Source organism: Rhinopithecus roxellana, chromosome 16, assembly GCF_007565055.1.
Source record: "Rhinopithecus roxellana isolate Shanxi Qingling chromosome 16, ASM756505v1, whole genome shotgun sequence".
Taxonomy (NCBI): Eukaryota; Metazoa; Chordata; class Mammalia; order Primates; family Cercopithecidae; genus Rhinopithecus; species Rhinopithecus roxellana.
In genome coordinates this window covers 89,742,817-89,814,905 of record NC_044564.1, presented here as the reverse complement: position 1 = coordinate 89,814,905, position 72,089 = coordinate 89,742,817, and the positions used below count along the sequence as shown (strand labels likewise).

At 38.9% G+C, this 72,089-nt stretch overlaps 2 pseudogenes across 1 annotated transcript; both read right to left on the bottom strand.

The window, feature by feature from the left end:
• Window positions 1-17,423: 17,423 nt before the first annotated feature.
• On the bottom strand, window positions 17,424-19,985 carry LOC104667582 (annotated as a pseudogene). Its single transcript, XR_004053910.1, has 2 exons — window positions 19,959-19,985; window positions 17,424-17,968 (listed from the first exon to the last, which is right to left on the bottom strand). The product of XR_004053910.1 is annotated as a 60S ribosomal protein L32 pseudogene (transcript).
• Window positions 19,986-30,374: 10,389 nt separating this feature from the next.
• On the bottom strand, window positions 30,375-45,857 carry LOC104678226 (annotated as a pseudogene).
• Between the last annotated feature and the right edge of the window lie 26,232 nt (window positions 45,858-72,089).

Sequence of the window (72,089 nt, the reverse complement as noted above, 5' to 3'; positions counted from 1 at the left end):
CCTGCTGATTGGTGCATTTTACAGAGTGCCGATTGGTACTTTGTACCATCCTCTTGTAAGACTGGAGAGTTCCTGATTGGTGTGTTTTACAATCCTCTTGTAAGACAGGAAAGTTACCCAAGTCCCTGCTTGACCCAGGAAGTCCTGCTAGCCTCACCTCTCAGTACTGATACAACAACAAAAAGTCAAGAAGACCTTATAATATAATTTACAATGGAGACCACTTGACAATATCACAGTGGTGAAGATCTGGGTTTCCACCTGCCCCTGAATTGGTCAATCTCTCATAAGAGAATGACCATAATGGGGGACTGAGAGGATAAATCTTCAAATGAATAGTGGTCAGAACATATGACAATAGAATTCTGATTCACAATCTCTGAAGCCACCAGTCCAGAAAGCCAAACCATATCATTGGCAGTGATTGGTCCCAAACGGTCAGGATAAAATTAATGACTGTTAGCTTCCCTATTTTGCCTTGTTTCCAACTTAGAACCAACCAAATAAAGCAAAATATGTTCCCCACACCAACCACATAAGATACTCTGCTTCTAGTTAACCCACTTCCAACTTCCGCTTGCTTCCAACTACCTCCAATCAGAGGATATTTGAAAACTTCCCCCACCCATTCCCTCCCATTTTTTGCTCACTCTAAAGCTTTCCCACTCCCAAACTTTGAATTAATCACCAGTTCTCATGTGGGTGGTCTACATTTACTTCTACAGTAAGGTGCATGCAAACCTTTTCTAGTCACATTTAAAATGGTGAAAAGCAGCATCATACCAGAAATGTTTGAGTTTTTACTTTTTGATTAGGTAAGCAGAGAGGGATGATTTCTGAGTCTTACAAAGAGCACATATCACTTCCACATGAGTTGTGGAAAGTGATGGCTGCTATTGCTCTATATTATCCATAAAACACAGCAAATATCTTACTTTAGTGAGCTGGTGTGTGGGGATATAGAGATGACCAAGCTGAAGGGATTGACAATAGGATAACAACTAGAAACTGAATGTCTGAAGTGACATCTCTATGCTTGCAGGCTTTTCTGCGTAAAATGCACATTTTTACACAACCCTTGAGAAATCTTAGCGTTTTATATCACAAGGGTGAGTAAAATGCACACGTTTTTAAAAATCAAGTATTTTAAGGTCTCCAAAATGACAGATCTTTTCCTTCTGTGAGTCATACCATGATTTATCTTGAAAGTATTTTAAGAATATTCCAGAACACAAAGAGACTAAGGTTATTCAAACGAGTTTGAAGTCCCTTTAGTTTCTCTTTATTGTCAATGAATTGCAATGGCAACTGCAGTTCCTTACCCTGCTTCCAGCTCTCTGCTGAAGTTGAGGTTTGTGGGGGTTCACTCAGGCTGGTTGGAAAAATATTAATGATAGTTATAGTAATAGCCACAAACTCTCTTGGAAAGCCTGAGAGTTTGCATAGCTTCAGATTGTCTGGCTGAAGGCAGACAGAGTCTCTTTGTAGGAGCTAGAGAGCTTAAGGCACAAATACAAAATAATGTAGAGTAGTTTATCTAACTAACTTGTTTTCCTAAGACTAACCTTTGATGTACCCTGGGTGCTTAATTGCTTTCTACTCAGGAAGTCCACAATGTCAATTACCCTCTAATAGTGTTTTCCTGCGACCTTTGTCAATTAATCTTTACCAAATAAATGCAAGTCTCACTGACTGATAGAGGCGGCAGTTGCAACTGTTTACAGCACTCTCCAGGGAGTCTGTAAGTGGCTCAGACACTCAGCTGGACTGGTAAAGAAGAATATCTGTGTGTTAGTGTGCTTCATTCATCCATCGCTGGGTCAGGGTCTGCAGGTCGGCCCCTAGTAAAGGTTCCTCAAAGGATTCCACATTCTTGGTCACCAAAGCTGTTGTGGTTTTCTTGACCATGGAAGTAGATAAGTAGCAGGCCTTGGCCCTAATAGTTGGTCGAGTCCCGGCAGGCACACAGGGACCACTGTTCTGGCAAATGTTGGTTGGGGAGAACGTATGGATTCTAACCACTTTTAAAAATAGACTTAGGGGGTACAAGTGCAGTTTTGCTACATGGATATATTGTGTGCTGGTGAAGCCTGGGCTTTTAGTATACCCATCACCCAAATAGTGTACTGTGTACCCTTCAGGTAATTTCTCTTCCCTCACTTCCCTCTCACCCTTCCAGTGTCTACTGGAGTCTCCAAAGTCTCCAGTGAGTCTATTCTGGACCTAGTCAATGTGGAATACTCAATGTCTATTCCACTTTTCATGTCCGTGTGTGCATATTATTTATCTCCCACTTATATGTGAGAACATGCAGTCTTTGAATTTCTGTTTCTGAGTTATATCACTTAAGATAATGGCCTCCAGTTCCATCCATATTGCCGCAAAAAATATAATTTCATTCTTTTTTATGGTTGAGAAGTATTCCATACTTCCCAAACAGAAAGATTGTACTTATGATAACATCTAGCCACAACTTCTTTTACGTTATTTGGAATTCAAAGGGGGCAAATTTCTTATTATTATAGTAGTAGTATATAAAGCAACCAAGAATAAACTTCAGACCAAAGAAGACTATTCATATCCATGATGGTGGCACAGAGAGAGACTGGCATAAAATAAACTGGGAAAGGTAGAGGAATGGAAGGGTCCAGGGCTTCATAGGTCAGGATAAGCAACTTGGATTTTATTCTGAATGCAATGGGAAGTCACTGAAGTGCTTTAGGCGATGAAGTGACTTTTTTTTTTTTCAAGTTTTTAGTGATTGTCCATCTTCAAACCTAATCCCTCCTATTTACCTTAATCCCTCCTATTTACCAGAATGGTTACAGAGCCTGAGTCAAGGGAGGGGTTGGTACCATTAGAATATAAATAACATTTTCTGAATAGATATAGGGCTTTTCTTGCAACACTAAGTTATCGTTATACTTCTGGATAAAACAAATGTGATGATTTGTACATGTACACGGAATCTAGGATGAATTGCACTTTGAGTTCTAAACTCAAATTGGGGTGGCAGAAGTGGAATGGAGCCAAGAAATAGTTAAATTCTAGTCTCTGGGGTTCCATTAAGGAGAAGAGATCATTCTTATCCTCTTTGGTTATAAAGATCCTAAATTGTCTTTTCCACACTTGAAAGGGTAATTTTAAATTTTAAATACATAGAATAAGCAGGCCTTCAGGAATTTATTACTTCACACAGTCCCTATGTAGCCCTCTTATTTTGTGCCTTATCCCCTGTGGACACCTCTTCCCAAAGCACCAGATTGTTCTGCTATTGTAAGTGTGTGCAGGACCCAAGGCTAAAGCACTCCTCTGTACCTTACTGACACGGCAGACTGCTGACCTCACCCCTTGTCGTCAAAGCATTTTCAAGTTGCAGCATATTTGTTAAATGAATAAGTATTATCTTTCTTCCTTCTAATTACAAAATTAATAAATGTTACTTTGTAAAAATAATAATTTAAAAATCACTCCTATTTTCAGTCATTCCCAAATAACAGCTAAAATTTTAGTGTCATCTTTTTTTTAAATCTTTCTTCTGCACTCATTTACAGTGTGAGGTACAGGGAAATTTAAGGAGCAAGGAAGAAGTTCAATTTTAAAAATCATTTTGAAATTACTAGAAGAATTAAATCCTTACAGGTTAAGTTCATTTACATTGGGAAAACTCTCTTTTTCTCTGGCATGAACCACTTGGACAGTCCCTCTCATGATAACAGGTATAAGGCAAGTGCCCAACCCATGGTTCAGGGGATGACTGTAACTAAGTACGTTTGTCTTATCAATGGTCTGATAAGTGAGGTTGCTCCTACTTCTAGACGCATCTGTTTTTCATTTGCAAATTTATAGAGATACAAAAAAGCCTATTGGTGCAGAACAGAAGTGGCATCCAGACCATTTCTCTCTGAGCTTCAGTGCCATTTAGAACATGTTTGATAAACTAGGGTGTCCCAGACTCACAAGTGTTGGGAGAAAAGAGCAACAGTGGCCCATTAAAGGAAACTCAATATAAGTGAAGTGAGGTACTGGCTGGGACTGAACACTTGGGTCACTGCTGATAGTGAGAATGTGTGGCAGATGCTGACTTCTGTATCAGGATTGTCGGTGGTGTTTGAAGCCTGTTGAAGTGGATTGTGGTGAATGCTTACTCAGTCACACCACTAGGCCCAGTTAGTTAAAGGCCGTAAGAAGGCAGAGAGGCAGGTTCATCCTGAGTCAGGGTTCTTGAGAGTGATGCCATGCGATGGGCAGAAAGGTTAGGGAAGCAGCTATCAAACGATGATGTACTTCAGAGGCGCATATTAAATTTGCAGATTTCAAGCTCCATTCATTCCAGATTGAATGACCTAGGAATATGCATTTTAGCAAGTACCCCTGATAATTCAGAGGCAATAGTTCATGGACCACACTTGGAGAAACACAGTTTAAACTAATGATAGAAGAGAGGAAATGGTAAATAATGGACCATATTCTTCCTAAGCTTGATAAGATGAGACATGAATACAGCAGGAGCTAATAGATGGGGAGAAAGTCAGGTGGAATGGATGGAATGAATGAGGTTACTGAATATCAGGATGAGGGAATTTCATCCTGACGAGAATATGAATAAGAAGCATTTTCAAGCAAGATAAAAATCAAATATGACTTTTCCTACTGAAAAAGTCTGAAGTTAAAATAATTAAAACAGTGCTGTTTGTTCAGAAATCAACAAATCAACAATGAAATGGGAGGTCTCAGAAACTGAATAGTGTGCATGTATGAATGTAATGAAAGGTAAAGGTGACATTATAAATGTGTAGGGCCACAGAATATGAACAAAACGACATAATAACATACAGAAAGGACATTTTGTCTTTTGTGTCACACTGTCTCATCCCCCCCAGGAAGTAGGAGCACACGCCCAGTGGCATTTAATTAGTAGACATTTTTGAAAACCAAGAGAATATACAACTGCCCAACAGAGTACCCCTCCCTCTTCTCTATAGAGAGGTGGGAGAGACTGATCCCAGGTACCTCCAGGGGATTGAAGAGCTAATATTTAGTGAGCAATGAGTGTACGATTTTGAAATAGATTTTCAACATCACATCTTGTCACTTTTCAGTGTTTTCTACAGATAGAATAGAACCAAGAGAAATGAAGAAATGTGGTGGTGAGGGAACATGCTTAGATACAGAATGCCAAATATCTCACTGATGGCTTAGGCTACCCGCACATTGGATACAAATGCTAAAATCACATCCCTCTGGTGGTGAAGGAGGGCAATGATCTTAGCTTCATGGTCAGGAAGAGATTTCTATGGGAATTCTATGGAGGGGTTACTCAACGTTTTACTGATGTTCAACTTCAGCATATTGCCTAACCCATTTAAGGACGTGTCTTTGTGTAGTATTTGATAGATGAATATATATTTTAATACATTTTTCTACCCAAATTTTCCTTATTAAATTAAAAAACTGTGGTTCAGAGTGATAAAGGGTATTGAAGTTGGTACCATTAGAATATAAATAACATTTTTCTGGCCAGGCTCAGTGGCTTATGCCAGCACTTTGGGAGGCCAAGGCGGGCGGATCACCTGAGGTTAAGAGTTCAAGACCAGCCTGGCCAACATGGTGAAACCCTGTCTCTACTAAAAATACATACACACACACACACACACACACACACACACACACACACACACATATATATATATATATATATATATATATATATATAAGCTGGGTGTGGTGAGGGCACCTGTAATCCCAGTCACTCAGGAGGCTGAGGCAGGAGAATCACTTGAACCCAGGAGATGGAGGTTGCAGTGAGCCAAGATCACGCTACTGTACTCCAGCCTGGGTGACGGAGTGAGACTCTGAAAAAAAAAAAAAATATATATATATATATATATCTCTACTAAAAATACAATAAATTGGCTAATTTATTGTATTTTTAGTAGAGACTAAGATTTCACCATAGCCAGGAAGGTCTCAATCTCCTGACCTCGTGACCCGCCCACCTCAGCCTCCCAAAGTGCTGGGATTACAGGCACGAGCCACCGCACCTGGCCAGTCTTTGCTGTATTAAGTCTTTTAACTGACTGGAGAAGGCCCATCCATACTATGGAGGGTAATGTGCATTACCCTAAGTCCACTGATTTATATATTAGTCTTATCTAGATGAAAAAATCTTGACAGAAACATTCAGAATAATGTTTGACCAAGTATCTGGGCACTGTGGCCCAGCCAAGTTTAAACATAAAATTAACCACCACACCTACAGATATCTAACTGATCTAGTAAATTTTATTGAAAAGATCATCCTTTGCCTGTTGAATGGAAGTGGCATCTTCATGAATATGTATTTAAACTATCTATTCTGCCTTAATTATAGTAATTATAGTAAAATAATTCTCATATGGAATACGTAAATATAAATATCATTTATATTAAGCTAAGTCAAAGTTTAATTTTTAGCAACATTTATTCAGGATGGATCATAGGCCACAATGTGGAAGCTTAGACAGCAAAAACAATACAAATTCTATAACAAAACAGTACAAAATATCTTCCACGACCTTGAGATAGGCAAAGATTTCTTAAACAGGACCAAAAAGACACCAAATATTTTGAAAGTTTATTAAATTGAACTTCTATAAATTAATGACTTCTATTCATCAAATAATACAATGAAGATAGTTAATCTTGATGTCATCCCATTTGTGTATTTTTGCTTTTGCTCCCTGTGCTTTCAGGGTTATATCCAAAAAATTGCTGATCAAACCAGTCTCTTGGAGCATTTTCTCTGTTTTCATGTAATAGTTTTACAGTTTCAAGTCTTATATTTAAGTCTTTCATCAATCTAGAGTTAATTTTTGTGTATGGTATGAGACAAGGATCTAATTTCATTCTTCTACATGTGGATACTCAGTTTTTCCCACAGCATTTATTGAGAAGGCTGTGCTTTCCCCACTGTGTGTTCTAGGAACCTCTGTCAAAAATCAAATGGCTAGGTTTATTTCTGGGCTTTCTATTCTGTTCCATTGGTCAATGTGTCTGTTTTTATGCCAGTACCTATGTGGTTTTGATTAATATGACTTTATAATATGTTTTGAAATCAGGGAGTATAATGCCTCCAGCTTCATTCTTTTTGCCAAATATTGTTTTGGCTATTCAGGATCGTTTGTGTCCTCAAGTCAATAAGTTCTTAATTAAGAAATAAGAAAGAAGAACAAAATAAATTCAAAACAAGCAAAATGAGGGAAATAAAAATAAGAGCACAGCTAATATCCAAAAATCAATCACTTTCTTATACACCAGCAATAAACAAGTGGAATTTAAGTTTAAAAACAGAATATCATTTACATTAGCACCCCTAGAAATTAAAAACGTAGATATACATCTACTAAATTTGTATAAGATCTATATGAGGAAAGCTATAAAGCTGATGAAAGAAATCAAAGAACTAAATAAATAGAGAGCTATTCCACGTACATGGGTAGAGAGACTCAGTGTTGTCAAGATGTCTTCTTAACTTGATTTGTGGATCCAATGTAATACCACTCATAACAGCAAATTGTTTTGTGCAATCTAAAATGTACATAGAGAGACAAAATATCCAGGTAGCAGAGAGTAGCATAATGTTTGCCAGGGGTTGGGGGTAGGGAGATGTTGATTGAAGAGTCCAATTTCAGTTATGCAAGATAAATAAGTCCTGGAGATCTAATGTACAGCATAGTGACTATTGTTAATAATACTGTATTGTATACTTGGAACTTGCTAAGAGAATAGATATTAAGAGTTCTCATACAATAAAAAAGGAAGGTAAATACGTGAGGTGATGGATATGTTAATTAGCTTGATTATGGTAGTCATTTCACTATGTACACGTACTGTAAAAATACCATATTGATGCAAGCTTTTGGGCTGGGGATCAGAGTTCTGGTGCAATTCTAGACTCTTCTCAAGACGAATCTGAGGACACTCTTGTGGGGATGGTACAACCAGGGTAGTTCCTGCGGCAAGCACGTGCTTTCCCCTGTAGCCAGATGTGGGTTGGGTGATGAGAGGTTAGTCAGTTCCAGAAAGTCTGTCTGTCTCCACAAAGGGGAGTGACAAAGAGCAGGAGCCCGAACTCAAGTGAAGAGCAGCCACGAGGGCGACCTCATAAGGAGGACTTCTCAAACACGGGGCCGTCTAAGTCTCACAATGACCGTAAAAGAAAGCCATTGTTATCTCCATTTTCTGACTGAAGTAGTCCGAGAAATAATGAGACTTTCCTGAAGAAAACCAGGAAACAGCAAAGTCAGCATTTATTCTTTTCACTCCACAGACATTTTTATCTAGGCATTGTTCAAAGGACTACATGTGTGTCAGTCTTCGTTAGTCATGGATTTTTATTTTAAAAACTGTGATCAAAAAATACATTATTAAGTGGGCGATATTTAAACAAACCCTGGCATGAAGTGAAGAAGCGAGCTCTGTAGATATTTGTGGAAAGAACGTTTCAGGTGGACGGAATCATTAAAAGGACTAAGGCTGGAGAGTGCCTGGCCAGTTCAGGGAACATCAAAGATACCAGGGGTGAGGGTGAAAGGGGAATGGGTAGAAAGGGAGATGAAAGAAATAAAGTTTTTTTGTCTTGACCTAACAGTCATGGGATGAGCAACTCAGCTTTGCATGATTATCAGAGAAAAATCCAAAGGCCAGAGGTGAGCTATCTTGTGACTTCTGTTTTTGAATAGGTGAAGTATGAGCTTTGTTTATGAGAAAGGGTAGTTAGTCTAAGTTAAAAGGTGAGGAGGCAGCCTCTGTGGGTGTAGGTACTGATGGGTAAGTGTCTTTGTTCATTTTGTGCTACGACAGATGACCACAGATTGGGTAATTAATTTTTTCACAGGTATAAAAACTGTGAAGCCTGAAATCAAGATGCCAGAATTTGATGTCTGGTGAGGCCCTTCTTGCTGCCTGTGCACATGACAGAAGGCAGAAGGGCAAGAGAGCCAAATGTTGCATTTAAGCCTCTTTTTTAAGGGTCTTGCTGCAGTTCGAATGTGTCCTCCCAACAAGCATGTGTTAGAAACTTAATTGCCATTACAATAGTATTAAGAGGTGGGAATGTTAAGAGGTGATTACACCATGAGGGCTCTGCCTTCATAAATGGATTAATGTTGCTATTGTGGGAGTGGGCTCCTTCCAAAAGGACCAGTTTGGCTTGCTTTTTTCTCTCTCACCCTTTTTTGTATGCCCTTCACCATGAAAAAACACACATGAAGGTTCTAGCCAGGAGTCAGCCCCTTGATCTTGGACTTTCCAGCTCCAGAATAGTGAACCAATACATTTCTTTTTATTATAAATTACCCAGTCTGTGGTATTCTGTGTAACAGCATAAAATGGACTAAGGCAGTCCTTAATCCTATTCATGGAGGAGGAGTTCTCATAGGCCTAATTCCTCTTAAAGGCCTCACCTCTCAATATGATCACATTCTTCATTAAGTTTCAACATATTAATTTTGGCAGAAATACATTCAAACCATAGCATTCTTCTCTGGCCACTCAAAATTCATATCCTTCTCATGTGCAAAATACATTATTAATTCCATACCAATAGCCCCCAAAGTTTTCATTCATTCCAACAACAACTCCTCAAAAGTCTAAAGTCCAGAGGTTTACTTAAATCAGGTATGAGTGAGACTCAAGGAACAATTCATCCTGAGGCAAATTTCCCTCCAGCCATGAGGCGGCAAAGTCAAATAAGTTATTTGCTTCCAAAACACAATGGTGGTACAAGTGTGGGATAGACATTCCCATCCTGAAAGGAAGAAGAAATTGGCTAAAAGAAAGGGGTAACAAGTTCTGAGTAAGTCCAAAACCCAAAAGGGCAAACAACATTCGTTCTTAAGGCTTGAGAATAATTTTATTTGACTCCATGTTTTACCTTCAAGGCAGACTAGGGCAGGGGTTGGATCCCCAAGACTCCAAAGGCCACAACCCCATAGTTTTGCTGGGCATAGCCCACACCACAGCCCTCATGGGTTGCAGTCTCCTGCCTGCAGCTCTTTTACGCTGGCATTGCATGCTGGTGACTCTAAAATGTGGAGGTCTCCAGCATGGCAGTGCCCCTATGGTTCCAGTAGACTTTGTTTTAGTGAGTACTCTCTGAGGTGGCCTCACTCACACAGCTCCACTGTGCATTTCTCTGGTGGAGACACTCTGTGGCATTCTCTGAAACCAAGGGGAGGAAGCCAGGCCTTCAAAGCTCCTGAACTCTGTGCACTTACAGAGTTAGCACTACATGGATGCTGCCAAGTGCTATGGCCTATACCTTCTGAAGCAGTGGCTTGAGCCACACCTGGGCCTGCTTGAGCCATAGCTGGGGTAGCCAAGGAGCACTGTGCCAGAATGCAGGGAACAGAGATTTGAGGTGACCCTAGATGGTAAGCCTCAAGTTCCCAAGGGCATCCTGGGCCCCTCCCTCAAACCTGTTCTGCCCCCAAGGCCCTAGAACTCTGCCTGTGAAAAGTGTGGCGGCCTGGAAGATCTCTGAAATGTCTTTGGGGTCATTTTCCCATTATCTTGATAAATAGCTCCTGGCTTCCTGCTATTCACACTAATCTGCTTATTAGACTGTCGACTGGGCACAACCTTGGTTTTCTTTACTAAACATGCTTTTTTTATTATTTACATGGCCAGGCTGAGAATTTTTCAAATCTTTACATTCTTTACATGTGATAGCTTCCCTTTTGATTATAAATTCCATCTTTAAGTCATTTCTGTCTTTTTGCATTTTGCTAGGAGCAGTTAAGAGAAGCCATGCAGGCCGGGCGCGGTGGCTCAAGCCTGTAATCCCAGCACTTTGGGAGGCCGAGACGGGTGGATCACGAGGTCAGGAGATCGAGACCATCCTGGCTAACACGGTGAAACCCCGTCTCTACTAAAAAAAATACAAAAATCTAGCCGGGCGAGGTGGCTACAGGTGGCGCCTGTAGTCCCAGCTACTCGGGAGCTGAGGCAGGAGAATGGCGTGAACCCGGGAGGCGGAGCTTGCAGTGAGCTGAGATCCGGCCACTGCACTCCAGCCTGGGTGACAGAGCGAGACTCCGTCTCAAAAAAAAAAAAAAAAAAAAGAGAGAAGCCATGCAATTCCTTCAACACTTTGCTGCTTAGAGATTTCTTTCATCAAGTATCTTAGTTCATCACTCTTCAGCTTCTGCCTCCCACAAACTACTGAGGCAGGAACATAATTCAGTCAAATTCTTGGCTACTTTGTAACAATTATGGACCTTTCTTCCAGTTTCCAGTAAGGTGTTTCTCATTCCCTCTAAGATACCTAATAAAGGCCCTCACTGTCCATATTTCTACCAGTATTCTGGTCACAATCACTGAGATAATATAATAATTTGTCTAAGATAAACTAAGAAGGTTTAGGCTTTCCCTACAGCTCTTCTTTTCTTCTGAGCCCTCACCAGAATCACCCTTAATGTGCCATGTTTGGCCATACAGGCTTTTTCAGTATTCCCTTTCAAATGGTTCCAGCCTCTACCCATGACTCAGTCCCAAAGCTGCTACTTCTACATTTTCAGGTATTTGTGGTAGCAACATCCTCCTGGTATCAATTTTGGTCTCAGTCTATTTGTGCTGTTATAACAGAAAACCACAGACCAATTAATGTGTAAAGAAAATAAATTGGCTAGGTGCAGTGACTCATGCCTGTAATCCCAGCACTTTGGGAGGCTGACGCAGGGGGATCACATGAGGTCAGGAGTTCGAGACGAGGCTAACCAACATGGTGAAACCCCATCTCTACTAAAAATACAAAATTAGCCAGGCGTGGTGGCGCACACCTGTGATCCCTGCTACTTGGGAGCCTGAAGCAGGAGAATCCCTTGAACCTGGGAGGTGGAGGTTACAGTGAGCTGAGATTGTGCCATTGCCTTCCAGCCTGAGCAACAAGAGTGAAACTGTCTCAATAAAAAGAAAAGAAAAGAAATGTATTTTCTCACGGTTCTAGAGGCTGACAAGTTAAGGATCAAGGAGACAGCATTTGGCATCTGGTGAGGTCCTTTTCACTGCATTCTCACCTGGCAGAAGGTAGCATGGCGAGAGGACCAGATGCTGTGTGAAGCCTCTTTTATAAAGACCTTTATCCCTTTGATGAGGGAGGAGCCCTCATGGCCTTAAAGGCCCATCTTTTAATACTGTCACACTGGCCACTAAGTTTCAATACCTGAATTGTGGAGGAGACACATTCAGATCACAGCCATAAGCCAACGTGATGTTGGAAGCTCATGGACATTCTTTTTCAATTGCTTCAGTTTTCTGGTGAAGTAGGAAGCTAAGAATGAGACAGGGAGAGGAGATACTGGCATTTTGAGGAAAGAAAAAGGAGAGAAAAAGTGTTATCTAAGAGAAAGAGAGGGTAAACAGGTGTGAAATGTGTGATGCTTTGCGGCTTTAAGGGCACCTGTAATATTCAGCCTTCACTTTAGAGACAAAGACCCTAAGTCCTGGAGAAGTGATGTGCCCATCCTTGGATCATGTGGCCAATTGAAGTGGAGTCCTTACTAGAACTCAGGACTCCAAATGGCCACCTCAACAATATTTCATGTATGTGCTCCATGTGGTCTTCTGTGTTATAGTTTACTGAACATAATAGATGCCCAACTCAAAAAGGCTATTTTTAATACTTTTTTTACGTGACTGTTCATGATATCATCTTTATGGAAAGAAATAGACTTTCACTTTGAGACATTTATTTTTTCCTTCAAACCTGTCTTGCAGATTCCATCAGTACAAATGTCTTATTTATTAAAAGCACAAAGACAGACTTTGAAGCAGAAGTTTAAAATGCCCACCTGGGAAAAACCAGATGAAAGCTTCACGATCCAGTTCTGTGACAGGTGAGCCAGCAGCAGGCTCCCCATGTCTCCTAAGACACAGGCTTTCACCAGAGAAAAGAGAACATCTAAAGTGCTTTAGTGCAATCTGTCCAAAAGTAAACTTTTTCTTTCTCTGGTGAAGAAGACAAAAGGAAAACTTTAAGTCAACTCGAAGTTTGTAGAAGAAGTATGACAACTCTTGCCTAGCAGGGAACCTGTGGCTGGGGCTGGCTCCTAGAGTGGCCACGATGATAGGAGGGGCATACTAGGACTTGGCTCTTCAGCCAGGCCTCCAGACAGGTATGGGGGGCACCAACTTTGTATAACTACCTTCCCACTCATTTTGGGAGCCACAGGGTGCTTGCTATCTGGTGGCTTTCAACTCCCATTGTCAGCCCTTCCTTGGAGAGATGTATTAGATTAACACTTGCCATTGAAGAGCACAGTTTAGTGTCTTATTACCTTCTTACAAAGATCTAGAACTGCCTTTCTCTACCAGCGCTCCTCATGTAAACCACAGAGCATGGGAAGTGATAGGAGTGACTGTTTCAGCTCATCAGAGAACAACTACTTGCACATATAGTAGTTGCTGTCAGTTGTCTAGTCCCAGAAGAGGTACAGCCACTCACACATCTTTCCAAAATTTGTGAACTCTGTTTTGGTACAGCAAGGATGATGTTTGCAAAATGCTGAGACAGGCAACCACTACAGAATTTTTCAAGTCTAATGTATTAGAAGATATAGATATGTTAAAATGTTCAATATGTTAAAAGTTATCATTGTAATCGGAAAATGTGCTGCTTCTTTAAACTGTGGTGGATCATTATACTGATAAAATTTAGTATTCATTCTATGGGAAAAACCCAAGCTCTGCTCCAAACACTTTACTTCTACATTAATTCTGCCACTTTCATCTTTCCCCCGTCCCTCACCCTTTGGAAGGGTGAAATATTTAAATTGAAGAGAAAAATCTAATTTTAAAAATAATTTTTGTTTACAACTTGTTTTTGATTTTTATATTATCTTTGTATCCTATCTATAAACAGAATCAGTAATGAAAGCCATAGATGATGATGGAAGAGCTTCTTAGGTCCATGCTAAAAATGAAACAAAAGTGTATACCTTTACTAGATGTCAACATAAAAATACATGCATATGATTAAAGAAACCCATAAACAAGGGGAAATCTCATAGAAGTGAAATAAGATTTGAATATGGAAAGAAGAGGACACAAAAGTCATTCCTGCATTCACAGAAATCTCATTTTCAGTATAACAGATCATCTCATGACACACTTTTGGAACATCAGTAGGTAGAATTTTTTTTAGCACAGAGCCTGACCACACTTTCTTTCAAAAATATGGAGTTAATATGTCACTCCTGAAATCATTATTATGATTTTTATTTCCTCAACGTTATACTGAATACACTGAATTTAGAACTGAGGCAAATAAGAGTCAGTCTCCTAGTCACAACTGTTACCTTTTACAGCCTAAGAATTTTGCAAAAATCAAAGCATAGACATAAGTTCACTTCTATCCATCTAAAGAAGCACAAAAAAAAGAGATGTTTTAAAAGGTCATGTCATAGGTGGGTATAGTCCCATTGTTTAGCTGCCTCTCTCTTGACTCTCTGACCTGGGACATTGTGGGGATTTGCCTGATTGCAATAGTTGCAATTCCTAGTCTCAGTTCTCTTGACTCTATCCTTGAAGCCGGAAGTATTAGACAGAAAAAAATAGAGACCTGTATTTTTTTTTTTCCCGAGACAGTGTCTCTCTCTGTCGCCCAGGCTGGAGTGCAGTGGTGCAATCTCGGCTCACTGCAAGCTCCGCCTCCCGGGTTCACACCATTCTCCTGCCTCAGCCTCCTGAGTAGCTGGGACTACAGGCGCCCGCCACCACACCCAGCTAATTTTTTTTTTGTATTTTTAGTAGGGACGAAGTTTCACCGTGTTGGTCAAGATGGTCTCAATCTCCTGACCTCATGATCCGCCCGCCTCAGCCTCCCAAAGTGCTGGGATTACAGGTATGAGCCACCATGCCCAGCAGAGACCTGAAATTTTTTAGAGAAAACATGTGCAGATAGGTATTTAACTGATTAATGTCCTCTGTTAATTACTTGAACATTACTAGCCAATACATGTGAGCTTTTGCAGACAAAGGGTTGCAGCCATATAGTCCTATTCTTGTTGGTTGCATGTCAACAACGTGCACCTGTAAAATACTGTTAGCCCTATTTTCACTCTCATTATTTAATACAAATGATCACTGTTCTTTTTTATTATTTTCTCTTCTCTTAATTTTCTTACTCTCAGATTTTTTCTACCACACCATCTTCTTCTTGCATAAACCTAACACCCTCTGCTGGTATGTAACATTCTTTATTCTCAAGGGTGGCATCTTAAAGGGCGTTTCAGACCTTTGGGTCTTACATTAATTTAGTTGTGGGTCCACAGCTGGGAAGCTCAGTATCAAGACTGCGCAATCACTGATAAGAAGAGATAGACAAGCCAGCTGGTGATCACACTTGACGAGGGCTAACAGTGAACTCCGCCTAGGCAACGGGGAGGGCCAGGAGCAGGGGCGTATGCTGTGAAGGGTAAGCCCTCAAACAAGGTGAACAGCAGTGAGGTAAGGGCTTATTCCCTCCTCGAAGATTTTGTTATTATCTTGCCCCTCCCCAGATACAATCCTTTAAAGGTTTCTTATTTTCTTTTGAAGAAAATTCTATACTCCCCTCGTTTTCAAGGCCATCTCCAAATTGGCTTCAAAGGGTCTTTCTATTCACAGCTTCCATTAGTCTCTTCCAGGCTCCTAGGAAAACAAGATCATTTATTTATTTATTTATTCATTTTCTTAAAAGTACAGCCATTTCCAGCCTCATTCTTGGATCAGGCCCAGCATGGCCTTCTCTCTCACATGTGCACACACTAACCATCTAAAGATGGATTCTAGATCTCCATCATGAAGACTTCTTTAAGCCTCCCAGGGAGGAAGAACCTTCAAGCTTACCATGAGGAAAATATTTTCTTTTTTATACCTCTTCCACAGAGAAATCTTTACCTTTCTATACCATTTTTATGTAGCTTTTAAGTTGTGTCACGAGTATTGTAGTGTCCCTATTAACCTCTAAGCTTCTTGAAGGAAGGAATTGTGTCTAACCCTTTTTTTGCCTTAACCGTAGTAAAACTTTACTGATTGAAGAACAAACGTGGAAGGGTGTTTTCGGGAAATAGCCTTTTGTTTAATACTCAGTAAGTTGGTTTCTATCTTATCTCTTCATAAAACTCCACAAAGTGACAGAATTCCTTCCTTTAATTGAGATCATTTTCAGCTCTAGTCTACCTCCAGATGGTCTGTTTTAAATTAATGGCTAAAATTTTACTACTCTTGAGAACTTGGGCAAACTAATCAACTGTTCTTAGTCTCAGTGTGCTCTTTATAAAATGAAGGAAACATTAATACTTCCACTGCTTTGTGAGGCTTGAATGAGATGCGAGTCCCTCACTCAGTTCATCTCAGGGCCCTGTGCTCAATAATCATCCACTCTTAGGACTGAGCTGAAAGAACAAGCACATTCAAAGAAACAATGGGGTTTACCTTTTTTTCCCAAAAAAGTATTTTTATTGTTTGGCAACCAATAAAGAGTACATAATTCTTCTATCTCTTCTTTCTCTTTTTACTTAAATAAGCAAGCAATCAAACATATAGTTTTTTTCCTGTTAAAAACATATTCATTATGTAGACAAAATTTAAGAATGTTAGAAAAACTTCAATGTAGCAACAATAAGAGTCATATAATTAGATATGCCCTGTGTTTTAATGACTATTTTGATTTACATGATACCAAGGGTCTGTGTAGGAAGATAAGTTTAGCCCAAAACAATCTTAGCTAAAGCAAATGCAAAACAGGAAATTTAGACACAAGGAAATAAACACTAGTCCTAAAGTATGCTCTTTAAAATAGCTGTAACGCAGCATAGAGCTTTGCATCTATATTTGTGAACAAAATTATCCACACAGCTGTCCAATATCTTGCCAGAATTGTAAACTTCAAATTAGGACTGCAAACTAAATGCCACTCAAGAAAGTGGTCATGAGGCTGGACTCAGTCGTTGGTAATTATTCTTGACTCATCAGCAAGGGCAGAGCTGATTTTACCATTTCATTAACAAATCACTTCTGAACAGTTTCCTCCCAGGTGCTTAAGAATGAAGAAGTGGCTGTCAGGACTGCACTGGTGGTATTTTTCAAAATGTGGATCGCTGGTCATATTAAAATAAAAGTTTTTCCCCTGTCAGGTTAGCAGAAATGTAAAATGGAGACTGGAATTTAGATGTAGAATTTTGTGTCAGAACCACATTTGATAGCCAATTACACACATCTGGCCCACAGTTAAGAAAGTGAACTAACAGCATTAAGAGCCAGACATCCTGGGTTCAAATCCCAGCTCTGCCATATAAGGCTTGGCCTTTCTGTGCCTCAGTGGTCTCATCTGCAAAATCAGGATGATATCATCCTCCAAGGACTACTGTGAGGATTACATTTCTTTCTTTCTTTTTTTTTTTTTTTTTTTGGCAGTTTTTACATTTATTTAAACAGAAAACATGCACATGAGCTGTCTACTCATTTTCTTCACTGCGCAGGCTGGCATTGGGGTTGGTGACTCTGATGGCCAGTTGGGCAGCTCTTTCCACAACGGCTTTGCGGTTCTTGGAGGAAACATTGTGAGCAATCTCGGCACAGTAAAATTTGTTGCACATCAGCAGCACTTCCAGCTCCTTGTTGTTGTGGACCAGAACTTCCAGAAGCCACTGGGCAGCATGTGCTTTGATTTTTTGTTGCTCCCATAACCAATGTTGGGCATCAAGATCTGGTCCTTGAATCTTCTATGAACCCTGTTGCCAATGCCTCTGGGTTTCCGCCAGTTACGCTTAATTTTGACATATCGGTCTGACTGGTGCCGGATGAACTTCTTGGTTCTTTTTTTGACGATCTTGGCCTTCACAAGGGGTCTGAGGGCTGGCCATGATGCCGAGGAGGAGATGGCTGCCACCTCCGTAGGCAGGGCCCAGGAAGAGAGGATGAAATTGTTCCTATGTTTAAAGTGCTTGGAACAGAACACACACACCCTGTGAAGTCATTACTGTCATTATTACATTAACACTTCTCTTTTTGAAAAAGGACACTTTTTCTATTAGTTAAGACAAAACATACCATATACTTGCAAATTACTGGAACAATTATTGAAATTAAAATTCTATAGGAGAGTGACCTAAATTTTCTTTGTAATCAGAATGGATATGCCTCCAGCTCCATTCTTGAAGCAGGATGCATGCCAAGGTCAGAAGGAAAGTGACTTCTGCTTTCACAAACCTGTGAGAGAACGGGATCCGGGATGAGTCCTCCACTCAGGGGCTCACCTTTCCAACCATATCAGGCAACACATCAAGGAGGCTCAAGTTCTTTCAATTCAAGGAATGCACATTTCATTGCTTGAAAGAGGACATTTTAAATGTTTCTTGAAAGGTTATACAGCATATTATGACAGACTTAGGACAACAAACAACGCTTCTGTTAACTGTTAGAGTTCTCTGGCAGTGTTATTATGAGTCAACTGCTCAGTAAGAAGATGGTTAATACTGAGTGACAAATTGATTAGATTGAAGGATGCAAAGTATTGTTCCTGGGTGTGTCTGTGAGGGTGTTGTCAAAGGAAATTAACATTTGGGTCAGTGGGCTGGGAGAGGCAGACCCACTCTCAACCTGGTGGGCACCATCTAATCAGCTGGCAGCGAGGAGGCAGGAGAAGATGGAAGAGCGGACTACTGAGTCTTGCAGCCTCCATCTTTCTCCCGTGCTGGACGCTTCCTGCCCTCGAACATCAGACTCCAAGTTCTTCGGCTTTTGGACTCTTGGACTTACACCAGTGGTTTGCCAGGGGCCCTCGAGCCTTTGGTCACACACTGAACGCTGCACTGTCAGCTTCCCTACTTTTGAGGTTTGGGGACTCAGACTGAACCACCACTGGCTTGCTTGCTCCTCAACTTGCAGACAGCCTATCCTGAGATTTTACCTTGTGATCGTGTGAGTCAATACTCCTTAATAAACTCTCTTTCGTATATACATATATCCTATTACTTCTGTTCCTCGAGAGAACCCTAATACAAGGGATTAACATCAGAATTTTGAATTCACCTAAAAGCAAGTGAGGTTACATGAAGTAAGTACAAGAATGCCCTCCAAAATGTACCTTAAGTTGAATGGAAAGTAAAAGAAGAGATCAGAATTTTTTTTATATTACTGGAATGTTGTTTCTTATAAAAGGCATACTTTAATTCAGTAAGTAATTTGAGAGGGTCTGAAGACTAAACTACAGGTTAAAAAACATTGCCGGCTGTGCACGGTGGCTCACACCTGTAATCCCAGTACTTTGGGAGGCTGTGGCAGGCAGATCATGAGGTCAGGAGCTCCAGATCATCCTGGCTAACACGGTGAAACCCTGTCTCTACTAAAAATACAAAAAATTAGCCTGGCATAGTGGCACACACCTGTAGTCCCAACTAATCAGGAGATTGAAGCAAGAGAATCGCTTGAACCCGGGAGGTGGAGGTTGCAGTGAGCCGAGATCGCAGCCACTGCACTCCAGCCTGGGTGACAGAGCGAGACACCATCTCAAAACAAAACAAACAAACAACAAGAAAAAACAAAACATTGCCAATGTTTCCATATTGTGGGAAAGTTATTTATTGAGAAACAATTTATTATTTTATTAGACCATGCAGATTATGGTGGTGTGATATTATACCTACAGAAATACAATATAGAATAATACTATAGTTTCTTTTAAAAGAGCCTTCTACATGTTGCAAAAATCTGATTTTTAATTTAATGGAACTTTAAGTCATCAAGAACATTTTATTAAGAAACACAGCAAGGATTAGTATTGTAAATATTATTGTCTGTTTGTTTTATTAATCATGGAGAAAAGTTGTCACAATACTTGCCCTCTATGATATTTCAGTAAGAATTATCTGCCAAATAATATGGTGATATCCGTAGCAATAACAATCTCATTGACTTATGAGTTAAAAATTTACCTTATGCTGCAGATGGTTGGTTCCCATGCCCTGAGAAATACAAGATGCTCCATGGAAGTGCTGATGATTTTACCACCATAAAACCAGCTGTATTCACATGTCACATGCCCCGGAAGTCAAGCACGACCTACTTAAAACCTTAGCTCTGCAGTATAGAGGTCTCCTCCCTCTCTGAGCTAAGATGTTTTGGGGAAGAAGAGCTGTAAGTTTATTAGAATTTGCTCCCACAAGTTCCAGTGAGCAGAGTAGTCACCGCGAACCCAGGCTTTGTGGCCTTATAAATCGGAATCGACTAGCTGTGTATTCTTGGGAAAGTCACTTAACATCTCGGAGCCTCAAGATTCTCATTAAAAAAGTGAGAATTTGAAAGTAGCATCATCATAGGGAATGACGGCTATGTGGTGCCATCTGATTCTTGGCACAGGTCCTTCATGACATTGTAACTATTGTTTTAATCGCACCATGCATTAACAAATAAAATGTATGGATTAAATGAAGCTACCTTAACTAAAGTTGATAATTAATGAAAAATGCTCATCATAACCGGAAAAAAAATTTATTTTCTTCTTTTAAAATCAGGATCCCTGATAAAAATTTACCCATAATACAAATCTACCCAAAATGAGATTATCATCCACAATCTCATGTAAAAATATTTAGGCTGGCGTGGTGGCTCATGCCTGTAATCCCTGCACTTTGGGAGGCCAAGGCAGGTGGATCACCTGAGGTCAGGAGTTTGAGACCAGCCTGGCCAACATGTTGCAATCCCCATCTCTACTGAAAATACAATAATTAGTCGGGCGTGGTGGTGGGTACCTGTAATCCCAGCTACTCAGGAGGCTGACACAGGAGAATCACTTGAACCCGGGAGGCACAGGTTGCAGTGAGCCAAGACCATGACATTGCACTTCAGCCTGGGCAACAAGAGTGAAACTCCATCTCAAAATAAGTAAATAAATAAAAATATTTAAAACACAGATTTTTTTTAAAAGCATTTGGTAGCCTGACCAATAAGTGGAGAGAGAAAAAGTAATGCTCCAAGAATAAACTATTATATTTTAATTCTCAAGTCATTTAAATTGATAATTTTATGGGTCCTTGCACATAAACAGCTGAAATGTTAAATCAATTCATTAAAGTGTGCATAAATTCACTAAATGTTCTTAATCATCATTAAGCCTTAAACAACCTGTGACATCAAAATGATTACAAAGAAACAGTCATAAATTACTTTGAGTTATCAACTATATATTTAAATACTGGGATACTGGTAAGTTATTTGGTATTTTAGGGGATATTAAATATTCCATCTCTAATATAATTTATATTGTGTCATGCTTCCTGCAAGTTTTTAAACAGAAACTTTAAGAAAGTGATTATGCACTTAAAAAATCATATCAAGCAATATAAAATCTGAACACCAGATTGGTACAAAATGTGAATATCACATAAAAGTAACCTGGCATTGAAAATGAGAAGCTGGGGGCGGAGCAAGATGGCCGAATAGGAACAGCTCCAGTCTCCAACTCCCAGCACGAGCGACACAGAAGACCGGTGATTTCTGCATTTTCAACTGAGGCAAACAGGGTCTGGAGTGGACCTCAAGCAATCTCCAACAGACCAACAGACAGTCCTTCTGACTGTCAGAAGGAAAACTATCAAACAGGAAGGACACCTATACCAAAACCCCATCAGTACGTCACCATCATCAAAGACCAGAGACAGATAAAACCACAAAGATGGGGAAGAAGCAGGGCAGAATAGCTGGAAATTCAAAAAATAAGAGCGCATCTCCCCCTGCAAAGGAGCGCAGCCCATCGCCAGCAACGGATCAAAGCTGGTCAGAGAATGACTTTGATGAGGTGAGAGAAGAAGGCTTCAGTCCATCAAACTTCTCAGAGCTAAAGGAGGAATTACGTACCCAGCGCAAAGAAACTAAAAATCTTGAAAAAAGAGTGGAAGAATTGACAGCTAGACTAATTAATGCAGAGAAGATCATAAACGAAATGACAGAGATGAAAACCATGACACGAGAAATACGTGACAAATGCACAAGCTTCAGTAACCGACTCGATCAACTGGAAGAAAGAGTATCAGCGATTGAGGATCAAATGAATGAAATGAAGCGAGAAGAGAAACCAAAAGAAAAAAGAAGAAAAAGAAATGAACAAAGCCTGCAAGAAGTATGGGATTATGTAAAAAGACCAAATCTACGTCTGATTGGGGTGCCTGAAAGGGAGGGGGAAAATGGAACCAAGTTGGAAAACACTCTTCAGGATATCATCCAGGAGAACTTCCCCAACCTACTAGGGCAGGCCAACATTCAAATTCAGGAAATACAGAGAACACCACAAAGATACTCCTCCAGAAGAGCAACTCCAAGACACATAATTGCCAGATTCACCAAAGTTGAAATGAAGGAAAAAATCTTAAGGGCAGCCAGAGAGAAAGGTCGGGTTACCCACAAAGGGAAGCCCATCAGACTAACAGCAGATCTCTCGGCAGAAACTCTACAAGCCAGAAGAGAGTGGGGGCCAATATTCAACGTTCTTAAAGAAAAGAATTTTAAACCCAGAATTTCATATCCAGCCAAACTAAGTTTCATAAGTGAAGGAGAAATAAAATCCTTTACAGATAAGCAAATGCTTAGAGATTTTGTCACCACCAGGCCTGCCTTACAAGAGACCCTGAAGGAAGCACTAAACATGGAAAGGAACAACTGGTACCAGCCATTGCAAAACCATGCCAAAATGTAAAGACCATCGAGGCTAGGAAGAAACTGCATCAACTAACGAGCAAAATAACCAGTTAATATCATAATGACAGGATCAAGTTCACACATAACAATATTAACCTTAAATGTAAATGGACTAAATGCTCCAATTAAAAGACACAGACTGGCAAACTGGATAAAGAGTCAAGACCCATCAGTCTGCTGTATTCAGGAGACCCATCTCACATGCAGGGACATACATAGGCTCAAAATAAAGGGATGGAGGAAGATCTACCAAGCAAATGGAGACCAAAAAAAAGCAGGGGTTGCAATCCTAGTCTCTGATAAAACAGACTTTGAACCATCAAAGATCAAAAGAGACAAAGAAGGCCATTACATAATGGTAAAGGGATCAATTCAACAGGAAGAGCTAACCCTCCTAAATATATATGCACCCAATACAGGAGCACCCAGATTCATAAAGCAAGTCCTTAGAGACTTACAAAGAGACTTAGACTCCCATACAATAATAATGGGAGACTTCAACACTCCACTGTCAACATTAGACAGATCAATGAGACAGAAAGTTAACAAGGATATCCAGGAATTGAACTCAGCTCTGCACCAAGCAGACCTAATAGACATCTATAGAACTCTCCACCCCAAATCAACAGAATATACATTCTTCTCAGCACCACATCGCACTTATTCCAAAATTGACCACATAATTGGAAGTAAAGCACTCCTCAGCAAATGTAAAAGAACAGAAATTATAACAAACTGTCTCTCAGACCACAGTGCAATCAAACTAGAACTCAGGACTAAGAAACTCAATCAAAACCGCTCAACTACATGGAAACTGAACAACCTGCTCCTGAATGACTACTGGGTACATAACGAAATGAAAGCAGAAATAAAGATGTTCTTTGAAACCAATGAGAACAAAGATACAACATACCAGAATCTCTGGGACACATTTAAAGCAGTGTGTAGAGGGAAATTTATAGCACTAAATGCCCACAAGAGAAAGCAGGAAAGATCTAAAATTGACACTCTAACATCACAATTAAAAGAACTAGAGAGGCAAGAGCAAACACATTCAAAAGCTAGCAGAAGGCAAGAAATAACTAAGATCAGAGCAGAACTGAAGGAGATAGAGACACAAAAAACCATCCGAAAAATCAATGAATCCAGGAGTTGGTTTTTTGAAAAGATCAACAAAATTGACAGATCGCTAGCAAGACTAATAAAGAAGAAAAGAGAGAGGAATCAAATAGACGCAATAAAAAATGATAAAGGGTATATCACCACCGACCCCACAGAAATACAAACAACCATCAGAGAATACTATAAACGCCTTTACGCAAATCAACTAGAAAATCTAGAAGAAATGGATAATTTCCTGGACACTTACACTCTCCCAAGACTAAACCAGGAAGAAGTTGAATCCCTGAATAGACCAATAGCAGGCTATGAAATTGAGGCAACAATTAATAGCCTACCCACCAAAAAAAGTCCAGGACCAGATGGATTCACAGCTGAATTCTACCAGAGGTACAAGGAGGAGCTGGTACCATTCCTTCTGAAACTATTCCAATCAATAGAAAAAGAGGGAATCCTCCCTAACTCATTTTATGAGGCCAACATCATCCTGATACCAAAGCCTGGCAGAGACACAACAAAAAAAGAGAATTTTAGACCAATATCCCTGATGAACATCGATGCAAAAATTCTCAATAAAATACTGGCAAACCGGATTCAGCAGCACATCAAAAAGCTTATCCACCATGATCAAGTGGGCTTCATCCCTGGGATGCAAGGCTGGTTCAACATTCGCAAATCAATAAACATAATCCAGCATATAAACAGAACCAAAGTCAAGAACCACATGATTATCTCAATAGATGCAGTAAAGGCTTTTGACAAAATTCAACAGCCCTTCATGCTAAAAACGCTCAATAAATTCGGTATTGATGGAACGTACCTCAAAATAATAAGAGCTATTTATGACAAACCCACAGCTAATATCATTCTGAATGGGCAACAACTGGAAAAATTCCCTTTGAAAACTGGCACAAGACAGGGATGCCCTCTCTCACCACTCCTATTCAACATAGTCTTGGAAGTTCTGGCTAGGGCAATCAGGCAAGAGAAAGAAATAAAGGGTATCCAGTTAGGAAAAGAAGAAGTCAAATTGTCCCTGTTTGCAGATGACATGATTGTATATTTAGAAAACCCCATTGTCTCAGCCCAAAATCTCCTTAAGCTGATAAGCAACTTCAGCAAAGTCTCAGGATACAAAATTAATGTGCAAAAATCACAAGCATTCTTATACACCAGTAACAGACAAGCAGAGAGCCAAATCAGGAATGAACTTCCATTCACAATTGCTTCAAAGAGAATAAAATACCTAGGAATCCAGCTTACAAGGGATGTAAAGGACCTCTTCAAGGAGAACTACAAACCACTGCTCAGTGAAATCAAAGAGGACACAAACAAATGGAAGAACATACCACGCTCATGGATAGGAAGAATCAATATCGTGAAAATGGCCATACTGCCCAAGGTTATTTATAGATTCAATGCCATCCCCATCAAGCTACCAATGAGTTTCTTCACAGAATTGGAAAAAACTGCTTTAAAGTTCATATGGAACCAAAAAAGAGCCCGCATTGCCAAGACAATCCTAAGTCAAAAGGACAAAGCTGGAGGCGTCACGCTACCTGACTTCAAACTATACTACAAGGCTACAGTAACCAAAACAGCATGGTACTGGTACCAAAACAGAGATATAGACCAATGGAACAGAACAGAGTCCTCAGAAATAATACCACACATCTACAGCCATCTGATCTTTGACAAACCTGAGAGAAACAAGAAATGGGGAAAGGATTCCCTATTTAATAAATGGTGCTGGGAAAATTGGCTAGCCATAAGTAGAAAGCTGAAACTGGATCCTTTCCTTACCCCTTATACGAAGATTAATTCAAGATGGATTAGAGACTTAAATGTTAGACCTAATACCATAAAAACCCTAGAATAAAACTTAGGTAGTACCATTCAGGACATAGGCATGGGCAAGGACTTCATGTCTAAAACACCAAAAGCAACGGCAGCAAAAGCCAAAATTGACAAATGGGATCTAATTAAACTAAAGAGCTTTTGCACAGCAAAAGAAACTACCATCAGAGTGAACAGGCAACCTACAGAATGGGAGAAAATTTTTGCAACCTACTCATCTGACAAAGGGCTAATATCCAGAATCTACAAAGAACTCAAACAAATATACAAGAAAAAAACAAACGACCCCATCAAAAAGTGGGCAAAGGATATGAACAGACATTTCTCAAAAGAAGACATTCATACAGCCAACAGACACATGAAAAAATGCTCATCATCACTCACCATCAGAGAAATGCAAATCAAAACCACAATGAGATACCATCTCACACCAGTTAGAATGGCAATCATTAAGAAGTCAGGAAACAACAGTTGTTGGAGAGGATGTGGAGAAATAGGAACACTTTTACACTGTTGGTGGGATTGTAAACTAGTTCAACCATTATGGAAAACAGTATGGCAATTCCTCAAGGATCTAGAACTAGATGTACCATATGACCCAGCCATCCCACTACTGGGTATATACCCAAAGGATTATAAATTAGTCTACTACAAAGACATATGCACACGTATGTTTATTGTGGCACTATTCACAATAGCAAAGACTTGGAATCAACCCAAATGTCCATCTGTGACAGACTGGATTAAGAAAATGTGGCACATATACACCATGGAATACTATGCAGCCATAAAAAAGGATGAGTTTGCGTCCTTTGTAGGGACATGGATGCAGCTGGAAACCATCATTCTTAGCAAACTATCACAAGAAGAGAAAACCAAACATTGCATGTTCTCACTCATAGGTGGGAACTGAACAATGAGATCACTTGGACTCGGGAAGGGGAACGTCACACACTGGGGCCTATCATGGGGAGGGGGCAGGAGGGAGGGATTGCACTGGGGAGTTATACATGATATAAATGATGAATTGATGGGTGCTGACGAGTTGATGGGTGCAGCACACCAGCATGGCATAAGTATACATATGTAACAAACCTGCACGTTATGAACATGTACCCTAGAACTTAAAGTATAATAAAAAAAAAAAAAAAGAAAATGAGAAGCTGTTACCCTGTGAAATTATAATGTAAAAACACACTAGATAAAATGCAGTATCTTGAGTATAATCTGTTATGAATTCTGAAATTGTGTACAAAATGTGTATTGTATGGATTTTAAGACCTCTCTCACATGTAGACTCTTGACATACCTGGCCTGTAAAAGATATATAGGCTGACAGACCTAGGAGAAAAATTGCTATGTTCTGAGCCCAATGTGCCTCTTTGGTCCATAAGTATCATTTACAAGAACAATCATGATTCTTTGATTCCAAACTGTTGCCCCAGTTATGAGGCGATTGCTCATACCTGTGGCACCAGTCACTCCATCAAACCTTCATTCTGGGCTGCACACTCCTGGAAGGAACCATAAAGGAGGTTTCAGGGCAAATATCCTTTGTGTTAGGATCTGGCTCATGTCCACATCCCCTTTGCTGGTACCATATTCAGTCCATGAAAACCTACTGGATTCTAGAACTTTGTAGTAGATGTAAAACTCCAGAACGAGTTCCAGAATTTTACTTTGTGGTCCTTCTGTGTCTTAGCATTTTGTCTTAATCAGTTTAGGCTGATGTAACAAATTACCATAAACTGGGTGGCTTAAACAAGGAATATTTATTTCTCATAGTTCTGGTGGCTGGGAAGTCCAAGATGAAGGCATTAGCATAGTTGAGTTCCGGTGACTGCTGACTGCAGGCTGCTGATTTCTTGTTTTATTCCTACATGGTGGAAAAAGAGCAAGCTACTTCTCTGGCCTCTTCTGTCAAAGTTGTAAAATTTCATATTCAGACATATAAAAGTTATAATGCTTACTTCAAATTGAGAATCAGTAGGGTGATAAGCATGTTAGCAAGAAACATAATTATCTCCACATATAAACTAATTTTAAATATTACAGTTTACTTTTCCAGGTACTAATTCCTTGGCTCTTATAAAATGTATACTTCAGAAGATCCCTTTCCTTGTTTCTGCTTTTTATTCCAATTTTATAACTTCTCATAAAAAATGAAATAAGATAAATTTAAATGCTGTGTAATTCATCTATCTGGAAAAGAACATCATTCTTCTGACAACACTGAACATGTAGATGAGGAATCACAGTGGAGGAAAGCTATCCTAATGGGACCAAGTATCCCAGTGGTCACAGACTTAAGGGAAGGGATTCAGGATGTTAGGGATGTAGGGGAGGAAAAACACCATTCACTTCCGCCATCTTTTTGTCCACAGTTTTGTCTGAGAGTAGTGATCGCTATAGAGGTGAAGAGTTAAGAAATACAGAGATTCATCTTCATTTCTGACCACTTCACCTCCAAATATGCATTAAAAGCACTAGTGTAAACTAATGTTATTACTCCTATCCTCCTGCAAGCCTGGAGGACATTGCCTGTGTCCCCCCCACATTGATTTCTTCAACCAGTTTTTGATTCAATTGTTTCCACCCTGACATAACATAAAAGACAATATGGAACATACAAGTAACATTTATATCCTGGAAGGCTTTCTCTACCTCGGAGAGATGACAGATGTCTCCATGTATAAAGCTGATTCCTTCCAGAATGGTTTGAGCAGGGATACTTATGTCAAATAGAATCACATGGACTCCCCTATGACTCAGAAACAGCCTAGGCAGAACCCAAAATATCTACCACTTCCTGTAATGACAACAATTTCTTTTAAAAAAAAATAATTTTGACTTTTATTTTGTATGCAGGGGATATACCTGCAAGTTTTTTACACAGGTATGTGCTGTAATGCTGATGTTTAGGATATAGAATTCCATCACTCAGGTAGTGAGCATATTACCTAACAGGTAGTTTTTCAACCCATCCCCCCTCCCACCCCTTCTAGTAGTTCACGGTGTCTAGTGTTACCATATTTATATCAATGTGTACTCAGTGTTTAGCTTCCCCTTCCAAGTGAGAACAAGCTGTATTTGGTTTTCCATTCCTATATTATAATAATTTACTTAGGGTTATGGACTCCAGTTGTATCCGTGATTCTGAAAAGGATATGAATTCATTCTTTCTTATGGCTGTGTAGTATTCTGTGGTGTATATGTAGTACATTTTAAAAATTCAATCCACTGTTGATAAGTACCCAGGTTAATTCCATGTCTTTGCTATTGTGAATAACGCTGTTATGAAAATACAAGTGTATGTGTCTTTTTGGTAGAATGATTTATTTTCCCTTGGGTATATGCCCAATAATGGGATTGGTAGGTTAAATGGTAGTTCTAAGTTCTTTGAGAAATCTTCAATTGCTTTCCACAATGACAACCAATTCACATTCCCCTCAACAGTTTATAAGCATTCCTTTTATCCACAGCCTCACCAGCATCTGTTGTTTTTTGACCTTTCCATAATAGCCATTCTGACTGGAGTGAGATGGTATCTTATTGCGGTTCTGATTTGCATTGCTCTGATGATTAGTGATGTTGGACATTTTTTCATACATTTGTTGGCTGCTTATATGTCTTCTTTTGAGAAGTATCTGTTCATGTCCTTTGCCCATTTTTTAATGGGGTTATTTGTTTGTTTGTTTTTTCTTGATTTGTTTAAGTTCCTCATAGGTTCTGGATATTAAACCTTTGTTGGATTCATAGTTTGCAGATATTTTCTCCTATTATGTAGGTTGTCTGTTTACTCTACTGACAGTTTCTTTTGATGAGCAGAAGCTTTTTAATCTAATTAGGTCCCACTTGTCAGTTTTTGGTTTTGTTGCAACTGCTTTTGGGGACTTAGCCAATAATTCTTTGCCAAGGCTCATGTCCAGAATACTGTTTTTCCTAGGTTTTCTTCCAGGATTCTTATAGTTTGAGGTTGTACATTTAAATCTTGAATTCATGTTGAGTTAATTTTTGTATATGATGAAAGGTCAGGGGTCCAGTTTCATTCTTCTGCATATGGTTAGCTAGTTATTCCAGCATTATTTATTGAATAGGGTGTCCTTTTCCCATTTTTTGTGGGCTTTGTCAAAGAACAGATGGCTATAGGGATAGAACCACTTCTGGATTATCTATTCTGTTCCATTCATCTGTCTTTTTTGTATCAGTACCAAGCTGTTTTGCTTACTGTAGCCTTATAGTATAGTTTGAAGTTGGGTAGTGTGATGCCTCCAGGTTTGTTCTTTTTGCTTAGGATTGCTTTAGCTATTCGGACTTTTTTTGGTTCTATATGAATTTCAGAATAGTTTTTTTCTAGTTCTGTGAAAAATGACATTGATAGTTATAACATTAAATCTTTAAACTGCTTTGGGCAGCATGGCCATTTTAACAATATTGATTCTTCCAATCCATCAGCATGGAATTTTTTTAAAATTTATTTATTTGTGTCATCTGTGATTTCTTTCAGCAGTGATTGGCAGTTCTCCTTGTAGAGATCTTTTTTTTCACATTATGGAACCTTTATTTTTCATGTGATTTCTGTACATAAGGAGTATGAGAGTAGCCCTTTCACAAATAAACCTAATTTACTAGAATAAACAATGACAAAACTGAACTGGTGTTTGATGTGAATCCATAGGATTTTAAGCTTCAAATCCAGCCAAGAAGTTCGTTACAATCTCTTTCAGCTTTGCATCTGATTCTTCTGAGATCTTTCCATCAGCCCTGATAGTGCCCAACAGGGCTTGGTGCCGGCTGACAACATGAGACAAGAAAGCATTCTCAAATTTTGTAATCTTGCTAGGCTCCAGTTTCTCAAGATAGTCCCTTACATTCACATGGATAACAGCTACTTGTTCTTCAATAGCCATGAGAGTATGCTGTCTTTGCTTCAACAACTCAGTTAGACACACATCGCAACTCAAAAGTTGTTGAGTGGCAGCATCGAGGTCAGAACTGAACTGGGCAAAAGCAGTGACCTCACAATACTGAGCCAATTCCAGCTTCATGGTACCTGCCACCTGCTTCATAGCCCTGGTTTGGGCAGCAGATCCAACACGAGACACAGACAGACCGACATTAATGGCAGGGTGGACACCTTTGTAGAACAATTCTGCTTCCAAGAAAATCTGTCTGTTAGCGACAGAAATGACATTCATTGGAATGTAAGCAGACACATACATCACTGGCCTGTGTTTCTATGACTGGCAAAGCAGTCAAGGAGCCACCACCAAAAGCATTGTTCATCTTGGCTGCTCTCTCCAGCAATCGGGAGTGTTGGTAGAACATATCACCAGGATAGGCCTCATGACCAGGGAGTTGGCAGAGCAACAGAAACATCTGATGGTAAGCAACAGCCTGTTTGGATAAGTCGTCATAGATAATCAAAGCATATTTGCCATTGTCTCTAAAATACTCTCCCATGGAACAGCCAGTGTAAGGAGCCAGTTACTGAAGTGGGGCAGCATCCAAGGCCATAGCTGACACCACAATGGTGTATTTCATGGCATCTGCATCTGTAAGTCTCTTCACCAACTGAGCAACAGTGGATCTCTTTTGACCAATAACAACATAGATACAGTACAGCTTCTTCTTTTCATCAGATCCATCATTGAAACGTTTCTGGTTAATGATTGTGTCAATAGAAATTGAGATTTTCCCAGTCTGTCCATTACCAATAAGCTCATGCTGATCATGACCAATTGGCACCAAGCTATTCAGAGCCTTAATGCCAGTCTGCGTTGGTTCCTGCACTGAAATTCGAGGAATGATTCCAGGGGCTTTCAGACCAACTCGCCTATGGGTCTTGGAACCAAATGGACCCTTTCCATCAATGGCATTACCAAGGGCATCAACTACACGACCCAGCAGCTCCTCACCAACTGGAACGTCCACAATGGCTCCTGTCCTCTTCACTGTATCTCCTTCCTTAATTAGTTTATCATTTCCAAACATGACAACACCAACATTGTCAGGTTTATAGAGATCTTTAACCTTCTTGGTTAGCTGTATTCCTAGATATTTCATTTTTGTGTGTGGCTACTGTAAATGGGATTGTGTTCTTGATTTGGCTTTCAGCTTGAACATTATTGGTGTATATGTAACCGGCTCAAGTCCAGCTGCTCTCCTCTCAGAAGTCAAAGCATGAGAACTGAGGTGTGGTGAAAGGAAAGCAACTTTTGTTGGTCAAATGCTAGCAGATGGGAGAATGTCTGGGTATAAGCTCAAAAGAGCCATCTCAGCCTTCTGGGCTGAGTGAAGGGATTTAAGAAGGAAAAGGGTGTGGGGATATGAACATGAGTAGTGAAAAGGGAGTGCATAGCTGCATGTCTTGTTCCCATAGTTATCTCAAGTCATCGCCCATCTAGAGATCTGATTTGCATCATCCTGACTTGGGCGTAACTCCCCTTGAGTGGGAAGATCTGCGGCTGGGTCTCTCTGCCTGATTTGCTTCAAAATTGGCTCCTGGAATTTCTAAGCAAGCACATAGTTAGATGGGCAAGCACTGTGCACAGATATGTCTGTTGGGAAAGGGCATAACAAAGAATCTTACACTAAAAGGCTACATTCTGAGATTAGGAAGGGGAGGAAAAAATAGTTTAAAAATGTATTTCAAGGCTGAGGTACTCAGTTATATATAGAAATGCTATTGATTTTTGTACATCATTTTTGTATCCTGAAACATTCCTGAGGTCATTTAGCAGTTTGATGGACCTTTTGGCAGAGTCTTTAGGGTTTTCTAGATATAGAATCATATTATCAGTGGCCAAGCATGGTGGCTTACACCTGTAATCTCAGCACTTTGGTAGGCCAAGGCGGGCAGATCACATGAGGTCAGGAGTTCAAGACCAGCTTGGCCAACATGGTGAAACCCATCTCTACTAAAAAATACAAAAATTAGCTAGGCATGGTGGTGAATGCTTGTAATCCTAGCTACTCTGGAGGCTGAGGTAGGTGAATCACTTGAACCCAGGGGGCAGAGGCTACAGTGAGGTGAAATGGTGACAGTGCGCTCCAGTCTGGGCGACAGAGGGAGACTCAGTTTCAACAAAAGAGAAAATCGGACTGTCAGTGAAGAGAGGCGATTCAGCCTCTTCTCTCACTATGTGGATGTCTTTTCTGTTTGTTTTTCGTTTTTGTATTTTTAGTAGAGACGGGGTTTCACCGTGTTAGCCAGGGTGGTCTCGATCTCCTGACCTCATGATCTCCCCACCTTGGCCTCCCAAAGTGCTGGGATTACAGGCATGCGCCACTGCGCCCGGCCACGGATGTCTTTTATTTCTTCCTCTTGCCTAATTGCTCTGACTAGGACTGCCAGTACTATATTGAGTAATAGCAGTGACAGTAGGCATCATTGTCTTGTTTTTGTTCTTAGGGGGAATGCTTCTGGCTTTTGCCCAGTCAGTATGATAGGTTTGGTATAGATGGCTCTTATTATTTTGAGGTATGTACCTTAGATGCCTAGTTTGTTGAGGGCTTTTATCATGAAGGGATGTTGGATTTCGTTGAAAGCTTTTTTTGCATCTACTGAGATGATCATATGGTTTTGCTTTTAATTCTGTTACTGTGGTGGATCACATTTATTGATTTGCATATGTTCAACCAGCCTTGCATCCCAGGAGTAAAGCCTGCCTTATTGTAGTAAATTAACTCTTTGATGTGCTGCTGGATTCAGTTTGCTAGTATTGTGTTGAGAATTTTTGCACCTATGTTCGTTAGGTATACTGGCCTGAAGTTTTCTTTTTTTTGTTGTATCTCTGCCAGATTTTGGTATCAGACTGATTCTGGCTTTGTAAGATAAGTTAGAGAGGTACCCTTCCTTTTCCATTTTTTTGAATAGTTTCAATACGATTGGTATTCCTTTTTTGTCTGAGTTCTTCTTTTTACTTCTGAGAGAATTTGTCTGTGAATCCATCTGGTCCAGGGCTTTTTTTTTCTTTTTCTTTTTTTTTCTTTTATGGTTGGCAGTTTCTTTAATACTGATACAATTTTGGAACTTATTGGTCTGTTCAAGTTTTCACTTTCTTTCTGGTTCAATATTGGGAGTTTGTGTGTTTCCAGTAATTTACCCATTTTCTCTAGGTTTTCTTAATTTGTATACATAGAGGTCTTCATAACAGTCTCTGAGGATCTTTTGTATTTTTGTGGGACCAATTGCAATGTCTTCTTTGTCATTTCTGATTGTATTTATTTAGATCTTCTCTTTTTTTCTTGATTAATATAGCCAGTGGTTTACTGATCTTGTTTATTCTTTTTTTTTTTTTTTTTTTTTTTTTTGAGACGGAGTCTCCCTCTGTCGCCCAGGCTGGAGTGCAGTGGTGTGATCTCGGCTCACTGCAAGCTCTGCCTCCTGGGTTCACACCATTCTCCTGTCTCAGCCTCCCGAGTAGCTGGGACTACAGGCACCCACCACCACGCCCAGCTAACTTTTTTTTTTTTTTTTTGTAGTTTTAGTAGAGACGGGGTTTCACCATGTTAGCCATGATGGTCTCAATCTCCTGACCTTGTGATCCTCCCGCCTCGGCCTCCCAAAGTGCTGGGATTACAGGCTTGAGCCACCGCGACCTGCTGATCTTGTTTATTCTTTTGAAAAAAAAAAAAAAAACTCTTTGTTTCATTGATCTTTTGTATGGATTTTTATGTCTAAATTTCATTCAGTTCTTCTCTAATTTTAGATATTTATTATCTTCTGCTTGCTTTGGGGTTGGCTTGCTTTTATTCTAGTTCCTCTAGATGCAAAGGTACATTGTTAACTTGAGACTTTTCTAATTTCTTGCTGAAGGTGCTTAGTGCTAGAAACTTTCCTCTTCATACTGCTCTAGCTGTGTCCCAGAGATTTTGGTAAGCTGTGTCCCTATTTTCATTTATTTCAAAGAATTTTTTTTATTTCGTCCTTCATTTTATTGTTCACTGAGGCGTTATTCTGGAGTAAGTTGTTCAATTTCCACGTATTTGTGTAGTTTTGGGGGGCTAGGACTGATTTCAGCTTCATCCTCCAGACCCTTGAGATTGGGCCCTAGCTGTTCTGGGGGATCCAAAGTGCTCCCAGGCCACCAGGAAGGTACTCAGGCAAAGCAAAGCTCCCAGGCTTGGCAGCAGAGGCTACTCTGTACACACCTCCTGCAGGGTGACCAGGCAGGGGTCCTGCTGGTGGGCAGGAGGGTCTACAAAAAAAAAGTTTCCCAGTCCCACAGGGAAGCCAGCCACACTCTCTCCTGGGCCAGCAATCAGCTGAGGCTAGAGCTGCTTGTACGGAGATGGGGAGCCCTAGGGGATGGGTGTCTAGGCCATGCTCTGCCACAGCTGCCACATGTACAAAAGCTCCTGGACTCCATGCCAGTGAAGCCCTGTCTCTGCCTACTCCCTTTGAAGATCCCCCTGGCAGCTCATATGTCCATGGAGAATGTGAAGTTCTATGTACCTAGGATCCCAGAGGTCCACAGTGAGAGTGGCCTGTCCCTCCATCCCTTCACTTATCCCTTCCCCAGGAGACATTCAGGTCTGGGAACTAGCCCTGTCATGCAGGTATCCTGTGCAGGGTTCCCAGCTTCCTCCTTCTTCAGCCTTGTTGTCTGCATCACCTCTTTAATGACTCTCAGTATTTTCTCTCTGAAGATGGGCTCAAAATATGTTGGTGTACTCAATATTTTGGTCTCTCTCAGTGGGAGCAGAGCTTCCTGGTTGTGTCTAGTTGGCCATCTTGTCATGGTAACAGTTTCTTTTGGAGATTTTTTTGGAGTCCATTTGTGGCAGTCGAAAGGTAAGTAGACAGTGGTGGCAGATGACAACTGGGTCCACAGACTGCACGAGGAAGAGTAGCCTGTGGCAGAGAGCTTACTTGAAGAAATGGTTGAAAACTTCCCAAATCTGAAAAAGGAAACGGACAACCAAATTTCGGAAGCTTGAAGGACTCTGTCTAAGATGAACCTAAAGATCCAACACCATGACACATTATAATCACTCAAAAGTCAAGGACAGAGAATCTTGAAAGCAGCAAGAGAAAAGTGACTTATATATAAGAGAACTCTCATAAGATTATCAGCAAACTCATCATCAGGAACATTCCAGACTGAAAGGGAATGCGGTAGTATATTCAAAGGGCTGAAAGAGAAAGAAAATTGCCAACTAAGAATACACAGCAAATCTGCCCTTCAGAAATGAAGGAGAAATAAAGATCTTCCCAGATAAACAAAAGCTGAAGAAGTTCATCACCATTAACCTGCCTTGCTAGAATTACTAATAGTAGTCCTTCAAGTTGAAATAAAAGCTAGATACCAACTTGAAAGCATACAAAAGTATAAGGTTCTGGTAAAGGTAAACATATAGTCAAATGCAGAATCTAGGCCGGGCGTGGTGGCTCACGCCTGTAATCCCACACTTTGGGAGGCCAAGGCGGGCAGATCACGAGGTCAGGAGATCGAGACCACCCTGGCTAACATAGTGAAACTCCGTCTTTAGTAAAAATACAAAAAAAAAGTAGCAGGGCATGGTGGCGGGTTCCTGTAGTCCCAGCTACTCAGGAGGCTGAGACAGGAGAATGGTGTGAACCCAGGAGGCAGAGTTTGCAGTGAGCTGAGATTGCACCGCTGCACTCCAGCCTGGGTGACAGAGTGAGACTCTGTCAAAAAAAAAAAAAAGCAGAATCTTGTCATACTACAATAGTGGTCCATAAATCATTTTTAAATCAGGTATAAATAAAAGCATAAAATAACCATAATTATTAAATTACATTAATGGATACAAAATATTAAAAGTATAATTTGTGACATTGATAATGTAAGGTGAATTGGAGGTCAAAGAGCAGAGGTTTTGCATGCAATTGAATTAAATTTTTAGTTTAAATAAATAGTTATAGCTATAAAATGTTTTATATAATCCCCATGGTAACTTACAGAGAAAATTGCTATAGAAGACATACCAAAGAGAATAAGAAAGGCCTCAAAGCATACCACTACAAAAAAAAAAAAAAAAAAATCAATGAAACAAAGGCAGCAAGAGAGGAAAAGAGGGACAAACAGCCCCAAGACATACTGAAAACGATTAACAAAATTGCAACAGTAAGCCCTTCCTTATCAATAATTACTTAAAGTGTGAATGGATTAAACTACGCAATCAAAAGACAGAGTGGCAGAATCAATGTTTTAAAAATCCAGATGCATGCTACCTACAAGAGATTCACTTAGCTTTGAAAACACACATAGGCTGAACATGAAGGAATAGAAAAATATATACCATGCAAGAGGTAACCAAAATAGCAAGGGTGCCCATACATATATCAGACAAAATAGACATTAAGTTAAAAATTGTCACAAGAGAAAAACAGTACACACCATATTGATAAAAGTGTCAATTCACAATACAACATTTATAAATATATATGCATCAAACAGCAGAGCAGCCAAATACATGAAGCAAACATTGATAGAACTAGAGGAAGAATTAGATTAAAAAAGTAATAGGAGAATACAATACTCTTTCAATAATAAATAGATCAACCAGAAAGAAAAGCAATCAGGAAATAAAGAACTTGAACAATACTATAAGTGAGTTGAATCTAATAGATATATAAAGATTATTCCACCCAATGTTAGTGTACACAGTCTTCTCAGCTGCACATAAAACAGTCTCCAAGACAGAGCACATATTAGGACACAAAACAAGTTTTAACAATTCCAAAAAAAAAAAATGAAAGAATACCAACCGTATTTTCTAATCACCATGAAACTAGAAATCTGGACTAGAAATCTCTGAACTGGAAAACTCCCAAAGATGTGGAAATTAAGCAATATACTCTTGAACAACTTGATGAGTCAAGAAATCACTATTTAACAGTATTTTAAAGCAAATGAAAATGAAAACACAATACACCAAAACTGTGGCAGTAAATGTTTATATTTTTAAAAGAAGAAAGATCCCAAATCAATAATTGCAGATAATTTTGTGTCTCAAAGAACTAGAAAAAGAATAATAAACTAAATCCAAAGTTAGTGAAAGGAAGGTCCTAGATTACAGTCAGCAAAAGGAAGGTCACAGACTACAGAAAACATAAATGAAATAGAGAATAAATCAAAACAATAGAAAAATCAATGAAATAAGAGTTTCTTTCTTTAAAAAAATGTAAAAAATTAACAAACTCTTTCAATAATTAAGAAAATAGAAATCTAAAGTAACACAAATCAGAAATGAGACATTAAAAATGAGGACACAGAAATAAAAACATTACAAGAGACTACTATGAACAATTATACTCCAGTACATTGGATAACTTAGAAGAAATAAATTATTCAAAATATACTACCTACCAAGACTGAATTGTGAAGAAATTAAAATCTGAACACATCTATAACTGAGGAGATTGAATTAGTAATCAAAAATCTCCCAATGAAGAAAAGCCCCAGGAACAGATGATTTCACCGATGAGTTTTACCAAGCATTTAAAGAATAATTAGCATCACTCCTTCTCAAACTCTTCTGAAAATCTTCAAAAGAAAAAATACTTTCAAACTCATTTTATGAGGCCGGTGTTACCTTAATACCAATGCTAAGGAAGGACACCATGAAAAAACTACACACCAATAATCTTGCTAAATATTGATGCAAAAATCCTCAACAAAATACCATAAACTTAATTCAGCAGTACAGTATGACCAAGTGGTATTTATTCCTGGGATGCAAGGATGGTTCAACATACAAACATTAGTCAATGCAATACACTATATTAGCTGAAAGAAAGGTAAAAAAAATCACATGGTCATCTCAATTAGTGCAATAATAAGCATTTAATAAAATTCATCACCCTTTCATGATAAAAAATTCAATAATACAGAAATAAAATAAAATTACATCAACATATTAAAAGCCCTATAAGAAATGCCCATAGCTAGCATCATACTCAAGCTTTCCCTCTACAAATCAAAACAAGAAAGCATGCCCAGTCTTGCCACTTCTATTCAACACAGTACTGGAAGTTCTAGTCAGAGCAACTAGACAAGAAAAAGGAGTAAAAAGCATTCAATTTTGAAAGGAAGAAATAACATTATCTCTGTTTGCAGATGATATAATCTTATATGTAGAAAACCTGAAGGATTACACACACACACACACACACACACACACACACACACACACAGACAACTGTTACAACTAATAAACTAATTCAGTAAAGTTGCAGGAAACAAAATCATACAAAAATCAGTTGCATTTGTAGACACTAAGAATAAATAATCAGAAAAAGAAATGTTTTTAAATCCCCTTTACAAGAGCATCAAAAAGAATAAAATACTTAGGAATAAACCTAACCAAAGATGCAAAAGACCTGTATACTGAATGCTTTTAATATTGCTGAAAGTAATTAATGAAGACACAAATAAATATAAAGATATCCTATGTTCCTGGATTGGAAAAGAATATGGTTACAGTGTTCATACTACCCCCAAAATCTACAGATTCAATGCAGTCCATATAAAAATCTTATTTTTTTTTTGCAGATAATTAAATAATTCGAGGTAAAAATCTCAATTTTTTTTTGCAAAAATAGAAAAAAATTCCAAAATTCATTAAGAATCCCAAGTATTCCAAATAGTCAAGACAATTATGAGAAAGAAAAACAAAGCTAGAGGTCTCACACTTCTCAAGTTCAAAAAACAGTGTAAAGCTACAGTGATCAAAATAGCATAATACTGGAATAAAGATGCACATATAGACCAATGGGCCAGAATAGAGAGCCCAGAAATAAACTCTCACATATATGGTCAAATAATCTTCCATAAAGGCATCAAGACTATACAATGGGGAAAAGGTAGTGTCTTCAACAAATGGTGCTGAGAAAACTTGATATTCACATGTAAAATAATGAAGTTAGACCCTTACCTTCCTGTACCTATATACAAAAATCACTTCAGAATGAATTAACAGCTAGGTGCAGTGGCTCACGCCTGTGATCCCACCACTTTGGGAGGCTGAGGCGGGAGGATAGCTCGAGCCCTGGGCAACACCGAGAACCCCTGTCTCTACAAAAAATATAAGAATTCCCCGAATGTGGTGCCACGCACCCTGTAGTGCCACCTACTGGGAGAGGTGGGGCTGAGGCGGGAGGGTTGCTTGAGCCCAGAAGGTTGAGGCTGCAGTGAGCTGTAATGATGCCACTGCACTCCAGCCTGATTGTCAGAGAGAGACCCTGTCTCAAAACAACAAACAAGCCAAAATGGATTAACGACCTAAATGTAAGACCTAAAATTATAAAATTATGATGTAATAAAGTATAATTATAAAACTAAAATGTATAAAATTATAAATTATCTAGTAAGATAAAAATATAGGGAGAAGCTTCATGTTATTGGATTTGGCAATGATTTCTTGGATATAACACCAAAAGCAAAGGAAATAAAAGCAAAAACATACAAATGGAATTAAATCAAACTTCACATCTTCTGCACAGAAAGGAAATAATGAAGGAGTGAAAAGGCAACCTACAGAAGGGAAGAAAATATTTGCAAACCATGTATCTGATAAGGGTTAATATCCAATCATATAAAGAATTTCTACAATTCAACAACATCAAAACTAGACAAAAAAAAAAAAAAACCCTGTTAACAGAAGACTTGAATAGACATTTCTTTAAGGATGACATCAATATGGCCAACATATGAAAATATGTTAACTATCACTAATCCGAGAACTGCAAATCAAAACCACAGTGAGATGTCCCCTCACATCTCTTAGCGAGATCACTATCAAAAAACAAAACAGACACAGAAAATAAGAAATACTGGCAAGGACATGGAGAAATTGAAACCCTTGTGCACTGTTGGTGGCAATGTAAAATGGTGTAGCCACCGTGGAAAACAGAGGCTCTTCCAAAAATTTAAAACAGAACCACCATATAGTCCAGCAATCCCACTTCTGGGTATATATAAAAAAAAATTTAAAGTAGGATTTTGAAAAGATATGTGCACATTCATCTTTATTGCAGTATTACTCACAATAGCCAAGAGTTGGAAGAACACTAATATCTCCTGACAAATTAGCGTAGAAACACGTATTTATACATTAATGTATAAACCATGTATTCACTGGAATATTATTCAGCCTAAAGAAAGAAGAAAATCTTATCGTATGCTACAACATGGATAAGCCTTGAGCACATTGTGCTACACGAAATATGTTAGTCATAAAAGGAATAATGCTGCCTGATTCCCTGTGTATACATTGTCTAAAGTAATCAAATTCACAGAAACAGAATGTAGAATGTGAGCACCAGAGCTGGGGAGAGGGGGAACGGGAGTTTTTCCACGGGTATAGAGTTTCCATTGGGAGTTTTTCCACGGGTATAGAGTTTCCATTTTGTAAGATGGAAAGGCTACAGAGACCTATTGCACAACAACTTGCATACAGTTAACAGTACTGTACTGTACACTTGAAAATGGTTAAAATGTTAAATCTTGTTCTTTTTTCTTTACTCGAAAAAAAAGGAAAGAGGAGCTGATACACGCCACAACATGGAGAACCCTGAAAACATTGTTAACTGAAAGAACTCAGTAACGAAAGACCACATGTTATTGACTCCACTCATATGAAATGTCCACAATAGAACAATCTACTGGGAGAAAGTAGCCTAGCTACTGCTTAGGAAGACAAGAAGTAATAGCTGAAGCATGTGGCTTTTTTTTCTTTTTTCTTTTTCCTAAGACGGAGTCTTTCCCTGTCACCCAGGCTGGAGTACAGGGTTCAAGCAATTCTCCTACCTCAGCCTCCCGAGTAACTCAGACTACAGGCGCGTGCCACAACGCCTGGCTAATTTTTGTATTTTTAGTGGAGATGGGCTTTCACCATATTGGCCAGGCTGGTCTCGAACATCTCAGGTGATCCGCCCACCTCGGCCTCCCAGACTGCTGGGATTACAGGCGTGAGCCACTGCGCCTGGCCATGGCTTTTATTTCTGAGGTGATAAAAATGTTCAAAAGTTGACTGTGGTGATGGTTGCATGTATCTCTAAAACACTAAAAATTATTGAATTGTAAATTCTGTATGAGTGAATTGTATGGTGCATGAGTCATACCTCAATGAAGCTACATAGAAAGTAAGTTCTATTGTCTTCTCTTTCCCCTGGCAAAACACCTCAGCTGAGGGCAAGTCTGAACAGAAACCTGAAATAGGGAGTCATCTCAACTTCACTTGTAGTCCATCTAATCATCTATCCACCACAGTTCTCTGATATCTTTAAAATGACTACATTTCCAATTTCTTTACTTTTGGAACTACTTGTTCCAGTGAAAGTGATGCAGTGCCACTGCCTCCTATATTCTATCTAGAATCAGAACTTCGGCTCCAATCCCTTTGGCCTGATTCCTGCTCCTCAAATACCCCAAAGCCTTTCCCACTTCACTGTATTTACCATTTCCTCCTCTTGAAATGGTTTTCTTTCAAATAGCCGCTGGGCCTTTTCTCATCACATCCATTTCTTCAGGGTTAACGCCACCAAAAAGCCTTCCTTCCCAGACTGCCTTGAGTAGCTGGCCCACTTTTACCTTCTACCACTCTCTAACTCCCTTCCCTGCCTTATTTTCTTCATGGCACTTGTCACTGTCTGACACCATATATAGTATATATGTTTAATGACTACCTCCCTCGCTAGAATGTAAGTCCCAGGGGCTAGACACTTTGTCTTTCTTGCTCTTCACTGAATTCCCAACCCAAGCAGTGGAATTCGTGTATAGTCCACTCCCAGTGAATACTGAGTGAAAGAACGTACTCCACTTTCAATGCGTTGTCCTGGTTACAACTTCTTGTATTATTCAGTCTGCATTTTTCTGTATTGCTGGGTTGTCAGGCACACTGTGATAGGTGTCAGGACTAAAACAACGAACGTGCATAGCCTCTGTCCATAGGAACTTACTTATTGGGGATTCACACAAATAAAACATATACTTGGATTTGAGGGAGTAAATGATGTCATTCATGGAACCTACAAACTTTGAGGGGAGAAGAAAGAACCTGGAGGAGCATCGCATGTCATGACAGGCTGAGTAACTGACCCTAGAGGTGAGTGGGAAAAGACCAGGAGCCTCGGGTGGGCCAGAGGCAGGGTACACAGTTTATAGAAAGAAATGCCTGGCCAGGCACAGTGGCTCATGCCTGTAATCCCAGTACGTTGGGAGGCTGAGGCGGGTAGATCATCTGAAGTCAGGGGTTCGAGACTAGCCTGGCCCACATGGTGAAACCGTCCCTGCTAATAATACAAAAATTAGCTGGGCGTGGTGGCGGCACCTGTAATCCCAGCTACTCGGGAGAGTGAGGCGGGAGAATCGCTTGAACCCGGGAGGCAGAGGTTGCAGTGATCTGAGATTGCACGATGGCACTGCAGCCTGGGCAACAAGAGCGAAACTCCGTCTCCCCCAACCCACAAAAAAAAGAAATACCTGTTGGCCGGGTGCGGTGACTCACGCCTGTAATGCCAGCACTTTGGGAGGCTGAGGCGGGCGGATCACGAGGTCAGGAGATCAAGACCATCCTGGCTAACACAGTGAAACCCCGTCTCTACTAAAAATACAAAAAACTAGCTGGGCGTGGTGGCGGGCGCCTGTAGTCCCAGCTACTCAGGAGGCTGAGGCAGGAGAACGACATGAACTCGGGAGGTGGAGCTTGAAGTGAGCTGAGGTCGTGCCACTGCACTCCAGTCTGGGAGACAGAGCAAGACTCCATCTGAAGAGAAGAGAAGAGAAGAGAAGAGAAGAGAAGAGAAGAGAAGAGAAGAGAAAAGAAAAGAAATGCCTGCAGAGTTCAAAGACTGAAGAAAGTAAGTGCCCAGTGTATTTTCTAATAAAGAGGCTTTGTTGACCCTGGAAGGAACCACTGCAGTAGGAGAGTGAAGATGCCAAACTGCAGGAGGCTGGAGAGAGAATGAAATGAACGAGAAGGGGAGCGTGGACAACTGTACCGCGGGTTTGAAGAATTGAGAAGATATAGGGAAATACTTAGAAGCAAACATATGGTTGAGAGTGGTCATATTGATTGGTTAAAGATAGGACAGAAATAAGTGTAAGTGGTGCTGGAGAAGAGCTGGGAAAATGCTCCACTACCTGGAGAATTTTCAGGTAGTGGAGAGAGGGAGAGGAATAAGCTAACTGAGCTAATGGCTGAGCTAACAGAGTACAGGTAGAATGGTTGGGCATGGAGGGAGATATCTCTTCCCCTTGGCAAGGTGGGCACAGACATAGGTGAGTGTTTTCAGGAATGAAGGCAGAAGTGAGAGGGAACAAAGACAAATGTTATACTTCTTTCTGCCATAATACCTAGCACCCTTTGCCTGGCACATTACAGATGTCTAATAAGTAAGTGCAGAATAAACAAATTACACTTTCATATAGTGATGTGATAAAGAAAACTAAACCACAATAGAGGTTTGAAATATGCTCGTGGGAAGTGAAAGAGAAAGTTGCCCAGGAAAATATAGAAATACCAGGTGGTATTCCAATTGAGTTTGGCAACTATGCCTTTCAAACTAACTTTTAATGCAGTTATATGAGTTTCTCCATCTGTAGGAGAGTTGTTTGTGTAGGAGGAGATCAGAAGACAGTCTGGTGGATTATGATGTGAAATCTTTTTCCACAGGAGCTACAGTAGAAAGACAAAGTAGTAGAGTAATGGGAATACTGATAAAGATTGTCACAATAACCCAATTCGTTCTTTACAATAAAATGAAGAAAGGCAGAGTGGAGGTGATGAGTGATGGCTGGAGGAATGTGGTTTGGAGTAAGTGTGTATGTATGTGGTATTATAATTTAATATTTCGAAGTTCCAGCATGTCTAGGATTTGGCTGTGAAAGTGGATGGCTGACAGTCCTGAGATTGACAAGATCATGCAACTTAGAGTTCAGAGTATGGAAAGGGGTGTCCTCATTGTCCTTTTCAACTCTCGTCTCAAGATACATGGTCATTTCACCATGAATCGTGAGTATATCACACATAATTTATTAACAATATTGATTGTGAATTTATTAATAATATAATTTAGCAACTACTACATGCCAGATACAAAAATGATGGTGAAACTTAGAATATAGAAAAAGCTTCAACATCTTCAGTAAAAGCAAGGGAGTGTGAGAAAGAAGTACAGGGTCACATGGCTGGATGTTGTCAGCCTCAAGGGAAAGGGTTTGTTACAAAGGAGGAATGGTCTGGAACTGCACTGAGGGTGGAGAACACTGGCCTCTCCTCCCAACCCCAAGAAGCTTCCAACTCTGAGAAGCATCCCTTTGCAATTGCTGGAGGTGGGAGGTGGGCAGTGTCTTTATAGAAACCTCACTTAAGTCAAGGTGTGTGAGGTAGAGGATGTGGAGGGAGTTGATGAGAATGGAATGGTGTTCCAGAGAGATTTTGGTGGAGACATTTAGGAGGCAGGATGGACTAACAGAAAGAACGAAGAGAGCAGCTTACGTTTTGAGTGGAGAGCAAGGATGGGAGAGATGGAGGCATAATCTACAGGTCTAGGGGTAGGAAAGAGGGTTCAAACTACTTGAAGAGGAGGGAGTCTGGGTTTAGAGGAAATAGCATATTTGTCACAATCCAGGACCTTCACCACAGTCTTTCTAGAAAGAAGAATGAAGCCTCTTCTATCCGAGGGAGCATTTTAATTCAGGCTCCATTCTGCATCCTCTGTGTGATTGCTGCAAAGTTTCCATATTTGTCTGTGCCTGTGTTTCCCCATTTCTTCAAAAAGAGGAAAGAGGGAAAATGCTTCCAAACTTTTATGTGGCTGCTGGAATTGTATGATCATTTTATATAAATATATATGAATATGTGTGGTTTCTGAGAGAGAGAGAGAGAGAAACAGAAAGAGAGCACTAACACAGTGCCTGGTATATAACAAGGACTCATTAATTAATGATGGTTGTTACTATTATCAGATTTCTATCTTTACTGAATTCCTGTCAATGTTACATTAATATTACTGTATTCTTACCATGTCATAGTGAAGTATATTTGAACATTCCTGGCAGGGTCACTGGTAAGTTGCTTTCTATGAACACACCTTTCCTGCCTCAAGGGTTGATGTGTGTGAGGCAATAATAAATCAATAATAGAAATTCTGTACACGAGAAGGAGGCCTCTGCATTTTCCTTTACCATTGCTCCCATTTACCATGGTAGAATATAAGATATACATCTTTTATAGTCTTATATTTATTTTTAGAGCCTGACCTATTGCCTTATTTTTGCTCAAAAACATTGATAATTGAAAATTTTTGGGGTAAGCAAAAAATTAATTAAATATGATACTCTGGATATAATTCTTGTAAGGTAACTTTTTCAGTTGAAGATTTTCCCTAATACTAGTCCAGGCAGAATAAAAAACAATGTTCTTCAATCTGGAAATGTGACAGTTTACTCATCCAGATGAACATTTGGAAAATTTGCCCAAATTTCTAGATCTCCAAAGGCTGAAGCTCTTTTCCCTTTTATCTCATCCTAAACAAAATTTAAGTACAATGAGGAGGAGCGCTCAGTAATCTTTCTGTCCTTAGTGGCTTTCTGCTTTTCTTTATCATGGGCTGCACTACTAAAAAAAATAAATTGGTACATTGTTGGCCAGCTCCAAAAGAACTGATGATTTAATAGTCAAATAATACGTTTCATAAAATAGTAATTTCAGATCAAATAATTTGTATTCATTCACTACAGAAAATGTAAATTTTGCCAGACTGGCAACTGCCTAAATATCTTTGTAAAACACAGTATCAGTTCCAGAAATTCCACATGTATATATTATAATACGCAATATCTATAATCTTAGCAGCTTTGTAACTAATGAACTCTAAATAACTACATATTGTTATAATTTTGTATTTAGATTTTTTTTTTTTTTTTTTTTTTTTTTTTTTTTTTTTTTTGACACTGAGTCTTGCTCTCTCACCCAGGCTGGAGTGCAGTGGCCATGATCTCTGCTCACTGCAAGTTCTGCCTCCCAGGTTCATGCCATTCTTCTGCCTCAGCCTCCCGGGTAGCTGGGATTACAGGTGCACGCCACCACGCCTGGCTAATTTTTTGTATTTTTAGTAGAGACGGGGTTTCATCATCTTAGCCAGGATGGTCTTGATCTCCTGACCTCGTGATCCACCTGCCTCGGCCTCCGAAAGTGCTGGGATTACAGGCATGAGCCACCGCGCCTGGCCTGTATTTGGACTTTTCTATCTTAACTTTTCTTTAATAATTTGATCCACTGTTCAACAGCAAACATCTATTTACTTAGTAACATTCATCAAGTCTTTCCAAGTCATATGACGTTATTGCTTCCTACTCTAAAGAAATCCATCTGAAAACATCACTCATAGCTGAACAAATCAGTGTTGGAGCAAAAACTAGAATTCTAGTTCTTGGCTCCAGTATATTTCCATGACCTAACCTTGTCTCTTAAGGACCGTCTACTTGATTACAAGTCCGGATTCTGCAGAACACTGATATGTTTTTCTGCTGTTGTTAGGACGTTTGTTCAAATGACTGGTCTAAATAGTCCATATTAAGGCCTCCACAGTAATAGCTTTCCTAGATATAAAGGATCACAGGGGAGAAAATGAAGACAGATTTTTTAAAATGTTGTTTAAGCCCAATTTTTCTTTTTCTATATCGCTTTCAGCAGTTGAGGCACATGAATACTTTCTACGACCTTTTCTCTGAATGGAAAATGAATTCTCCTGCACTCAGCATATCAAATCCTGAGAGACTTTCCTAGACCAACTTTGGCCACCTCAATTTCTGAAATGTTATACTGATTATTTCTTTAAGATATTGTTTGGCCCAAGGTCATGGAACATATGAGTTCATTCTGTGCATGAAGCTCCCCAGAGAACAACGGTACGCGATGTCAGTTTGGTTATGGCATCTGAAAACTCATAAAAGTAGACTTTCATTAAAAGCAGTATTACCCCCAGCCCTTGTCTTCTGAGAATTCACGTATGAATAATTAGGAGTCTGTAAATAGGGGCCTACCTGTAGTGCACATTTCTCCTATTTTTGAAGTAAAAGGATATTGCTATAAAGTTTCTCAAACATTTCCTACTTTTTCATCATTGTCAAGTCATTTATTTTTGAAGTGGAGCTTTACATGTACTTGCATATTTGGAGTTTATAGCCCTGTTGTTTTGTTTTAAATCACAAGATGATAATAATAAATCTTTAAGTCCTTTCCTAAATTCATCAGTTAATTGTAATCCAATCCTATATAAAGTATTATTTATTGCCTCTATATTCATCATTAAAATAAATAAATATAAAATTAAAGGGAGTATGCCAATTAAAAACCAAGAAAGAATACTGGGCTTCTGAACTTATCAGGGAAATCTATTATCAGACTATTTTAATCATTTTCTAATTGTGCATATAAAAGACTGACTGAAATATAATATAGGTTGTCTTTACAGAGTGCTGGGAGTATGAGTTGTATGATCATAAAATTATAGTCTTAAATATTGGAGACAGACAACTCTCACAGCTAGTTTGCCTTTAAAAAGTAATTGTGATTGTATTAGTCAATTTTGTGTTGCTATAAAGGAATACCTGAGGCTGAGTGATTTATAGAGAAAAGAGATTTATTTTGGCTCACAGTTCTGCAGACTGTACAAAAAGCATGGCTTCAGCATTCTGCTTCTGGTGAGGCCTCAGGAAGCTTACAATCATGGCAGAAGGTGAAGGGGGAGTTGGCCTCTCACATGGTGAGAGAGGGAGCAAGAGAGAGGGAAGGAAGTGCCAGACTCTTTTTACCAATCAGACCTCCTGTGAGCTAATAGAACCAGAGCCCACTCATTACCACAGGGAGGACACCAAGCTTTTCATGAGGAGCCCACCCCTACGACGCAAACACCTCCCACCAGGCCCCACTTCCAACATTGGGGATCACATTTCAACATGAGATTTGGAGGGGACAAATCCAAACTGTATCAATGATCAAGACAGAACTCCTATTCTTTGGTACATTCTTGATTTGTGCATTTATTTTATTAGAAGAACCTTTGTTGAATGTGAGAGTACCTTACATAAAGTATGCACTAAATAAACTGAATTAAATTGGCAATATGCAATGTAAAAGACAAAATATAATGGCAGTATTATACTATATAGAAATCTACTTAGAGGGTTAAATAATCTAGTATTATAAATATGTATCTTTTAATACACAATGCCATAAAATGCACGAATACCCATATATTAGCCAGACTTTTTTTTTTTTTAATGGTCTCACTCTGTTGCTTAGGCTGGAGTGCAGCAGTGTCATCATGGCTCACTGCAGCCTTGACTTCCTGGGCTTGAGAGATCCTCCTACCCCAGCCTCCCAAGTAGCTGGGACTACAGGCACACACAACCAGGCCCAGCTAATTTTTTTTTTCGTTTAGGCAGGGTCTTGCTACCTTGCCCAGGCTGGTCTCAAACTCCTGAGCTCAAGCAATCCTCCCTCCTCAGCCTCAGAAATATTTTGGTTGCAAACAACTGTAACCACATTCAAGCTAAAGGAATTGGTTTTTTCACACATTGAGATTTAGGAATAATGCCACGTCTCTCAGCGCTGTTTGCATTTGCTTAGCTTCATTCTCAAGCAGGCCTTTTCCCTGTAGTGCCAAGCTGGCCTCTGCCAGCTCCATCGATCACTTGTTCCAAGTAAAAGCAAGAGAGTCTGATCTTGCTCCAATATTGGAATATTATAATCTCATACAGGGTCTATGGTCCTGATATGATTACATGTCTACACTTGGACTGACAACTAGAGTAAGGAATATCAGGAGCCACGGTTGATGAGATTAGACCTGGTCAGTTGCTCATGCATGTGGTCAGAGGCAGCAGTTTCACAATTAAAAGAGGTTGTTGGATTAAAAAAATAACAAGAGTGTTACTACATTCTCTCTGTGACTTTAACAAAAAGGTAAATAGCCACTGTAGTGGATATTTTGCCCATGGGTGAGATGGAAGTAGGGCTATGAATGGTGATAGCAGGTAGAAGATTTCAAGGAAAACAATGCCTAATAAAGAAAGAAAGCTGAGAAGAAAGCACTGGTCCTTTACAGTACTTTACAGAACTTCCTGGGGTGAAGGAAATCTTCCATGCCTATCCAATATGGTAGCAACATATTGAGCGCTTGAAATGTGGCTCATGTAACTAAAAAACTATATTTTTAGTTTTGTTTAATTTAAATATATTTACATTTAAATAGCCACAGTGCAGCCTTCCTCATGGTGACTTTGAAGAGTCAGTCTATATGTATCTTTACAATAAAGTCATTGTTCCTTTTAATCTTTATTAGTCCTTTGAATGATATTATAATTAAACAAACCAAAATCCAACTTTCAAAAAGCTAGTATTCCTTATTCTTTCAGAAATTGAACAGAAAATAGCTATAGATACTATGAATATTCTTCAATATTCATTTTTTATTTCAAAAAATCTGGTAAAATGAAAGAGCGTATTATAATTCAAAAATTTGATTATCCCAATGTGATTGTTTCCATTGTACCATGTTGCACAAGCACTGATACAAAAAATTTTTAATGTAACATGAAAATGAAATCAAACAATAACTGTGCTACAAAGTGTGCTTACATTGAATTATAACATCTTTTGTAGTTTTCTTTTCAAATTAAAAATATATGGCTAATTTGAATCTCGTGGAATATTATAATCCTTGTCCTGAAAAAAGTAGGCTGACCTCGGAGAAATTTTAATAGTGATAAGATTGAGATAATTGTAACCAAACAGTTACTCTTTAATAATCATCATTTTCTAGATTTGTGCTGACCACGTGTATGCATGTTTCCTTATCTAATTTCATTTGAACTTTACAATAACCCTTTATCTTAGGATCATTTCATTACAAGAGATAGCTGCCTGTCATTGAAACTAGCTTAAACAAAACAAAAGAAAGAAATCTAGTGGAAGGAAATAGGACAGCTGACAGGCCATGCAAGGAGGTGGCCTAGGAAGCCTCCTGAATGCTGGCATCAAGGTTTCAGATCCAGGAATTAATGTTTCACTTATTGTTCATTTGTGGCCTCCTGATGTGTCATCTCTGCTTTTCTCCACATGGTTGCTTTGTTCCCCTTATTTCCATTAAACATTCTTTCCTGGTACTTAAACCTCTACAGAGAGGGCAGCGTGAATGTTGAAATTCCACCTCATCTTGCAATTCAGTCACCTCACACCAATTTACTTCCATCTGCTGCATCTACAATTGAAGAAGGTGATGAACCAGGCAAACGTAATGCCTTGGCTCTTGTAGGTCAGAGGTCCACACCTGGTCCAGTTCTCTCTGCCTGGGGTACAGGAATAGGAATTTCATGCTCAAAACATGGAACCTGGAGAGGGAAGACTACATTCTTTAAGAAGTACCGATAAAAAATGGGTGAGGAATGAGCTTGGTTCAGCCAGTGAGTTAGATAACATAATTTTGATTTTACATTTGAGGAAACAGTCACAGAGAAGTTCAAATCTTAGCCTAACTTGTGATCAGACAGACCAAAGTATGAACCCTGACTTATCTTTCAGGGTCTGTGAAACTTTTGGAAAGTTACTTACCCTTTCTGAATGTTCAATTATCTGTTTGTTAGAAAGAGATAATAAAAGGCAACCCACATAAAAACACCTAGCATTTACTCAACTAGAAGCATATAATCCACCTACCATTTTTTACCCCCTGGCCCACAGTCAGAGGCCAAGGGGAGAGATGGCCTTGTCTATGAAGGCACTTAGACGGGCTTCAAAACTGCAGATTACAAACCAAAGAAGGACAGAGCTGCAGAAAGCTGGGTGCCCTGCATGAGAGATTTATAGAAATTTGATGTTTTTTTTTTACCCCTGAGAGGTAAAAAGCATCAGAAATGAAAATAAGTATATATAAGAGCAAGCTAGCAGTAACATTCATTAACCTCTGTTATTTTCTTTGCTCTCTGTAATGACATCCTTGACTTTTTCTGAAATAGGCAGTGAATTTTCCATGTGAGCAAGGTCTTGTTTATTATTTGTTATTTTCTTTTGTTGTCATGTGAAAACCCAACAAATGACATTGCATTTCTCATGTGGAAGTAAGAAGTTTCTAGATGCTGCAAAGAGAAAAAAGAATTTAGAGAACTTGTCAATTCAGAGTCAGGGAATCTGAAATTCACATAAGTGTGGGAGGGCTACTGGAATTTTCCACCAGGTGTGTATTAAACCCATTTTATCTAGATCTTAAAATGCAGAGATAATTCAGCTTATTTCATGATTATGTATATTAATTAATTAAAGGTAGATAAATATCTATATTAATTGAAGGTAGACAACCGACAGAAGGCAAATTGGAAAGATAATGGTGTCTGGAGCCACAAGCTCTACCTCAGCTACACAGAAATATGTAAACTTGGGTATTCTGCTTAAACTGTCTGAGACTCAAATTTTTCACTTCTCAAATTGAGATATTAGTATTGATCTCACAGGAGTATAGTAAGTCTTCACTTAATGGCATTGACGGGTTCTTAGAAACTGCAACTTTAAATAAAATGTTGTACTATATAACAAAACCAGTTTTACCGTAGGCTAATTGATATAAATAAGAGTTAAGTTTCCATGGCATACAGTATGTCATTTCACTCAAAGTTGAAATTTCAAAGAACCTATCAATGACACTAAATTATGACTTACTGTATACGTAATGTGCCTAATACATTATGTTTTATGTGAACACTGAGTGATATTTGAAGGGTCAATAGATGCAACAGAGCATGGCTCGGGAGTCAGACTCCCTGGGTGAGCTCTGTAACTATGTGGACCTTGAGACACTTACCCCTGTATTAGAGTCCTCTGGATAAACAGATTGTGTGTGTGTGTGCATGCGTGTGTGTGTGTGTACACATGCATATATATGAGAAAATTTATGCTAAGGAATTGGCTCATGTAATTATGGAGGCTGAGAAGTCCCAAGATCTGCAATTGACAAGCTAGAGACTTGGGAGCGCCAATGGTGTAGTTCCAGTCTGAGTCTGAGGAGCCAATGTTTCAGCTGAGTCTGAAGACAGAAAAAACCAATGTCCAAGCTGAAACAGCCAGGCAGGAGGAGTTCTTTCCTATTTGCAGAAGAATCAACCTTTTTGTTCTACTTAACTCAGACTTTCCAGTGATTAGATGAGGGCCACTCACATTGAGAAGGACAATCTGCTTTCTTTAACTAGTCTACTGATTGCAATGTTAATCTCATCAGAAAACACCCTCATGGAAATACCCAGAAGAATGTTTGATCAAATGTCTGGGCACCCTATGCCCAGTCAAGTAAATGCATAAAATCAATCATCACACTTTCTATGAGCTTCACTTTCCTCAGGTAAAAAAGGGCAAAATGATAACAGTAGCCTTCTTAGGGAGTTATGAGAATCCAGTAAATCAACAGTTATGTATGATGCAGTGCTTGATTTTCTGTCCTTGCAATAGTTTGCTCAGAATTATGGTATCCAGCTTCATCCATGTCCCTACAAAGGAGATGGACTCATCCTTTTTTATGGCTGCATAGTATTCCATGGTGTATATGTGCCACATTTTCTTAATCCAGTCTATCATTGATGGACATCTGGGTTGGTTCCAAGTCTTTGCTATTGTGAATAGTGCCACAATAAACATACATGTGCATGTGTCTTTATAGCAGCATGATTTATAATCCTTTAGGTGTATACCCAGTAATAAGATGTCTGGGTCAAATGGTATTTCTAGTTCTAGATCCTTGAGGTATCGCCATACTGTCTTCCACAATGGTTGAACTGGTTTACAGTCCCACCAACAGTGTAAATGTTCCTATTTCTCCACATCCTCTCCAGTACCTGTTGTTTCCTGACTTTTTAATGATTGCCATTCTAACTGGCATGAGATGGTATCTCATTGTGGTTTTGATTCGCATTTCTCTGATGGCGAGTGATGATGAGCATTTTTTCATGTGTCTGTTGGCTGCATAAGTGTCTTCTTTTGAGAAGTGTCTGTTCATATCCTTTGCCCACTTTTTGATGTGGTTGTTTGATTTTTTTCTTGTAAATTTGTTTAAGTTCTTTGTAGATTCTGGATATTAGCCCTTTGTCAGATGGGTAGATTGCAAAAATTTTCTCCCATTCTGTAGGTTGCCTGCTCACTTCGATGGTAGTTTCTTTTGCTGTGCAGAAGCTCTTCCGTTTAATTAGATCCCATTTCTCAATTTTGGCTTTTGTTGCCATTGCTTTTGGTGTTTTTAGACATGAAGTCCTTGCCCATGCCTATGTCCTGAATGGTATTGCCTAGATTTTCTTCTTGGGTTTTTATGGTTTTAGGTCTGACATTTAAGCCTTTAATCCATCTTGAATCAATTTTTGTATAAGGTGCAAGGAAGGGATCCAGTTTCAACTTTCTACATACAGCTAGCTAATTTTCCCAGCACCATTTATTAAATAGGGAATCCTTTCCCCATTTCTTGTTTTTGTCAGGTTTGTCAAAGATCAGATTGTTGTAGATGTGTGGTATTATTTCTGAGGGCTCTGTTCTGTTCCATTAGTCTATATCTCTGTTTTGGTGCCAGTACCATGCTGTTTTGGTTGCTGTAGCCTTGTAGCTTGAAGTTTGAAGTCAGGTAGCGTGATGCCTCCAGCTTTGTTCTTTTGGCTTAGGATTGTGTTGGTAATGCGGGCTACTTTTTGGTTCCATATGAACTTCAAAGTAGTTTTTTCCAATTCTGTGAAGAAAGTCATTGGTAGCTTGATGGGGATGGCATTGAATCTATAAATTACCGTTGGACAGTATGTCCATTTTCATGATATTGATTCTTCCTATCCATGAGCATGGCATGTTCTTCCATTTGTTTGTGTCCTCTTTTATTTCATTGAGCAGTGGTTTGTAATTCTCCTTGAAGAGGTTCTTCACATCCCGTGTAAGTTGGATTCCTAGGTATTTTATTTTCATTGAAGCAATTGTGAATGGCAGTTTACTCATGATTTGGCTCTCTGTCTGTTATTGGTGTATAGGAATGCTTGTGATTTTTGCGCATTGATTTTGTATCCTGAGACTTTGCTGAAGTTGCTTCTCAGCTTAAGGAGATTTTGGGCTGAGACAGTGGGCTTTTCTAAATATACAATCATGTCATCTGCGAACAGGGACAATTTGACTTCCTCTTTTCCTAATTGAATACCTTTTATTTATTTTTCCTGCCTGATTGCCCTGGCCAGAACTTCCAACACTATGTTGAATAGGAGTGGTGAGAGAGGGCATCCCTGTCTTGTGCTGGTTTTCAAAGGGAATGCTTCTAGTTTTTGCCCATTCAGTATGATATTGGCTGTGTGTATGTCATAAATAGCTCTTAGTATTTTGAGATACTTCCCATCAATACCTAATTTATTGAGAGTTTTTGGCATGAAGGGCTGCTGAATTTTGTCGAGGGCCTTTTCTGCATTTGTTGAGATAATCATGTGGTTTTTGTCTTTGGTTGTATTTATATGACGGATTACGTTTATTGATTTGCATATGTTGAACCAGCCTTGTATCCCAGGAATGAAGCCCACTTGGTCACCATGGATAAGCTTTTTGATGGGCTGTTGGATTCGGTTTGCCAGTTTTTTATTGGGGATTTTCACATCGATGCTCATCAGGGATATTGGTCTAAAATTCTCTTTTTTTGTTGTCTCTATGCCAGGCTTTGGTATGAGGATGATGCTAGCCTCATAAAATGAGTTAGGGAGGATTCTCTTTTTCTATTGATTGGAATAGTTTCAGAAGGAATGGCACCAGCTCCTCTTTGTACCTCTGGTAGAATTTGGCTGTGAATCCGTCTGCTCCTGGACTTTTTTTGGTTGGGAGGCTCTTAATTATTGCCTCAATTTCAGAGCCTGTTATTGGTCTATTCAGGGATTCAATTTCTTCCTGGTTTAGTTTTGGGAGTGTTTATGTGTCCAGGAATTTATCCATTTCTTCTAGATTTTCTAGTTTATTTCTGTAGAGGTGTTTATAGTATTCTCTGATGGTAGTTTGTATCTCTGGGGGTCAGTGGTGATATTCCTTTTATCATTTTTTATTGCGTCTATTTGATTCTTCTCTCTTTTCTTCTTTATTAGTCTTGCTAGAGGTCTATCAATTTTGTTGATCTTTTCAAAAAACCAGCTACTGGATTCATTGATTTTTTTGAAGGTTTTTTTGTGTCTCTATCTCCTTCAGTTCTGCTCTGATCTTAGTTATTTCTTGCCTTCTGCTAGCTTTTGAATGTGTTTGCTCTTGCTTCTCTAATTCTTTTAATTGTGATGTTAGGGTGTCAATTTTAGCTCTTTCCTGCTTTCTCCTGTGGGCATTTAGTGCTATAACTTTCCCTCTACACACTGCTTTAAATGTGTCCCAGAGACTCTGGTATGTTGTGTCTTTGTTCTCATTGGTTTCAAAGAACATCTTTGGCCGGGTGTGGTGGCTCACGCCTGTAATCCCAGCACTTTGGGAGGCCGAGGCAGGTGGATCACGAGGTCAGGAGATCGAGACCATCCTGGCTAACATGGTGAAACCCTGTCTCTACTAAAAATACAAAAAAAAATTAGCCTGGGTGTGGTGGCAGGCGCCTGTAGTTCCAGCCACTCGGGAGGCTGAGGCAGGAGAATGGCGTGAACCCAGGAGATAGAGCTTGCAGTGAGCTGAGATCACGCCACTGCACTCCAGCCTGGACAACAGAGTGAGACTCCATCTCGAAAATAAATAAATAAATAAATAAATAAATAAATAAATAAATAAAAGAACATCTTCATTTCTGCCTTCATTTCGTTATGTACCCAGTAGTCATTCAGGAGCAGGTTGTTCAGTTTCCATGTAGTTGAGAGGTTTTGAGGGAGTTTCTTAATCCTGAGTTCTAGTTTGATTGCACTGTGGTCTGAGAGGCAGTTTGTTATAATTTCTGTTCTTTTACATTTGCTGAGGAGTGCTTTACTTCCAACTATGTGGTCAATTTTGGAATAAGTGCAATGTGTGCTGAGAAGAATGTATATTCTGTTGATTTGTGGTGGAGAGTTCTATAGATGTCTATTAGGTCTGCTTGGTGCAGAGCTGAGTTCAATTCCTGGATATCCTTGTTAACTTTCTGTCTCATGGATCCATCTAATGTTGACAGTAGGGTGTTAAAGTCTCCCATTATTATTGTGTGGGAGTCTAAGTCTCTTTGTAGGTCTCTAAGGACTTGCTTTATGAATCTGGGTGCTCCTGTATTGGGTGCATATATATTTAGGATAGTTAGCTCTTCTTGCTGAATTGATCCTTTCACCATTATGTAATGGCCTTCTTTGTCTCTTCTGATCTTTGTTGGTGAAAGTCTGTTTTATCAGAGACTAAGATTGCGACCCCTGCTTTTTTTTTTTTTTTTTTTTTTCCATTTGCTTGGTAGATCTTCCTCCATCCTTTTATTTTGAGCCTATGTGGGTCTCTGCACATGAGATGGATCTCCTGAATACAGCACACTGATGGGTCTTGACTCTTTATCCAATTTGTCAGTCTGTGTCTTAAAATTGCAGCATTTAGCCCATTTACATTTAAGGTTAATATTGTAATGTGTATTTGATCCCGTCATAATGATGTTAGCTGGTTATTTTGCTCGTTAGTTGATGCAGTTTTTTCTAGCATTGATGGTCTTTACGATTGGGCATGTTTTTGCAGTGACTGGTACCAGTTGTTCCTTTCCATGTTTAGTGATTCCTTCAGGAGCTCTTGTAAGGCAGGCCTGGTGGTGACAAAATCTCTCAGCATTTGTTTGTCTGTAAAGGATTTTATTTCTCCTTCACTTATGAAGCTTAGTTTGGCTGGATATGAAATTCTGGGTTGAAAATTCTTTAAGAATGTTGAATATTGGCCCCCTACTCTCTTCTGGCTTGTAGAGTTTCTGCTGAGAGGTCCATTGTTAGTCTGATGGGCTTCCCTTTGTGGGTAACCCGACCTTTCTCTCTGGCTGCCCTTAATATTTTTTCCTTCATTTCAACTTTGGTGGATCTGACAATTATGTGTCTCGGAGTTGCTCTTCTCAAGCAGTATCTTTGTGAAGTTATCTGTATTTCCTGAATTTGACAGTTGTCCTGCCTTGCTAGGTTAGGGAAATTCTCCTGGATAATATCCTGAAGAGTGTTTTCCAAGTTGGTTCCATTCTCTCCATCACTTTCGGGTACACCAGTCAGACGTAGATTTGGTCTTTTCCCATAGTCCCATATTTCTTGGAGACTTTGTTTGTTTCTTTTTACTCTTTTTTCTCTAAACTTCTCTTCTCACTTCATTTCATTCATTTGATCTTCAGTCACTGATATCCTTTCTTCCACTTGATTGAATCAGCTACTGAAGCTTGTGCATGTGTCATGCAGTTCTCATGCCATGGTTTTCAGCTCCATCAGGTCATTTAAGGTCTTCTCTACGCTGTTTATTCTAGTTCGCCATTCATCTTATCTTTTTTCAAGGCTTTTAGCTTCTTTGCGATGGGTTCGAATATTCTCCTTTAGCTCAGAGAAGTTTGTTGTTACTGATTGTCTGAAGCCTTCTTCTGTCAACTCATCAAAGTCATTCTCTGTCCAGCTTTGTTCCGTTGCTGGCAAGGAATTGCCTTCCTTTGGAGAAGAGGTGCTCTGATTTTTAGAATTTTCAGCTTTTCTGCTTTGGTTTCTCCCCATCTTTGTGGTTTTATCTACCTTTGGTCTTTGGTGATGGTGACATACAGATGGGGTTTTGCTGTGGATGTCCTTTCTGTTTGTTAGTTTTCCTTCTAACAGTCAGGACCCTCAGTTACAGGTCTGTTGGAGTTTGCTGGAGGTCCACTCCAGACCCTGTTTACCTGGGTATCACCAGTGGAGGCTCAGTTGGAAATGCAGAAATCACCCGTCTTCTGTGTGGCTCACGCTGGGAGCTGTAGACCAGAGCTGTTTCTATTTGGCTGTCTTGGAACCTCCCTCAGTATTGAGTGATTTTCTTAATCCTGAATTCTAATTTGATTGCACTGTGGTCTGAGAGACTGTTATGTTTTCAGTTTTTTGCATTTGCTGAGGAGTGTTTTACTTCCAATTATGTGATCAATTTTAGAGTAAGTGTGATGTGGTGCTGAAAAGAATGTATAGTGTGTTGATTTGGGATGGAGAGTTCTGTAGATGTCTATTAAGTCTGCTTGGTCCAGGAGCTGAGTTCAAGTCCTGAATATTCTTGTTAATTTTCTGTCTCATTGATCTGTCTAATATTGACAGTGGGGTGTTAAAGTCTCCCACTATTATTGTGTGGGAGCCTAAGCCTCTTTGTAGGTCTCTGAGAACTTGCTTTATCAAGCTGGGTGCTCCTGTATTGGGTGCATATATATTTAGGTGCATATATGTTTTAGGATAGTTAGCTCTTCTTGTTGCATTGATCCCTTTACCATTATGTAGTGCCCTACTTTGTTTGTTTTGATCTTTTTTTGGTTTAAAGTCTGTTTTATCAGAGACTAGGATTGCAACTCCATGCTTTTCTTTTTTTCTTTCCATTTGCTTGGTAAATATTCCTCCATTCCTTTATTTCGAGCATATGTGTTTCTTTGTACATGAGATGGGTCTCCTGAATACAGCACACCAGTGGGTCTTGACTCTTTATCCAATTTGCCAGTCTGTGTCTTAAATGGGGCAGTTAGCCCATTTATATGTAAGGTTAATATTGTTATGTGTGAATTTGATCCTGTCATTATGATGCTAGCTGGTTATTTTGCCCATTAGTTGATACGGTTTCTTTGTAGTGTTGATCGTCTTCACAATTTGGTATGTTTTACAGTGGCTGGTACCAGTTTTTCCTTTCCATATTTAGTGCTTCCTTTAGGAGTTCTTGTAAGGCAAGCCTGGTGGTGACAAAAATCTCTCAGCATTTGCTTGTCTGTAAAGGATTTTATTTCTCCTTCGCTTGTGAAGCATAGTTTGGCTGGATATAAAATTCTGGGTTGAAAATTCTTTTCTTTAAGAATGTTGAATATTGGTCCCCACTCTCTTCTGGCTTGTAGGGTTTTTGCAGAGAGATGTACTGTTAGTCTAATGAGATTCCCTTTGTGGGTAACCCGACCTTTCTCTCTGGCTACCCTTAACATTTTTTCCTTCATTTCAACTTTTGCAAATCTGACTATTGTGTATCTTGGGGTTGCTCTTCTCAAGGAATATCTTTGTGGTGTTCTCTCTATTTCCTGAATTCGAATGTTGACCTGTCTTGCTAGGTTGGGGAAGTTCTCCTGGATAATATCCTGAAGAGTGTTTTCCAAATTGGTTCCATTCTCCCCATCACTTTCAGGTACACCAATCAAACATAGGCTTGGTCTTTTCACGTAGTCCCATATTTCTTAGAGGTTTTGTTCATTTCTTTTCATTCTTTTTTCTCTAATCTTGTCTTCTCACTTTATTACATTAGCTGTTCTTCAATCTCTGATATTCTTTCTTCTGTTTGATCAATTTGGCTATTGATACTTGTGTATGCATCATGAAGTTCTTGTGTTGTGTTTTTCAGCTCCATCCAGTCATTTATGTTCTTCTCTATACTGGTTATTCTAGTTAACAATTCCTCTAACCTTTTTTCAAGGCTCTTAATTTCCTTGCATTGGGTTAGAATATGCTCCTTTAGCTCAGAGTTTTTATTACCCACCTTCTGAAGCCTACTTCTGTCAATTCATCAAACTCATTCTCCATCTAGTTTTGTTCCCTTGCTGGCAAGGAGCTGTGATCCTTTGGAGGAGAAGGGGCATTCTGGTTTTTGGAATTTTCTGCTTTTTGCGCTGGTTTTTCCTCATCTTTGTGGATTTATCTACGTTTGGTCTTTAATGTTGGTGTCTTCGGATGGGGTTTTCATGTGGACATCCTTTTTGTTGATGTTGATGCTGTTCCTTTCTGTTTGTTTGTTTTCCTTCTAACAGGCCCCTCTGCTGCAGGTCTGCTGGAATTTGCTGGAAGTCCGCTTCAGACCCTGTGTGCCCAGGTATCACAGTGGAGGGTGCAGAACTGCAAAGATTGCTGCCTGTTCCTTCCTCTGTAAGCTTTGTCCCAGAGGGGCACCCACCAGATGCCAGCCAGAGCTCTCCTGTGTGAGGTGTCTGTCGACCCCTGCTAAAAGATGTTTCCCAGTCAGGAGGTGCAGGGGTCAGGGACTCACCTGAGGAGGCAATGTGTCCCTTAGCAGAGCTTGAGCGCTGTGCTGGGAGATCTGCTGCTGTCTTCAAAGCCAGTAGATAGGAATGTTTAAGTCTGTTGAAGCTGTGCCCGCAGCCACCCCTTCCCCGCAGGTGCTCTGTCCCAGGAAGATGGGAGTTTTATCTATAAGCCCCTGACTGGGGCTGCTGCCTTTCTTTCAGAGGTGCCCTGACCAGAGAGGAGGAATCTAGACAGGCAGTCTGGCTATAGCCGCTTTGCTGAGCTGCAGTGTGCTCTGCCCAGTTCAAACTTCCTGGCAACATTGTTTACACTGTGAGGGGAAAAATCGCCTCAGTGATGGCTTGAGTAGCCCTCCCCCCACCAAACTCGAGCATCCCAGGTCAACTTCAGACTGCTGTGCTGGCAGTGAGAATTTCAAGCCAGTGGATTTTAGCTTGCTGGGCTCCGAGGGAGTGGGATACCCTGAGCTAGAATACTTGGCTCCCTGGTTTCAGCCCCTTTTCCAGGGGAGTGAATGGTTCTGTCTTGCTGGAATTCCCAAGCACTCCTGGGGTATGAAAAAGAACTCCTGCAGCTAGCTTGGTGTCTGCCCAAATGGCCACCCAGTTTTGTGCTTGAAACCTAGGGCCCTGGTGGTATAGGAACCGGAGAGAATCTCCTGTTCTGCAGGTTGTGAAGACCGTGGGAAAAGTATAGTATGTGGGCTGGAATGCACCATTCCTCATGGCACAGTCCCTCACAGCTTCCCTCGGCTAGGGGAGCAAGTTCCCCAACCCCTTGCACTTCCTGGGTGAGGTGATGCCCCACCCTGCTTCAGCTCACCTTCCTTGGGCTGCACCCACTGTCTAACCAGTCCCAATGAGATGAGCCGGGTACTTCAGTTGGAAATGCAGAAATCACCCGCCTTCTGCCTTCTGCGTTGATCTCACTGGGAGCTGCAGACCAGAGCTGTTCCTATTTGGCCACCTTGCCAGCCACCCTGACTTGTTTATTTTCTATGTTAGTCTGTGGGTTACCAAATATTGGGAAGTGGTGTGCTGAGAGGAGAATGTGAAGACAAAGTGTTGATCCAGTGACATAAAATTTTACAGCTTCCTGTGGAATAAGAAAATTTTGGAAGCTTAAGAAACTTTTAATTTACCTAATAAAACCTTGTGTTTTATAGAAGCATGAGGCCCACCCATTTTTGTTTACTCTATATTCATTCAACTACTTTTTATTTTACTCTGTATTCATTCAAACAATGTGGTGTGTGATGATCCACAAAACTTGAACTTTTTCCTGAAAGATTTAGGAAGTCATTTATTAAAGGATTTTCAGCAGATTTGGATCAGATTTGGAGTTTAGATCATTGCACAGCAATATGAAGGAGGAAGTTAGAGGGAAGCATGTCTGGAGGCAGGAAAGACAGTTAACTGTTTCCATGATAATTCAAATAAAAAGTGTTAAAGGCCTGGATTTAGGCTGTTTCATGGGCAATGGAGAGGGAGGTGGATATGACAGCTGTGATAGAAATAGAATCCATGGAACTAAAAATCTATTTCAACTGTAGCCCATTTCCACCTTATAAATTTAAAGTCTAGACTGTGATACCACTGAAAGGGTGGTCTTCTTGAATGAGTTTCCTACTTCACAGAAAATTATCAGAGCGTGTCTTTAAGAATCAAAATACATTGACTGCCTTGAACAATGAAAATCTTACATCAGAGGCAGAATAAAGCATGATCCCAACTGGGATGGTCAACCAGCTGGAGCTAGTAATTTTTTTGTTCTTTTCAGACACTAATTGTGGTAGATCCTTTGAATGGCTACCCCAAAAACCTTCACAGTGTTTGAAACAGGGTGTGGAATAGGATAAGGGTGGTGAGAAGAGGCTATTTGGAATGTGTCTTTCCATTTTTGAGATTGGGTGACAAGGTGTGTGATGGTGCTGCTTACAGAGAAAGGGCATTCAGAGGCCAGAGGAAAATTGGAAAAATGTGGGACGTGTGAAATTGAAAGTACCTGAGAAACAGTCAACTGGAGCTAACATGAAAGATATGTTCATATACAGCTTTTCAGCTTAGCGGGAAAGTCTAGTGTACATAGGTTTGTAATTCAAGCATCCAGGTATATGTGATAGTTGAAATCATGCAAGTGAGTTAGGTCCAGCAATGTTCAGTGACTTCCTCATGTTTCAAAACATTATAAGAGTGAAACTCAGGTCTTCTGGCTTTACCACAATTCTCAATAATACAAAATATTTGGGCAAAATAAACCTGCGTATTAAGTGTCTGGATCTCTTCAAATTTGGACTCTGATATCAGAAATTGCTACAGCCCTTGTATGCTACAGCTAACACAGATAGGCCCTCTTTTATGTTTCATAAATGTTCTGCATTTTATCCTATTTCTATTAGAATTATTTGAATTTCACCTTTTTAGTAACTTCACTTTTGAAATGTAACCCTAATGATTTTAGATTTCATAACTAGTTGGTTAACGTATAATTGGCATGATCTTTATATTATTTGTTCAGGAAAGTTTCTGAAGCATTGTTCTTTACCAAGTTTTGGAGTAATGGTGAGGATATGGATGTGGACCACTGGTCTTCATTCTGAATCCAATCAATTTAAAGAGAGCTCAACCACTGTAAAATTCAATACATTTACATAAATAGAAATCAATTGAATTGATTTTTGACAAACTTGCTCCACTGCCTTCAATTCAAAACCTGCTTATACATAGTGTTCCAGAACAAAATCATTACAGTGTACAACAGAAATACTGTTTTATTAAAAGCATAAAGATTATAGTTTTGCAAAGGCTTTGCTTTACGTGAATTTTCAGTGAAATAAAACTGCTTTTAACCACTTATACTATAAATCTGTAATATGCTTGCAGTCTGTAAGAGCTAATAAATCTATTAATTCATTGACCTGAAAAAGGTTTAAATGCCCAAAAATTACCAGCATTAATGGTTCTGATTATTTTCTCCATGAATTTGCACTGTGTACAATTACTATCCAAAGTATTTGAAATGATGATTCTTTATCCAGCTTAGATTAAACATGATACATTAACATATATTAAATGGTAGAGTATCTATATCATAAAATACATTAAAATACTGTACCAGAATATCTAGAAAGAAGGACTTATGAAGTAGACCTGCATGCCTTTCTCTCTCATTGCAGAGTTTGGGTGATGCATCAAAGGAAGAAAGAAAGCATATTATCTTGTCTAATTGCCTTGTAAACATTATAATGGCAGATCTCCTGGCAAACAAAGTATGTCATTTTGGCTAGCAGGAGAGAACTATGAAATACATATAGTAAAATGTAGTTGCCTATCTAGAATCACCTGTGGTAAATAGACCTGGAATCTTTAAGTTTACAGGGGATGGCTCCAAGGAAAATGTCACATAAACTATGTAACTGAGTAATTCATGACCTAAGTGGCTTCTTCTGTGCAAGATCTATACCAGAACACATCTCATGTAAGAAGAAAGGACTCAGTAAGTCACACTGGGGTCCCAGAACACTTTCTGCTTCACTTGTGTCATATAATTATTTATGTCATTGCAGTTATTAGCAACACTTGACATTGAGTAAGTACTCTGATTCTGTGATTTTCATTTGCCAGTCTAATTCTTAATATTATCTTAATGCTTGCATAATACAATATCTGAAATAATCTCAGGTCCTATGAATAGATCATTTTAATTTCATTAATAATAAATCACATTTTAAAAACCCTCAATGATGGGGGTATATCAAAGGAATACAGGAGTCAACTGAAAGAACTCCCAGTGGCCAAAACTAGAACAATTTGTGTAATAAAATAAAGTAGTGTATTAAATTATATCCCAAAGTTTTAAATTATTTTTAATGCTAAATTTATTTAAATATTTGCTTAAATAAATAGGGAAGAATATACAATCCTATAGACACATATTAGCAAAATGGAAAATTGCAGTCAAAATATAGGGCTGATCTGGGAAGAAGAAGAAGAGCTAATCCTCTGCATTACTCATAGCAATTTTCTTACACTGCTTTGATAAAAATCTAACAGTCACATAACTACATACATAAAAATATTTGACAAAATTGAATATCCACGTATTATGAAAACTCTCAGTAAAGTACAAATAAAAGGCAATTTTCTTATCTTGATAAAGCACAAACTGATTCTTAAATTGTATATGGTGTGGTAAAGGAGCAAAAATTCTAAAATAATTTTGAAAACAACAAAGTTAGAGGAATCATACTATCTGATGTTAAGACTTAAGTTACAGTAATCAAGATAGTCATGCAGGTCAGTGGAACAGAATACAGAATCCATAGATTGATGTCCACATGTATGGTCAATTGATCTTTGATAAAGATCAAAGAAAATATCAAATTTTCTTTTTAATAAATGGTGCTGAAATAATTTGACATCTTATGTAAAAAATAAACCTCTACTTATAACTCCCACTTTATAAAAAATTAACTAAAAATGGATTATAGACAAATGTAAAATTATAAAACTTTACAAGACAATCTAGGAGAAAATACCCATGACTTTGATTTAGGAAAATATTTCATATATTTTGAAGCTCTGATGTTTGGTCCATATATGTTTAAAATTGTTACGCCTTCTTGGTGAACTGATTCTTTTATCATTATATAATGCCCTTCCTTGTCTCTTATAATAGTTTTTCACTTAAAGTCTATTTCGACTGACAGTATAGGCACCCTACTTTCTTTTCATTACTATTTGCATAGAATATATTTTGCCGTATTTCCACTATCAACCTGTGCATGTCCTTAGGGCTAAAGTGAGTTTATTATACACAGAATAGAGTTGGATCCTGTGTGGGTTTTCTTAAAAAATCCATTCTGCCAGTCTATGTATTTTGGTTGCAGAGTTTAATCTATTTACATTTAAAGGGAAGAACTTACTATTGGCATTCTGTTATTTGTTTTATGTAGGTTTTATAGCTTTTTCATCATTCGTTTCCTATTATCACATTTTTCCGACACTCTGAAGTACACCAGATTATAGGAGCACAAAACAGATCAGCGGTTTCTAGAGGCTAGATATTGGTAGAGAAGAGTGCTTACAAAGGGGCATCCAGGGAGAGTTGTTTTGTGGTGATGAGACTATTCTGTATTGCTGATTGTAGTGGTGGCTATATTACTTTATGCATTTGGTAAAACTTATTGAACTATATACAAAATATAGAAGTGAATTATGCCATGTGATATTGTGATATAATAAAAAATTATGTATTTGGTCTCTATCTCTGATTCCTGAGACACAGCTTCTAAATCCCTTGCAGATAGGGATGCTAGGAATATCTTTTGTTCTTATACTTGACCCTGGTTCTTGACCCAGAGCTCCGAAGAACTTTTGAATTTCCTGAGTGATAGGAGTATCTGATACAGAGCTCCTAAACCCTGGAATTTCCTGGATTATAGGAGCATCTCTTGCTTTAATTAGGTGACTCTTGGTAGGCTCCTGGATAGCCTTAGAATAGGAGCTGATTGCCATGAAAGCCAACCATGTAATTAGAGGGTTTGAACTTTTAGCCCCAACCCTTTATTCCCCGGGAAGAGGAAAGGGGCTGAAAATTTAGTTGTTTACCAGTGACCAATGCTGTAATCAATCATTTCTACATAGTGAAGCCTTCATAAAACCCCAAAATGAGTTTGGAGAGCTTCTGAATTGCTGAACACATGGAGGTACCTGAGAGTGGCACACCAGAGAGGGCAGGGAAGCTCCTTACCCCTTCCCTCATGCCTTCAGTGATGTCCAAGGGAGGGAATACAGTCATGGGTTCTTAGTTTCTGCTCCTTGTTGAGCCAGTAAAGCCCCTTCCTCATTCCTCTTTTCTGCTTATCACTATAGACAGAAACTAAAACCATGACTTCGGGTTGCTAAAAGTCTAAAGCAAAATAAAACGAACAACAACAACAACAAAATAAGGCAGGTTGGACAAGCTTGCCCTATGCAGCTTCTCCACCTAACTGTTCATTAGTATCCTTAGTAATATCCTTTGTAATAAATGAGTAAATGTACATAATGTGTTTCCCTGAGTTCTATGAGCCATTCTAGCAAATTAATTGAACCTAAACAATGGGTAGTGGGAACCTCCAATTTATAGCCAGTTGGCCAGAAGTACAGGTCACATCCTGGGACCTGTAACTAGCATCTGAAGTGAAGGGAAGTCTTGTGAGACCGTGCCCTTTGTGGGTGGGATCTGACCCTATATCCATGTAGATAGTGTCAGAATTGAATTCAATAATAGGCCACCCCGGTGGTGTCTGCTGGATAATTACTTGGTATGCGGGAAAAAATCCATACATATTTTGGTGACCAGAGGTGAAGTAATGTATTGAGTGGTGAGTGTGTGAGACTAAGAAAAACAGTTTGGTTTTTTGCTATCTCACATATATATAAATTTGAAAACAAAGTTTAAAATTGAATCATTTTAAAATGTCTAAACTGTAAAGTAAATTGAGTAACCCATTATAATAATTTATAATGTTTGTATTTGATGAAAATCGTTTCCAGTCCATTATTTTTCTCTCTTTACATTATAGAATTATATTTAGGTTAAAATTTATACATTTAAAAATTATCTCCTTGTTTCTGTTGTTTATATTCTAAATTTTCTTTCTATTCCTTCTTAGAGCTGATAAGTATCTTCATTATCTGCTTGTTTTACTCTGTCAGGCTTCCATAGCCCATCTGATTCCACCAGATTATTCAAATGAGCTGCTTGTCACACTCTAGCTGAAGCCCTCAGATATGTCCTTCTTTCCTATACAGACTTGCCATATTATTTCAGGTGTGTAGGCATTTGCTCAGGTCTTAAATGTTCATCTTTATCCTTTCTGCCTATTAAAATTCATCTACACAATGTATTCTAGGAAGGATGTCTTTATTACACTATGCATCATTGACTTCCTCCTGTAGATGGACCTCCATAACATTTGTAGGCTGTATTACAAAATTCAATGACAAGTATATTTACATTCTCTTGCATTTGTTTCTTGTGTTTCAAGCGTTTTAGTCTCGTCTTCTCAGCTAGATGGTTAAGGCCATGATTTATATTTTGATGGTTTTCACAGCACCATCTTTGGTAAAATGACTACCAAAAATATATCCTTCATCACCATAGATGCTCAGTGCCATTTGATTAAGCTAGAGCTAAGAATACTTGTTTTTATCTGAATCTCAGAGGCTGGGGACAGTTGGTCTCAGAAGTCACATGAATCACTCAAAGTTAAATGTTCCTTAACAGAGGGAAATCGGAACTCACATATTTGAAAATAGCTCACATCATATACCATAGAAATGTTATGGTTTATATAGATACAAAAATATGACATATCTCCTATAGATAAGAAATTTTCAAAATGTCTTATTCTTACAGTGATAGATATTTGCTTCTTCAAAGAACATGTACACTATAGAAATTGGTTTAAACTAGTATTGTTACTGACTCACATCATTTTCTCATTTATTGTCATTGAAACTGCCCCCCTGGAAGAATAATCAGTCCACCATCTTGGACCAGCACTTCATTATTATTTAGCAAAATTTGATTGTTATTACCAAAATGTAGGGACAAGTAAAAATATAATTCACTATTATGATAATGTTGGTACATATTCTGATTCAAATGTTTTTCTTGCAATATGTCTCAATTTATCATCCTAAAAATCAAAGATCCAAGTTTCCAGATTGAAAGTATTTGATATTTATAAACTATGTACACAACAAAAAACAAATATCCAGAATTTATAAAGAACTTAAACAAATAAACAGAAAACCCAAATAACCTCAATAAAAAGTGGGTAAAAGGAATATACATTTCTCAAAAGAAGACATACAAGCAGTCGAGAAGCATATGAAAAAAAATGCTCAACATCATTAATCATCAAAAAGATGCAATGGAATAATATCTCACACCAGTCAGAATGGCTATTATTAAAAAGTCAAAAAACAACAGATGTTGGCATGGTTGTGGAGAAAAGGAACACTTATAAACAGTTGGAGAGAATGTAAATTAATTCGGCTCCTGTGGAAAGCAGTTTGATGATTTCTCAGAGAACTAAAAATAAAACTACTATTTGACCCAGCAATCCCATTACTAGGTAGCTACCCGAAGAAAAATAAATGTTTCTTCCAAAAAGACACCTGCACTTATATGTTTATTAAAGTACTATTCACAATGGCAAAGACATGGAATCAACCTAGGTGCCCATCAACAATGGACTGGATAAGGAAAATGTGGTACAAATACACCATAGCATACTGCACAGCCATAAAAAGAAAAAATTTCATGTCCTTTGCAGCAACATGAATGCACCTGGAGACCACTATCCTAAGTAAATTAAGGCAGAAACAGAAAAACAAAAACGCATATTCTCACTTGTAAGTGGGAGCTAAACACTGGAAAATAAAGATAGGAACAGTAGACACCATGGACTTCAAAAATGGGGCAAGACAAAAGGCAGCAGGGTTTAAAAACTACCAGTTGGGTACTTTGTTTAGTATTGGGTAAGGAAATCAATAGAAGCTCAGACCTTAGCACTATGCTATACACCTGTGTAACAAACCTGCACATGTACCCCCTGGATCTAAAATAAAAGTTTTTTAAGAGTAAGAAATAAAATGATTTGAAGGAAACTGACCTATACGTTTCTTTGCTTGCCTTAAATATCTCTTCTTTGAGGAATCTGATATTTTTTGTGTGTAAGTACTCTTTAGCTATTACTTGAAAATACAAAACCACATAGTTTGCTTGATACATCAATTTATATCACTTTTTTCAATTCTTTGCAAATAAACACTCCTCAAATTACTAGAAATCTCAGAAGGAAAATTAATTTATTGCTGCAGCATATATTAGGCAAAGTGGAGAAGTGTAGTATTCCGACTGAACTAAAAAGTATATCAAACCAATATCTAGCTCCCACTGAAACATTCAAAGAATTACACATTAACAACTTACTACTGTCAATGTAATTTTGTTCATTTCCACTTGTTTTTCTGCAGTGTTTTCAAAAATTTTAACACTGAAAACATTATAAAAAATCATATAACTAATTGTATGTTGGTTAAAATATGTTTTATCATAATAACTACTTTCATGTACTAATGTTTGATATGGTTTGGCTCTGTGTCTCCACCCAAGTCTCATATCAAATTGTGATCCACAGTGATTGAATCATGGGAGCAGACTTCCCTGTTGCTATTGCTATTCTCTTTATAGTGAGTTCTCAAGAGACCTGATTGCTGTAAAAGGGTATAGCACCTCCCTGCTCTCTTTCCTACCAGTCATGTGAAGATGTGCCTGTTTCCCCTTTGCCTTTTGCCATGATTGCAAGTTTCCTGAGGCCTCCCCAGCAATGCTTTCTGTACAGCCTGTGGAACTGTGAGTCAATTAACCCTCTTTTCTTCACATATTACCAAGTCTTAGGCATGTCTTTATAGCAGTGTGAGAACAGACTAATACAATGTTATTATTTCCTCTTGAATTGTGCATTGTCATATTAAAAATGTCAAGCATTGTTCTAGGTGCTGGCAGTAGTGAATTAAACCAAATCCCTGTGCTAAATTCATTTATATTCTATGGGGAGAGAGAATGCTAGCCAATCTTTCTTCCTAGGTACTTGGCCCTCTTCTTGATGCTCTTGGGAACATGTGATGTGGCTCTTTCACTAAGAAATCTCCATGGGGAAGAACTGGGTATTACATAAAGCACTTGTAACATCAGTACAATCTAGGGAAAAAAAATCTCAAGATTTATTTTAGATTTGAATCCTAAAATTTCCAAAGACATTCTTCTAGATTGTGAGTTGTTAGAGAGTTCTTTAAATTGCACTGTTGACTATAGAAAGTGGATTGCCATGTTAAATTAAAACAAAAATAAAAGATCAGCAATAAATAAACTGAAACTGATTACAACATTTTATTATAGTTGTATTTTCTGGAAAAGGCAGAATGAACATCAGATTCCCCAAAGGGCCCATTATCTAAAGTGTATAAGGGAGCACTTTTATTGTCTCACATAGTTCAAGTAGAGATAATGGCAATTCAAAATTCATATGTAAAGCCCAGAGTCAGTCTCATACTAAGGTCTGCTCTTAACATGGGAGAGATACTCCATATGCCAGGGGTACTGTGATTTAATACCAGTTCATCATTCTTTTGACTTTTCCAGATGGCAGGCTTTTAGCATAGATATTTTTTCTAGATATCTACGATTGTGGCTACATGGAGTAAAGTGCAATTAACTGAAATTACTAGCAATTTTGTGTTTCTGATTTAAAGGCATTTTGTTTATTAACTCCAGACCCCTGCTCACACTCATTTGTTGAATTCAGTAACTAACCAAGTATTCAGAAAATGAGAATATAAAATGGGAATTCCTCAAAGGTTATGTAAAATAATGTATGAAAAACTTTCTACCACAGAATTTGGTTGTTGACAGGCCTTTAATAAGTTTTGGGTGTATCTGAGCACATCACTTTGTAGCAAGAACATTTTTATTTACAGGCAGTAAAGTATCAAGGCTGAAGTTACAAATTTGGTCTACGGTATAAGTCTCATAAAGTTTTAGCCACGTTGAATTTTTTCAAATGATGTTGGTTTTGTCAGTCCATGAGAGTTTATTTTTAAATGCTTTACCAAAATGATCAAAATATCTTAAATTCAAATGTTTATTCTGTTATAAATAGTAGACCTTATGGATTTCTTAAATATTTGTTGGAAGCATCTAGTGAGGCAGTTGTAATCCCACTAACTATATACAAACCAAAAAGCCCTTTTTATGTTTAAAACACACACGCTGTGAAGGAAGTTATTCCAAAAACTCCAGACTGTGAACAGACATTAACCTTCTACTTTGACAACATCTAATTTTCCTGAAGAACAATTAAAACCCAGGGAGTCTCAATTGGAAGCACTTTCACTTTGGTAATAAAGGCCAAGTCTTAATGTTTAGGTTTTAGTTGCATTCATTTTTCATACCAATGAACTGCATCATGCTCTTCCTGCAGCACACAAGCTGTAACCAGGCCACAATTCTATCATTTTCATGAGGGCCCAAACATATGCCATCTCTACTCAAACCCCTGCTAATTCCTGGAGGTTTCTTCAGAGAGCTGAGTTGAGGAGAGAATTTTTCAGCAAAGGTAACTAACATGGATGTTAATGTATATAATCTGGCTGAGAAATCAGCTTTTCTTCAACAACTGATTGTGCTTTATTCTTT